Source organism: Neoarius graeffei, chromosome 9 (genome assembly GCF_027579695.1).
Source record: "Neoarius graeffei isolate fNeoGra1 chromosome 9, fNeoGra1.pri, whole genome shotgun sequence".
NCBI classification, from domain to species: domain Eukaryota; kingdom Metazoa; phylum Chordata; class Actinopteri; order Siluriformes; family Ariidae; genus Neoarius; species Neoarius graeffei.
Genome location: NC_083577.1, coordinates 29952769 through 30024857, shown reverse-complemented (window position 1 = coordinate 30024857; position 72089 = coordinate 29952769). Strand labels below are relative to the sequence as shown.

General features: G+C 41.5%; 2 protein-coding genes, 1 long non-coding RNA gene and 2 pseudogenes across 3 annotated transcripts; all 5 read right to left on the bottom strand.

Annotated features, from left to right (window-relative positions):
• Window positions 1-391: 391 nt before the first annotated feature.
• On the bottom strand, window positions 392-2182 carry LOC132891176 (uncharacterized). The gene is made up of 2 exons (XM_060928643.1): window positions 2125-2182; window positions 392-1153 (listed from the first exon to the last, which is right to left on the bottom strand). The coding sequence occupies exons 1-2, from the start codon at window positions 2149-2151 to the stop codon at window positions 458-460; spliced, it is 723 nt and encodes a 240-aa protein (XP_060784626.1). The 5' UTR covers window positions 2152-2182; the 3' UTR covers window positions 392-457.
• Window positions 2183-3546: 1364 nt separating this feature from the next.
• Window positions 3547-4485, bottom strand: LOC132892135 (E3 ubiquitin-protein ligase TRIM39-like). The gene is made up of 2 exons (XM_060930530.1): window positions 4440-4485; window positions 3547-4329 (listed from the first exon to the last, which is right to left on the bottom strand). The coding sequence occupies exons 1-2, from the start codon at window positions 4483-4485 to the stop codon at window positions 3614-3616; spliced, it is 762 nt and encodes a 253-aa protein (XP_060786513.1). The 3' UTR covers window positions 3547-3613.
• A 2144-nt stretch (window positions 4486-6629) lies between these two features.
• Window positions 6630-7833, bottom strand: LOC132891175 (uncharacterized). The gene is made up of 3 exons (XR_009655289.1): window positions 7794-7833; window positions 6942-7648; window positions 6630-6852 (listed from the first exon to the last, which is right to left on the bottom strand). It is a non-coding gene; the product is annotated as an uncharacterized LOC132891175 (long non-coding RNA).
• A 27463-nt stretch (window positions 7834-35296) lies between these two features.
• On the bottom strand, window positions 35297-46140 carry LOC132891566 (E3 ubiquitin-protein ligase TRIM35-like; annotated as a pseudogene).
• A 17158-nt stretch (window positions 46141-63298) lies between these two features.
• LOC132891569 (E3 ubiquitin-protein ligase TRIM39-like) lies at window positions 63299-66791 on the bottom strand (annotated as a pseudogene).
• Between the last annotated feature and the right edge of the window lie 5298 nt (window positions 66792-72089).

Here is a 72089-nt window from a genome sequence, read left to right as displayed (position 1 = left end):
AAATCCATTTGCCAGAATGGCAAATTGCACCTTATAGCTGTCTGTGTAGATTCTCATTCGGTCATGGTAGTCAAAGGAGTTAAGTTGTAAGCAACTGGGCTTCTTGTTGGAGCTTGAAGACATTTCACCTTTTATCCAAAAGGATTCTTCAGTTCTGGCCTGATGTTGGAAACCAGGAGTTATCTCACTCCAATTCACACCTTGATGGGTAACTCATGACCCCTTTGTCATGGAAATGAGGGGTGTGGTTCACACCTCCAGTGATCCAGAGATATAATTCCTGGTTTTCAAACATCAGGCCAGAACTGAAAAAGCCTTGGGGATAAAAGGTGAACGGTCTTCAAGCTCCAACAAGGAGTCCAGTTGCTTACAACTTAACTCCTTTGACTATCTTCCACACAGTTATGTAAACTCCTTTAGTTCGGTGGTTGTGAATATCACCACTTTTAATTAAACATCAGGCATGATTAAACAAAAAAAAAACTAACCTGATCAGTTTGTGATTGGTGTCAATGTGCATGAGAAACCTTGGGCTCGGAACAAAGTAGCTCCGTCTCACCACACACCCAAGGTTTATCATGCAGGAATACACACCAAGGGTGTCCACCCTATGCAGTGATGCTCGGATACGATCCCACTGCACTTTGTGTCCTTCTGCCTCCAATGCCCCTTTCATCATGCGGTATCCTGCACGTGGCATCCTGGTTTTAATCTCAGACACAATCCCATCAAGCTGCTCATTTGAGAGGTTGCTGTAGGAGGCCCTAACACTAAGGTTGAACTCCTCCATCCGCCGACGCACTGTTCTGATGGACACCCCAAGTAAATCAGCAATTGTCGGTACAGGGAACGACAACTCCAACAGGCTGCTTATTTGCTCGTCAGAAATGAGTGTCTTTGGGCGCCCTCTTGCACCTTGCTCCATACTCAATGCTGTTACTTTTTCTTGATCAATCTCAGTGTTGATCGTACGGTCCAGTTCATCTATTCCTGCAATTACCTCTGCTGGAATAGTGACTTGACCTGCTATGGCACTGAGAAAAACTCTCTCCTGACAACATACAAACTGCATGAAGTCCATGTCCAGGTGTGGCTGTTGCAGGACATGTTCCAGGCGTGTAAGCAGTCTTTGAAGGACATGACGCAACAGTGCCTGTAAATAAAAGACAATTTTCCATTGTTATTGTACTATACATGAAAGGCACTTAGCAAACATACATAGGTTCTGCATCACTTTTATCTCCCTTAACAATGGGATTCTCTTCCTTGATTGGCTGATGGGGTGGCCATTAACGTCGTATAAATGGCCTACCTTTGAAGTAGTCCCCAAAAAAGTAATCACCGTTCCATATCAATGCGCTTATGAATGGTAACAATAACAGTAGTAAAGTACCGGTAGCCAAATAACTATTGACTGACAAATCATGGACAGCGGAGAAAATATCGAAAAACCATAGTCGTATAAACATGTTTATATGTCTAGGGGAAAATGATGTACAAAATAGATTTAAAAATGGTCTCTCCTTATGTCAATTAAGTTCTCTGTTTGAATATCGTTTTTTCCCTGAAAAACAGGAGGGAAAGCCGCCAATAGTCACTGCAGCACTCAGGAAAAAATAATACTGCTCCGCTCCTCTCTCAGTGGAGGCGGATACTCTGTGCAGCCCAAAGACAGGCAGCGCGTTTTAATATACCACAATCCAATGTTGCCCATTGTCATAGGTGTGTTTAATTGCTTACTATATTATTGCTGGTGAAGTTGACTGTTTAAATCAGGCTAACTGTCAGGCCACCAGGAGTGCTCCCGATGGTCAGCCCGCCACTGCTGTGAAACGTTAGCCTACTATATACAGTTAGCTAACGTAGCTTCTCAAGATAACTACCTACACTCTTCAAGCTGTATCGCTCGCAAATTTCCTCTATTAGGATAATTTCGCTAACTGTAAATGTTACTACACGTGTATTACAATATAGTTAGCCAACTTAGCCTGTCAAGATAGCCTAATTACCTCATTCTTCAAGGCTGCTTTTACGTGCACATTACCTCAAATAGGATAATTTCACTAACCGTGTATATTACAGAGTTAGTTAACTATAAGACATTTAAACCATAATGTTACTTACACGTTGTTGAACACCTCTTCCCTCCATGCTTTCGTGGCGCCGTGTCGCAGACCAAGATTCATGGCCACAGAGCCGTTTATTGAGATATTATCCCTATATACGACTTTGCAGGGCCAATAACCACACTGCCACCTCCTGGACAAAAGTGGTAGAACAGGCATTCCTGGTCTCTGCGCGCAAATCGTTTCCTTCAAATCCATCCGAGTGAATCGTGCCAAAAATCACGTGAGAAGGATGACGCAACTGAGCGAGCAAATAGGAACCTGCACATGCAAATCCTGTTGTGCAGCTTTGCAGATCTGAAGTTACAAGTGCAAATTCGAAGATGCGCTTTCACAAGTTGTGAAATATGCTTGCAGTTTGCTATTTGCAGATGTGTGGATCTGAAGTTACACTTACAAACTCTGAGATGCGCATTCACAAGTTGCGAATTACGGGTTTTACAAGTGCAAATCATAGTCTGCTCTTCTTGGGATATATGGCACTATCCTACCTTCATACAATAGCCCGATTTCATTGTGTGCATGTAGGATTGGATTTCTCTGGCACCCTGCTGGGACCTTCAGCTCGATTACCGACAGCAGCTCGATTTGGATGTGCATGTAAACGTAGTCAGTGATCACTTACACACACATTAAACTGAACACATCCCTGATACTAATCATGTAAATAACAACAACCCCTGCACACATCTGTACAAATAAATAAACATCCATATCATGAACATTTTAACTGTTAATAATAAACATTACACAGATTACAGATATATTTATTTGTGCATATTTTAATTGTCCCATTATGCAGATTAACAGTTTTAATATCAGCATGAACAAAGTGAATTTATTTCACTCAGAACTGATTTGAACTTGTGAATCATCACCTAATGCAGCATTAACATACAAATCCATCTGATCTTTACAAAACCACAAACTGCTGGTGGAGGGAAACTTAGAGCTTGAATTCTCCTCCACTGCACAGTTACAGACACACACACACACACACACAAAATCCAAGATTAACAGCAAATGCAAACAAGTACAAATACAGTAAAGACATTTACTGAGAATAAACTAAGAAACAAATTCTCGGTTTATTTAAACTATTTAAAACATAAATAAAATACTTTTCAGCTCATTCTGCATTTAAACACACTTTTGTGATTTTAATTAAACGCTAAGTCATTATTTTGAGTTAATGCCTTCTTATTTCAAGACAGTGTGTCATTATTTCACTTATTATTTTGACTTCCTTGTGCTTTCAAAATATGCCATAATATATTTTAAGATATCTTATTATTTGAGTTAATTCATTATTTCAAGATATTCTGTCAATATTTTGAGTTGATTCACCTGAAAAAAAAAAATCAGTGTGCTTCAGGGTTTCCAAAAGGGGGGGGGGGGGGGGGGGGGGGGGGGAGACTGACACAAAGAACACTAATCTTTTAATCTGCAGTATTTTATTAATGAACTGGAATAAAACAACATCAATGCTAACTGATCTGATTCACTCTTACAGAGCACTCAAGTGGGAGGATCTTTATAGGAGATTCTTTATGATCAACACCTAGGACTGGCAGTAATTTATCAGTAAATGTGTGTGTGAAAGTGTGTAAGTGTGTGTTAGTGAGAGGGTCGGAGAATGACAGTTTTCCTCTGTCCCAGTCCAGCTTCACTCTGATCCTCTGGAGTTTCTGTGCTACTGAGAGATGAGTGCCTGTATCTGGTGTTGAAATTGCGCCATATTCATCATCATAATACACCACACCCCAGATTCCACTTCTGGAGAATATCTCCCCCTTCCTCTGAGCAGATTCTGTCATCACACCCACAATCCACACTGTACAGTCTCCAACTTCCACATCCCAGCAGTGTGTCCCTGAGTTAAAGCCCTCAGATCCCAGGATACACAGATATTCATCATCAAATCTCTCTGGATTATCAGGAAGTTTCTGTTCCTCATCGCTGCGTCTCACACTTTTCAGATCATCAGATACAATGAGTTTAGGATGAGCAGTGTTGGGGTCCAGAGTTACAGGTGCTGAAAACACACACACACACAGAATTAAGAGTCTTACTGCAGAGGTGTAGAATTGGGTATGGACGGTATGGGCGTGTCCCGACCGATATTTCTGATTGAGGAAAAAAAATCGCGGTACACAAATGGTTCCTGTAGGTTTCCACTGGGTGAAACAGCATGCAAAATTCCCTCATGAATATTCGCTCTCAAACATTTTCATGTAATAAGCAAAACAGCCTCCGCCTTCTGGATCAGAAATGTTTGGTTCCTCCCGCCTCTCTTTTGAAAACGTCCCATACCGAGAACACACATCCGCTGAACTGATTGGTTCTCGAGGGGCTTCATTTGAAAGCGGGGGCAAAAACTTTTCTCTGTAGAACCCTGTCACTCCCTCCTCCCCCTCCCCCCCTCCGCTCTGGGCTCAAGACAACAGAAGGCCAATAATATAACAACAACCAATCAGAATTCAGATACAACAACCAATCAGAATTCAGATACATTCTGTTGCCAAGTAAAATTGTAGCCTTTCAACGTGTCAAAAAGGTTCTAGAGCAGGGGTTTCAGAGTGTGGGAGAGTCAGACCCCCCTCACAGAGCAAATAAACAACAGCGCCCCACACTTGCAATTTTTATTGTTGCTATACTTAATGTCTCATCTCATCTCATTATCTCTAGCCGCTTTATCCTGTTCTACAGGGTCGCAGGCAAGCTGGAGCCTATCCCAGATACTTCAGGTTCCATTCGTATTTCAAAAAAATAATGGTTGTTGTACACATTTTTATTTTTTTATTTTAAACATATGAGCTTTTTTAAAACCTCTTTTTTTTTTTACACATTTTAAACATCTGTGCTTTTTTAAAAACCTCTTTTTTTTACACATTTTAAACATCTGTGCTTTTTAAAACCTCTTTTTTACATATTTTAAACATCTGTGCTTTTTAAAAATATCTTTTTTTTTTTACACATTTTAAACATCTGTGCTTTTTTTTAAACATCTTGTTTTACACATTTTAAACATCTCATAGCATCGTTAGCTCGCACCTCTTGGCAGACAACACACTGTGGCAGTGGAGCATCTTCAGATCCAGTCCATGAAAATCCAAACTTTAAATAATCGTGGTCATACTTCCTTCTTTTTTTGCTTGGCACAGACTCCTCACTCACTGTAGCTTTAGGTACTAAAAATCGATCCATTTTGTCTCTGGCAAAGGCTAGCTGAAGTTCGCTAAATGTCCGCAATAGTAACTTATTCTGGTTTATTTTTCCTCACATTGCGCCCCCCCTGAAGAACTCTGGCACCCCCGTAGGGGAGGCGCGCTCCACACTTTGAAAAGCCCTGTTCTAGAGCCTTTGTCCTGTTTTACCATTAGATCAATCACATATCAGCTTAAACTAGCATTCTAAAACTAGTGGAAGATCCCACAGAAGAGAGCCGACTCCCCCTGCCAGCCTCATGGAACGCAGTGTTTAAGGCTCCGGATGTGTTTTACTTCCATTTATGAGGGAAAGGAACATACACCCTCCCGACAGTCAATGCGTTATTCGCTTGTAAAACACATTTGCAAATTGGTAGATTGAGTTAATCATCACATGCAAGATTTGCAATTAATCAAATTAATTGCATCCATCCGTCCATTATCTGTAGCTGCTTATCCTGTTCTACAGGGCTGACCCAGAGACAAACAACCATTCACACTCACATTCACAGTCAGTTTAGAGCCACCAATTAGCCCAACCTGCATGTGCTTAGACTGTGGGGGAAAACTGGAGCACCTGGAGGAAACCCACGCAGACACGGGGAGAACATGCTAACTCCACACAGAAAGGCCCCTGCCGGCCACTGGACTTGAACCCAGGACCTTCTTGCTATGAAGCGACAGTGCTAACCACTACACCACCATGCTGCCCAATGAACTGCCTATTATTATTATTCATGAATTATTACAGTTCTGAACTTCAAATTTTAAAAGTCTGGACTTTGGAGAGATGATGGATACTCTTTTGGTGGAACACAACAGAGCAAAATATTGCGACTCTATAATGTTGACCTGAAGTTGGCGCCACTGGGGGTTGGCATTGGGTTTATGTCCCCACCAATGTTAATACCAAACCTAAGCCATTGTCTTACTGTATTGGACGGTGTACTGCATCTTCTCCCAGACTCTGAACTGCAGGTTGGCCAGATGTTTTGCCACATGGATCAGTGCTCCTGAAAGCTCCTCTGGATGCTGCAGTGTGCTCTGGGCTCTGCAAAAACATTCAGGAGTCAGTGTTGCTGTGGGTTTGGATTCAGAAACCCAGAGAATGAGAGAGACAGGAAGCACATCACTCACCTTTTCACTGTGGCCTTGTAGTTCTGTAAAACAACAAAGCAAATATCAGTGGATATGATTTACATTTTTACACCACTGAAATGTGACGTTTCTGATGATGGAAAGAAGTTTTACTTTCTCACAGTATAAATACTGACTAAATGATCCTCACTTCTAAGAATGAAACATCTTCAGCTCTCATCTCCTCTTCTATGGCTCCAATTGTGTCTGAAAGAGAGGATATGTCTTTGCTCAGCTTCTCAATCTTCTCCTTCATCATCTGACTCTTCTGCTCCTCTTCCTCTCTCAGTGCAGTGATCCTGACTGCCTCTTCATCTCGTAGAAACTGGTGAAGCTTCTCAAACTCCTCCTTAATCTGACGCTCTGTGTTGGGCCTGAATCTACAGTGAAGAGAAAATCAAATGAAACATAACTGAATATGCAATGAAACAAAATATAATTATATCAAACCCATGTTATTGATTCTAACTTTTATATGTTTTGCAGTCTGACTCCATTTTCGTTTACAGTTTTTAAAGACCTTCAGTTTCTCCTGTAGGGGCTTCAGTGCAGTTTTGAGCTTCTCCTGAAATAAATTAACACGCTGCTTGGAGTCTCTGTGTTTTTGATATTATTTGAACTCAGATGAACTAAATTGATTACAAAGTAATTGTCATAGTTATGAACAACAGCATTTGTTCACATGTGACCCACGAGTTCATATGTCCATTTTATTTACCTTACAGTCTGTTACTGCCTCATCAATGGGGCAGAATTTGTGGTTGGTGTGTTTTCTTGAAGTCTGACACACCACACACACCGGCTGTTGATGATCCAGACAGAAGAGTTTGAGTTTCTCACTGTGTAGACTGCAGACTGTTTCAGACCCTGATGAAGATCTCGGACTTCTCTCCTGTAAGAAAGTCTCACACAGGTTCTTTAAGGCCAGGTTTATGGGAGGCTCAGCCACAGATGACTTCCTCCTACAAACAGGACATTCTCTGGATCTTTTGGTCTCCCAGAACTGCTGCAAACACACTTTACACACACTGTGACTGCAGTGCAGAAGAACAGGATCCTTGAAGATTTCACAGCACACAGGACAGGAGAAATCCTCCTCTGAAAACTTAGAAGCCATTTTGTTTGCTGCTGTTGTTGTTCTCTCTCGTCCAAATGCTCAGAGTTTCACTGTCACTTCTGTGAAAAGTAATCACACCCTGATTTCAGGTTTCTTTAAAGCTAAATAGATGACTTTGTAGGTTCAGTTAATCATCACTTCCTTTCACTGTGCTGAAAATGAGACTCGGATTTCTCCCTAAACTGAGAATAAATCTCAACTCACCAGAGCAGAACACTGCAGGCTGTAAATGAAGGACTTCAGTCGTGTCAGACTTGGCACTTCCTTAATAGGAGGAGTTTTCGAGAGACACATTATGACCTGTTACACTCCTCAGTTACATCAGAAACAGCACACGGCACTTACTTATGTTTAAGCACTGAGAATTAACTGTAATTTTGGGACAAATTTATCCAGTTATGAATTTCACTCTTTTGAACTGAAAATAATGTTTCACTTCTGGAATCATTTAAAGTCGATCTTGCAGTTTCGGACACAAGACCCAGAATGCTCTAATCATCAGTGGGATGAACTGGATCTCAGTCAGAAGAGTTATAAGCTCTTATAAACAGCAAATGATACTGCACCTTATCCTCAGACCTGAATAAGAAAGACACCCACAGGAAACAGCGCAATGGCAAATAGTCACATACTGTACTGAGTGAGTTTATAGTTTTTAATAATATTTACTCTACATAACACAGTTGATGCAAATCCTGTAGTGCTACAACTGATACAAGATGTTGATGATCATAAATGGAAAATATTTACCAATATTGAATGGCAAATGATATTCATCATATTTGTATAATATTGTCTGATATTATGTTGCATTAACTGTTTTATAGAAGGGGGTCAGTTGTAGCATTTTTCAAAAATTTTTTTAAAAATACAAACCTCATTTCCAGAAAAGTAGGGATATTTTCCAAAATGCAATAAAAACAAAAATCTGTGATTTGTTAATTCATGTGTATCTTTATTTAACTGACAAAAGCACAAAGAAAAGATTTTTAATAGTTTTACTGACAAACTTAATTCTATTTTGTAAATATAAATGAAGTTTGAATTTGATGCCTGCAACACATTAAAAAAAAGTTGGGATGGAGACAAAATAAGACTGAAAAGTTTATAGGATATTCAAGTAACACCATTTTGGAAGATTTCACAATAAGGAGCTTAATGGGTAACATGATTGGGTATAAAAGGAGCAGCACCAAAAGCTCAGTCTTTGCAAGCAAGGATGGGCTGTGGCTCACTCTTTGTGCCAAAATTTGAGAGAGAATTGCTAGTTATAAAAAAAAAAACATTCTCAATGCAAGGTTACAGAGAATTTAGCTCTTTCAAAAACGACAGTACATAACATTTTGAAAAGTTTTAGGGAATTCGGAGACATCACAGTGCATAAAGGTCGGAAATCACTGTTGAATGTGCGTGACCTTCGAGCCCTCAGGCGGCACTGACTGGGAAACTGTCATGCTAATATGACAAATACAGCCACATGGGCTCGGGAGTACTTCGAAAAACTGTTGTCACGTAATAGACTCAGGAAATCATGGATTACAGCTTGAAAGTTCCGACACTCCAATCAACTAAAAAATGTACAATTTTAATGGGAAACATGCTTCAGTTACACTGTGTTCGCTATACTTTCCAGGGGTGCCAATAATTGTGGAACTTTTTTGTTGAAAATAATTATTTCTTGATAAGTCATTTGTTTTTCTCTGAATAAATTTAGTTCAGTTAAACGTTGGATTTTTCCTCATTTTTTCAGCGTGAGATGAAGCGATTTCACGAAAAGGTGGATTTCTTTCTAACCCTTTTCACTCATCTTTACAAGGGGTGCCAATAATTGTGAAGGGCACTGTACATGCAATGGCTTCTGAGGAAAAACATTGGAATACTGTGCCTTGATAAGCTTTATGGGTCAAGATATAAGAAGCATCTCACTACTCGACTTCATACCTTCTTGATTTCTTGCTCCTGCATCCATCATCCTTCCATAAAATAAAATCTTTATGGATGTATCAATTCTCTCTCAGGGGCGGCACGGTGGTGTAGTGGTTAGCGCTGTCGCCTCACAGCAAGAAGGTCCTGGGTTCGAGCCCCGGGGCCGGCAAGGGCCTTTCTGTGTGGAGTTTGCATGTTCTCCCCGTGTCCGCGTGGGTTTCCTCCGGGTGCTCCGGTTTCCCCCACAGTCCAAAGACATGCAGGTTAGGTTAACTGGTGACTCTAAATTGACCGTAGGTGTGAATGTGAGTGTGAATGGTTGTCTGTGTCTATGTGTCAGCCCTGTGATGACCTGGCGACTTGTCCAGGGTGTACCCCGCCTTTCGCCCATAGTCAGCTGGGATAGGCTCCAGCTTGCCTGCGACCCTGTAGAAGGATAAAGCGGCTAGAGATAATGAGATGAGATGAATTCTCTCTCAGAGGAAACAAGGAGAGCAGAGATAGGAGACTTTTTTTTTCCACCACATGTGACATAAGCACACAGTATAACTCCACCTCCTCCAAAGAACTAATTCCAAAAAATAATCATAAAATATACTAATATTGAACTAACCAAACATTAGATAAAGGTCCAGATGTGTGTGAGAAGTCAAACTACAGTTTTATATATGATTTGTTTTTACACAACACACACAAGTCTGGATCTCGAAGAAACTGCTGGAAAAGTAAAACTGAAATTGACACTTGTCACTTGTATGTGTGATTACACATCAAATATAATCCAGATTAAAGGTGTGGGGAAAAAAAGGCTTGTGCGCAGTTCTGGATATACAGGTTGGGTTAAAATGTTTAGTTTTATTAAAACACTTTGAGGCAGAAAATTTGTCAGGACAAAGTGAACTTAAAAACCATCGAGCAGGCACAGTGCAGGTGATGAGCAAATAGACAGGGAGAGACTCGATAATGATCACAAACCAGGATATCAAACACAGAATAAGCTGCTCACTAACGTCCCGACTAAAGACCAAGTGTGAGATTTCACAGTGATTAATTCAAATCGAGTGATTGTGAATGTGATGTGGTCGGTACTTTTGAGAATCATGGCAGTTGGAGTTTGTGTTTTCAGTCAAAGGAGACGAGACAGATCTTGTCATGTTTTGACCCACATGATACAGCAGCCAGGGATAATGGATGAGAGTTAAATATAACTTGCGGTTAAATGATGATAGAGAACATTGAGAAAATTGTTGCTTTTAACACCTTTAATGACTGACTCTCTCACCTGCCTCTCTCTCTTCCACATCCTCTCAGTGATCACTTACACACACATTAAACTGAACACATCCCTGATACTAATCATGAAAATAACAACCACTGCACACATCTGTACAAATATATAACTGTGCACATCATGAACATTTTAACTGTTAATAATAAACATTACACAGATTACAGATGTATTTATTTGTGCATATTTGAATTGTCCCATTATGCAGATTAACAGTGTTTAATATCAGAATGAACAAAGTGAATTTATTTCACTCAGAATTGATTTGAACTTGTGAATCATCACCTAATGCAGCATTAACATACAAATCCATCTGATCTTTACAAAACCACAAACTGCTGGTGGAGGGAAACTTAGAGCTTGAATTCTCCACTGCACAGTTTCTCTCTCTCACACACACACACACACACACACACACACACACACACACACACACACACACACACAGCTAAACATTTCATCCAAGATTAGCAGCAAACACTAACAAATAGAAATACATTCAAGATATGAGACATCAAATTCTCAATTTATTTAAAACTATTTAAAATGCATCAATAAAATTAAATAAATTTAAATAATCTCACATGTCAACCTTTAGTTCCCCATGCCCTTACAAAATCTGTACTTTTCACTTACATACACCCATGAGCCCTTATACACAAGAAAAAATTCCAATATATAATCCAAAGCACTGATTGGTTTTTTCCACATTATACACTCCTATTGTAATAGGCCTATTTATCACACTGCATCAAGTTAAAGGGATCAATAAGCATGTACTGAATAAAAAGACATTTTAGATCCCAGAGAAAACAACTGAATTAAAAAGGACTATTTGTCCAGTCAAGTAAACAATTATCTCCTAAAGAGAATGACTGAACTACAAACTTATTTAATATACATTGTATCAGTAATACCAGAATTATTGATGTAAATTTTGCAAATAAAATGTATTAATATTAAATAGTTCATAAAAATTACACAAAGTTCTATTTGACAAGTGTTGACATCAGCTACAATATTCCATTCCACCAAAGAAAATTACTTGAAATATAACAGCAGTGCTAAGTAGGTATGTTAATTAAAATAGTGGGTTACATGTAATTAATTATATATAATAATGTCAAACAGTAAATGAAAGTTAGCAAAAGTTCCATTTGAGAAAAAAGTGTTGACACCACAAGCAGTGTTCGATCCAACTAAAGATGACTGAACCACATCAAGTATATCATGTAAACAAGAATAAGTGAAAATATTAATAAATTATGAAGTTAAATTGAAAATCTTCCCAGCAATTTATAACAAGAATTTAAATCGTATTCCTTTTTGGAGTGTTCTTTGTTGTACAAAGATGTTGCAGATTTGGCACTAGCTATAATATCACTGCTTGGGTAGCAGTTGTAGCTCCTCATCACACTTCATTTTAATTTGCAGATATGCAGTTAATGTGTCTGCAGCCATATTTTTTCTGTCCTCAGTATGAATTTTCCTAACCAATGAAAAAGCCCTCTCACTATCTGCATTGTTATGTGGGAGGCACAGCAAAGCAGTAAAAAGTTGTTTCAGCATTGGAAACCTGGCAACACCCAGAACAGTTTTTACATCGAAGACCTTTCCCCAATATACATCTATTATTTTCCTGGTCAATAAAAGAAAATCAGAGCACGGCAAACATGTAGCTGCCAACCCTCCCGATTTCAGCGGGAGGCTCCCGATTTTAGCCTCCGTCTCCCTCCTCCTGATCATATTTGTTAAAAACTGGATAATCTCCCGGTTTTGGGAAATCCCTACCGCCAAGTTAAAAATACTCCTGATTATGTCCAATCAGAATCGTATGAGAAACACTGCTGACGTCAACTGAATTTTAACCAATCAATGAACAGAACGACAGTCACTTCCGTAATGTAGGATCCACCCAGGCTGTCTGACATTTTTTACAAGCAGTCATTCATCATAGCCACTAAACCCAATACCAAACGGCAAAAATATGAATGCAGATACCAGGTTGCATGGGAGAATTAATTTCCATGGATAAGCAAATGTTCGACCAGCCAGTTACACATTTTAAGGTAAAGTTACCTTAAATCAGAATATAATGGACATTTGAGTGTGAAATAAAACTAGTCTTCCATACCATTTCAGAAACAAACTGTACAACTTCTAAAGTGTTTAGTGAAATTTTGCATGACAGAGAATTTGTTTGGTGAGTGTGTTTGAATAGTGTGGTAGTGTCTTAGTGCTATTTTGAATTTATGCTTGAAAGTTTTAAGTGAAAGTTTACAAGTGAATTATCTGGAAAGTGATTGATCTTGATAGAGTTTTGAGGTTTTAAGTGAAAGATTACTCGTGAGTGTATTTTGAATATCATAGTCGCCACTGATTTCCACTCGATCCTTGTTTACCGTCAATGGATCAGTCACTCGTCAAACAGTCCGCCAGAATCCGAGTAGGGAATGGCTGAGCGCAGCTGTCAGTCAAACACAAGTTAGCCAATGGGAATGCATTCCTGGACAGCCCACCCACACGTGAAGTTTGTGCCAAAACTCATCTCATCTCATCTCATTATCTCTAGCCGCTTTATCCTTCTACAGGGTCGCAGGCAAGCTGGAGCCTATCCCAGCTGACTATGGGCGAAAGGCGGGGTACACCCTGGACAAGTCGCCAGGTCATCGCAGGGCTGACACATAGACACAGACAACCATTCACACTCACATTCACACCTATGGTCAATTTAGAGTCACCAGTTAACCTAACCTGCATGTCTTTGGACTGTGGGGGAAACCGGAGCACCCGGAGGAAACCCACGCGGACACGGGGAGAACATGCAAACTCCACACAGAAAGGCCCTCGCCGGCCCCGGGGCTCGAACCCAGGACCTTCTTGCTGTGAGGCGACAGCGCTAACCACTACACCACCGTGCCGCCCTTGTGCCAAAACTGCAAGCAAAAAGTCAGGGAGCGCAAACGAGAAAGCTGGAATCGCAACCAAAATAAATTACGTCAAACAAAACTGAGAAAGACGCGGAACAAAAATAAAAGGTTTCTGAAGAGTAATAGACTGATATTTTGCACGATTACACGAATAATTTGTTTGCCAGTCTAAAAAAATTGACTTTTTTTTTGTTTTTTTGTATTTTGATTTGTCGTTTTTGTTTGATATTTCAAAAGTATTGTATGAACATTTTGGCACAAAATTGATTCCATAATATAAGGAAAAACATAATAAATTTGAGAACATATGCAGGGCTCTACATTAACTTTTGAAACCACTTGTCCTGTCGGGCAAGTTGAAAGGAAATGTACTTGTCCGAATGTGAAGTTGACTTGTCCAAAGAAATATTTGAGAAAAAAAAAACACAAATAAACTATTTCTAACCCAACAATCTTTATTGCATTTGTTTCCGAATTCACAACATATGCATAATATCTATGAATCAAAAGTAATCAATACTTGATATGAGGCAAAAGTTCAAAAATATAGTAAAACAGACTGATACCATAATTCACCAATTATTATGCTGAAGTTCAGAAGCAGTATATTCCAATAGAGTAGAAATTATGAACATATAAAAATTTAAGAACAAAATAACTATACTATGAGATCCAGAAACACTAATCATTATCTACTAGTATACACAGATCAGTACTCTGCAGTCCAGTAACAAATATCACAAAAAGTAACATTATCATAAAATTTATGACTTGATGAGATATCACTAGTTTGGACAAGAGAAACAAAACAACAATGCTACAAATAAAAGCAACTGATAACAAAATTGACTGATTAATACTGTAAATCACTGATTATTATACACTGAAATCTAGTTATCAAATGACAAGATAATATATCTTGTTATGAAAACCTCCACACCTCTATTGACTCACAGATGAATGGATACAAATAAAGTTTCTATTCATCTTCATCTATCAACCCTTGAGTTCTGCGTGTTCTGACCCCATTGGCCAACCGGTATAGAGCTCTTGCAGTCACGTGACCGGAAAGTACACAACCGCCATCTTGTCGGTAAAAACACCGCTGGATACTCCTGCACTCGTGTACAGAATGGATCAATTTCAACCGACAGACTACACGGCTCATTTTTCTAATGAACAGATAACTAGATATATGTCTAAAATAAACGATCAACAGATTAGTGACCCTTATGGCTTACCGGATGGCGTTTTCACGACCGTGTCAGTGGATTTTGAACTGCCAGCGGAATACCCAGACGTGTATAATTACCTCATTAACTTTCCCTCGCTGTTCAGTGGTGAAGCACTGCGTGCTTATAAATCTCTGGACAGTTATCTTTACAGAAATTCAGGATTTGTCAGCGACTCAGATGTGGCATCTTGTAAACAAGAATCCTCATTGGACAGGTAAGTCACTTAAGTATTACTAGTACTGATACTAGATGCACTGACCAGCCGATTATAGAATAGAATAAGGTAATCCCAGCTCTAATTCCAAATTGTCCGTCTTGTTTACATGGATCTGGCGTTGGAGAGAGAGAGGCTTAGCAGTGGAGGTTTGAGTGGCTGTTTTCTGAGCTTAGTCAACAGGCCGGCTCTGCAGCCTCGCTTTTGCTTCCGCTCCCGGCGCCGCCTCCTTCGCTTTGCTTCCGATAACAATCCACGGAGACCCCGCTGGTCTCGCTATCTCGTCCGGAATGTTGTGCATGCGATGGAAATCGCTACAAACCGTCATTTTCTGCTGGAAACCAATGTCCAGTAAGTCCATACGGTTGTAGTGGATATTGAAGTCCGGTACAGACAAACAACACACAAAAAACATAAAAAACGTGCACAGGTAGGGAGAGCTTGTAGCCGCAGCCATTGTAGTAGAATTGTATATAGTAGGGTTTTCCAGAAGAAAAGGTAGAAGTAAAAGCAGAAGTAGAAGTAGAAGGCGGAATATGGCGTTTGACCTACAAGATGGCGTCTGTCACAATCTGGATCAGCTGTGACGTCACATGCAAGTGCTCGCAAGTGGAATATTGCGCATGCGCACATCGCTCTTTCCGAACAGAAACATCCGGCGATTTATCAAAACAATATGTCGAGTGAGATGCTTCGGAAATCATGTGAATAAACTGATAAATTTGATATGTAACCCGAATATCGGCGTATTTTGGCACTTGTCCGATCGGACAAATAACTGAGACGATGAACTTGTCCGACGTAAAGTATCACTTGTCCCGGACAAGCATTAATGTCGAGCCCTGCATATGGACTATAATCAAGTGAAATAATCTGCCAGTGCAGTAAGATAATTACACTTGGTAAGATTTCTTGAAATAAGAGAAAATATATAGGCATTAGGCAAGTGAGAAATATCTTAAAACAAGTGCTTAAACACTCATTTCAAGCTCTTCATTAAGTTAAATAAACTCAAAATTAGCCTGTAAGTGCTTCTTTGATTGTTGTTTCTTTCTAATTTTGAAAGAAAATATCTTAAAACAGGAGCAACTAAACAAGATGAATAGTCTGAATTCAAGAATTGTTTTTAGGTTTTCTGTCTTAAAATAAGACAAAGCATTTACACTAAATGAAATCAAGCACAGTATCTTCTTCAACAATATTTATTTGAATTGCTTCTTCAAATAGCAACAAATGCTTGAAGCATTGCGCACACAAATGTGCAAAAAGTTATAATGCAATTAATGGCATACATTGTGCACTATGTCATCATTATTTAACTAATAGTAACTCTTTTCCTAGAAATAGTCATGGTAAAGTTGCATTGTTTTGTGTTCCTCTCACAACTGGTAAACCTAGTTAACTGTGATCAACATTGAAAGCTACTGAAACTCACTTTTTAAAGCAGAACATTTGAGGCAGATGTGTTGATGGAATACAAGTCCTTTGTATTAGATAAACAACAAACAAATTAAAGTGTAAATTTCTATATTACAACACTTGGTCAAAACTTTCCAACACATACATGAAAGTCATATACAACCCCGATTCCAAAAAAGTTGGGACAAAGTACAAATTGTAAATAAAAACGGAATGCAATAATTTACAAATCTCAAAAACTGATATTGTATTCACAATAGAACACAGACAACATATCAAATGTCGAAAGTGAGACATTTTGAAATTTCATGCCAAATATTGGCTCATTTGAAATTTCATGACAGCAACACATCTCAAAAAAGTTGGGACGGGGCAATAAGAGGCTGGAAAAGTTAAAGGTACAAAAAAGGAACAGCTGGAGGACCAAATTGCAACTCATTAGGTCAATTGGCAATAGGTCATTAACATGACTGGGTATAAAAAGAGCATCTTGGAGTGGCAGCGGCTCTCAGAAGTAAAGATGGGAAGAGGATCACCAGTCCCCCGATTCTGCGCCGACAAATAGTGGAGCAATATCAGAAAGGAGTTTGACAGTGTAAAATTGCAAAGAGTTTGAACATATCATCATCTACAGTGCATAATATCATCAAAAGATTCAGAGAATCTGGAAGAATCTCTGTGCGTAAGGGTCAAGGCCGGAAAACCATACTGGGTGCCCATGATCTTCGGGCCCTTAGACGGCACTGCATCACATACAGGCATGCTTCTGTATTGGAAATCACAAAATGGGCTCAGGAATATTTCCAGAGAACATGATCTGCGAACACAATTCACCGTGCCATCCGCCGCTGCCAGCTAAAACTCTACAGTTCAAAGAAGAAGCTGTATCTAAACATGATCCAGAAGCGCAGACGTCTTCTCTGGGCCAAGGCTCGTTTAAAATGGACTGTGGCAAAGTGGAAAACTGTTCTGTGGTCAGACAAATCAAAATTTGAAGTTCTTTATGGAAATCAGGGACGCCGTGTCATTCAGACTAAAGAGGAGAAGGACGACCCAAGTTGTTATCAGCGCTCAGTTCAGAAGCCTGCATCTCTGATGGTATGGGGTTGCATTAGTGCGTGTGGCATGGGCAGCTTACACATCTGGAAAGACACCATCGATGCTGAAAGGTATATCCAGGTTCTAGAGCAACATATGCTCCCATCCAGACGACGTCTCTTTCAGGGAAGACGTTGCATTTTCCAACATGACAATGCCAAACCACATACTGCATCAATTACAGCATCATGGCTGCGTAGAAGAAGGGTCCAGGTACTGAACTGGCCAGGCCTGCAGTCCAGATCTTTCACCCACAGAAACATGGGTGCAAGTATAAAATTTTCAAAAACCTGTAAAGTCTGACAAAGTCAGACGTGCATTGCGCAGCCATGCGTGTGTGTGTGTGTGTGTGTGTGTGTGTGTGTGTGTGTGTTACAAAGGGGGGTGAACCCCCCCTTAGGGCTCGAAAAAAAATTTAAATTACAAGTTAAAATGGTTGTCTCTCATGCAATCTCATGCAAACATTTATAATATTAATAGTTATATGATTTGCATATTCACATCAAATGTTAATACATTTCATCAATTCATCTGAAATAACAATATTTCAAGTAAAAGGCTTGATATTTCAAAACATCTAGCAACTACTAATTTAAATGTTGAAACAACTATTTTTAATCTGCTTTTGCTGTGATACCTTTTTTACAATATATACACAGCTTGAGTTAAAATAAGGGGCCACATGTCTTGATGTCCTCAGAAACTCCTGGATTTTAGCAAATAACAAGATTCAGCTGGCAGTGGGGGCGTGGTCAAGCAGTGGTCTGTGAATGGAGGGCGGAGTCAGGGAAGGTAAGTGGCAGAATCATTGCACCTGATGTGAGTTAACCTGTGTTTGTGTGTCTTCCCCAGTGACCGCGCCCTATAAAAGGAGAGAGAGAGCAGAGAAAGGGAGCTCTCTCCCCAACCAGAACACTTGTGTGTGCGCGTGCGTGTGACTGGGAAAGTAACAGCTTAAAAGCTAAAATAAAAGAGTTTATGAGAACTCAGTTCTGGCCTGCCGTGCTTCTGTGCTCCACCCACCTTAAACTGTTTGTTAGGGGTGGGCGATACTGGGAATTTGGGTATCAATCCGATACCAAGTAAATACAGGGCTAGTATTGCCGATACCGATACTTTTTACTTGAAATGTTATGATCATTGAATAATTTTGTGATTTTGCCTTTTTTAGTTGATTATGAGTATGATAAAACACAGGACAAAGATTTTAGGCAAATAAAAATGTTCTTTATTAACTAACTACAACAATATAAAACAATGTAACAGGATATTAATAATAAAATAATTCCCTTATCACCTTCTGCTACACAAAATTGTTTAAGAAAAAAGTCACTAGTGCAAAATAACAAAAAAGCAACAATGTAACAAAAATATAAATATAACAATGTCAACAACACCACAAAAAATACCTTCCATTGCACGCAAATATTTGTGAAAAATAGTCAGTAATAAAGTAACAAAGTCAGTAGTGCAAAATAAGTAAACAAAAGCAACAATGTAATAAATATAACAATATAAACAACACAACAACAACAACAAAAAAACTTCCATTGCACACAAATGTGTGAAAAATAAAGTCAGTAGTGCAAATCAGGTGTAAACTACAAGTGGCTCGTAACCTTTGGCTCTTTGCTCACAAAGCCCTCCAAGGAAGTATCCCTTGAGGTGCCCTTTTGGCTCTGTTCCCATGTTGATAACAGATTTAAAGGTTTTTGTTCAGGAACAGTAACATGTTTACATTCTTCCCTTTTATTGCACTTCTCTGAGTTATTAAATGTCCCGCCTTAGAGAAAATCCTTTCTGCAGGTACAGATGTTGCAATTACTTGCAGATGTTTTTTTGCAATCTTGCTCAGAGAGGGAAATGTAGGTTCATTCATTTTCCACCAAAGAAGTGGGTCTCCATCCTGTGGAATTGGCTTCTCTTCCGTGTACCGGCGCATTTCAATAGTCGCATCAGTGCCAGCTGTGCGATGCTGCTGTGATTCCAGGATTTGAGTGTCAAACTCTGTCCATATCCTGCCTTTTGCTGCAGCTGGGGATGGAGGAGCTCATGCAGGGTAGTGTGAGGTAGTTGCAGGAGCCATTGCTGAGGCAGTGCTGGTGGCAGAGCTTGTGCTAGGTTGAGGATCTGATTCTGAATAGACTGAGGACTGGCTCAGTGACTGCGTTTCAGCAACAAGTTTTTTTTCCGGGCGGCACGGTGGTGTAGTGGTTAGCGCTGTCGCCTCACAGCAAGAAGGTCCTGGGTTCGAGCCCCGGGGCCGGCGAGGGCCTTTCTGTGCGGAGTTTGCATGTTCTCCCCGTGTCCGCGTGGGTTTCCTCCGGGTGCTCCGGTTTCCCCCACAGTCCAAAGACATGCAGGTTAGGTTAACTGGTGACTCTAAATTGACCGTAGGTGTGAATGTGAGTGTGAATGGTTGTCTGTGTCTATGTGTAAGCCCTGTGATGACCTGGCGACTTGTCCAGGGTGTACCCCGCCTTTCGCCTGTAGTCAGCTGGGATAGGCTCCAGCTTGCCTGCGACCCTGTAGAAGGATAAAGCAGCTAGATGAGATGAGGTTTTTTTCCACTGTGTTAACATTTGCCATGTCCCAGAACCCAAAGTTTTTAAATCTTGTGTCCAGGTAAGTGCTGGTACTGAGACCATAGTAGGTTTCAATATTCCTGAAATGGTTCTGGCACTGTGCTGACAGCACAACAGCTAGCTTGCTGCCTTGGGCCTCATGAGATGCAGCTGATCTAAGAAGTAATGTTACCAGGGGGATCACCTTTGAAACTGACACGTGTTTTTCAGATGATATCTCCCTCGTGACTTCTTCAAATGGTCTCAAGGCAGCAAGGGAGAGACGAACCATGGACCAATCCTCTTCACTCAAGCACAGTGAGCTCTTGCCAAGAAGGCAAAGTACGGTGGTCACTGCTTCCTTTTGCTCACAAAGTCTCTCAAACATGTAAAATACAGAGTTCCAGCGTGTTTCAACTGATTGGATCAGTTTGTGCTCTGGAAACTTCAATTGTTTCTGTATTTCTTTGAGCTTCTCTGTTGCTTTTGTGCTGTGATGGAAAAAAGCTACAATAGCACCGCATCTGTGTTGGATGTCGAGAAGCTCAGGGAGGGTTTTAATGGAGTCTTTCACTACCAGATTAAGGGTGTGTGCAAAACATGGATAATGTGCCCAACCTGCTCTGTATACAGCAGCAACCACATTGGCAGCATTATCCGTGACCACAGCCTGAATTTTGGCAGTTATGCCCCATTCATCTGTGATTCTTTTTAATTCCGAGCAAATATTATCAGCACTGTGCTTTCCTGAGAAACTACTGGTTTCTAGCACATATGCTTGCATTTGCCAGTTTTCATCAATAATATGGCAAGTGACAGTTAAATAAGCCTCTGTGGCTCTTGATGTCCACATAGCAGTGGTCAATACAGCACTGTCAGCAGCATCCAGACATTTTCTTATTTTTGACCGACACTCTTCATACATTGAAGGCATTTTCTCTCCCGTGAAAAATTTCCTACTTGGAATTCTGTAGCAGGGATCAAGTGTCTTGATTAAACTCTTAAAACCCTCCTGTTCAACCACAGAGAGGGGTTGTAGGTCCTTCACGATCATCTCGGCAATGCTCTTCGTGATATCCATGGGTCTTTGTGAATTATCTAGGTGACATAACAAAATGATTAAGATAATTAATTCTATAACTGTAATCTGCATGTAGCCTAAATAGGAATACTATTTTTCCTTCAACAGTTAACACAAAAGGGTTTTTATATTCAGCCATATTCATATTTCAGTTTTGAGACATATATGTTTATGGGTATATTTTTTTAGTTTCAGTAAAACAACTAATTTTTTTTTCAACTGGCTGAATTATATGATAATAGTTTAACCCTTTGATGCAAAACATATGCACACCCCTTCTAATGCACAGCATGGGTCAAAAATGACCCGCATTCATTTTCCAGGTTATTTCATCCTGACTGAGTTTTTCTTTGCTCTATCCTTTGAAATCAATTTATTTTATGAATGAATATTCCAAGTATTCTTTAAATATCCTGTTTTTAATTACCACAAATCATTAATTAAATTTTTTCTTTCCTACTTTATGAACAAAAATACTTTTTATAATACTACACATGGGTCATCCAAGTGTGATTTAAAATTAAATGTCTTAATATTATAATAATAATTTTGTTTCAAGTAATTACTTTAGCAGTGAATGGGGCCAGTTATTTATTTATTAACTATGTAGTTAGCTAAGCCAACTACAATAAAATTAGCTAACTAAAGTAGAATATGTCAACAGCTCGGTAGCTAATAGTAATTACTTGTAACTTTCTGACAAGTAATCTACTCACTCTCAAGGTAAACTAAACATAACCAATTTTTTTCTAAGGTAATGTTAGAACAATTGAAAAACATTACTTACATGTATTAGATGGGCAAAGGGCGCTGTGCTGAGCTGTGAAATGTCTGACACAAGCACAATTCACAGTTCCCACCAAACGCTGGAGTAAATGCATGCGGGTCGGTTCTGACCCATGTGTGTAAACTTGATGTAGAATTACAAAAGCTGTGCTTGTTCATAACTTAAGAAAGGAAAAATTAAAATGATGATTTGTGCTAAACAAAAACAAGATATTTACTGCATATTTGGAAAAGTAAATGACAAAATGAATTTATTTCAAAAGTATATCATAGAAATACTCAGCCATACATGAAATAACCTGGAAAATGAATGCAGGTCGGTTTTGACCCGTGCTGTGCATTAGAAGGGTAGTGATACAAAAAGGGTTTTTATTCAAAAAGTAAGAAAGGAAAAAATAAAATAAGGATGTATGATGATCAAAAACAAGTTAATTGAAGAATACCTTGAATACTGAATGATGGAATTAATTTATTGCAAAGATATAGAAGATAAAAACTCAACCGGGTCACTTTTGACCCATGTTTTGCATCAAAGGGTTAATTAGTCTGCTGAAATTGCATCTCTGATCACCAATTACGCTGTGAAAATATTACTTTATGCTGGAGATTACCTGGATATTCCTGAGTTTTGGGTTGAAGAGCCTCTTCCAGAGACCTCTGTGTCTGTCGGAGGTCTGGCCTGGGTTTGGGGATCTCCCCCTCCCCCTCCCTCAACTTTTTTTGCAGTTCAGTGTTCTCTCTGGGGTGAACAGCTTTAATATGTTTAAATAAATTGGTGGTGTTACCACAGTAGCGAATAACTTTTCTGCACACATCACATGTGGCATTGTCTTTGTCAACTGCAGTGAATAATGTCCACACAGCGCTTCTCTTTCTCTCCGCCATCACGGCCTGCTCTCAGTCAGCGCCCTGACTCTCCGCTCTCCGACACAGCAGGGAGGGAGAGGGGTAAGGTGTGAGCGGCAGAGAGCGAGAGAGACAGGTGCGCTGTTTACACAGACAGATTTAGAGAGAAACTATCCTCGCATGAACTCTGCGTAAATTCGAGTAATTTACTGGATGTATTGAAGAGAAACTGCGACGAGAGTATCGATCTCATCATGCTAGTATCGATTCGATTCCGATACTCACCTTGGTATCGATACTATCGATACTCAGATCAATATGCCCACCCCTACTTGAAAGTGAAAAAGAGGAAGCGTGAAATAGTGGAGCCAAAGATTAGGTGGTGGAAACTAAAACGGGTTGAACACCAGAAGGAGTTTAGGGAAGGAATGAAATGAGCATTGAGTGGTAATGGAAGTCTGCCAGAAGATTGGGATACTACTGCTATACTAGTAAGAGATGCAGCAAGGAAGGTGCTAGGGTGGTCATCGGGAGGGAGGGAGGAAGACAAGGAGACATGGTGGTGGAACAAAGAAGTCCAGGAAATTATAAAAGAGAAGAGGCTAGCAAAGAAGAATTGGGATGATCAGAGAGACGAGGAAAGCAGGCGGTTATACAGAGAGACGAGACAGAAGGCAAAAAGAGCGGTAGCAAAGGCAAGGGATGTACAGCAGGTAAGAGTGATGAAAGATGTAAATGGAAATGTGCTGACAAACAAAGAGAGTGTATTAAGTGGGGCGGCACGGTGGTGAGGCATGGTCGCCTCATAGCAAGAAGGTTCTGGGTTTGAGCCCAGCGGCCGGCAGGGACCTTTCTGTGTGGAGTTTGCATGTTCTCCCTGTGTCTGTGTGGGTTTCCTCCAGGTGCTCCGGTTTCCCCCACAGTTCAAAGACATGCAGTTAGGTTAATATGGGACGGCCTTGGGCTGAGGTGCCCTTGAGCGAGGCACCTAACTCCCAACTGCTCCCCGGGCGCTGTTAGCATGGCTAACACACATAGTATGTGTGTTTTCACTGCTTCAGATGGGTGAAATGCAGAGAGGAATTTCACAAGTGTGTGATGAATAAAGTTGTGCTTTCTTTTCTTTCTTAAGAAGGTGGAAAGAGTACTTTGAGGATTTATTAAATGAGGAGAATCCAAAAGAGAAAAGGTCAGATTTGCTGGAGACAGCAAATCAGGAAGTAGAGTCGGTTAGTAAGGATGATGTGAGGGCAGCCATGAAAAGAATGAAGACTGGGAAAGCAGTCGGACCAGATGGTATCCTGATTGAGGCTTGGAGATGTTTGGGTGAGATCGCTGTGGAGTTTAACAAGATCTTAGAGAATGAGAAAATGCTGAATGAATGGAGAAAGAGTGTGCTAGTCCCAATATACAAGAATAAGGAAGGTGTACAGAGCTGCAGTAATTACAGAGGAATAAAATTGATGAGCCACACCATGAAGTTATGAGAAAAGGTATTGGAGGCGAGATTGAGAAGAGAGGTAGCAATCTGTGAACAGCAGTATGGGTTTATGCCAAGGAAGGGCACGTCGGATGCAATTTTTTGCTTTAAGAATGTTAATGGAGAAGTACAGGGAAGGCCAGAGAAAGCTACATTGTGTGTTTGTAGACCTGGAGAAGGCATACGATGGAGTGCTGAGAGATGAGTTATGGTATTATATGAGAAAGTGTGGAGTGAATGAGAAGTATATTAGAGTGGTGCAAGACATGTATGAGAACAGTGAAACAGCAGTGAGGCGTGCAGTTGGAACAGCTGAATGGTTCGAGGTGAAGGTGGGACTTCATCAAGGATCTGCTTTGAGTCCTTTCTTGTTTGCCATAGTGATGCAGGGGCGTAGCACCAAATTCTGGGCCCTATGCACAAGCAGTGGCCATGGGCCCCCCCCCCAAAAAAAAGAAAAAAAAAGCTCAGCAGTTAACAATGCTGAAAGTATCTAACAACAAGGGCGTACTACCAGTCCGGTCAGTTATGTAGCCACGCATTAATCTAACAACTCTTAAATGAATTTAAAAAAAACCCTAATCACACAATACTTCCCTGAATCTTTGTTTTATTTGCAGAATGATTAAAAGTTGTAACAGTAAATGCCACCAAAGGTCGCCAAACATAATAGGCCTGCATGAAAATTGAGCACCTTTGCACTGGGCTGAAGAGAACAGATTTTTGTCAAGTAGCCTATTTATTACATAAAAGAAAATAGATTCATTTGCATCATAAACTATGTGGCATTTTATTTTTCTTATGGATGTGACAAACAGGTAAACTTTTAGTCTCTTATTCTAATTAGGCTATAGCCGAACAGCCTTCAGTAAAACACAGAGCATGACTTTAGTGTTGCTTAACACATTACAGTAAAAATAGCTAAAATTATGTGCTTTCATTTTAAACTAAAGCCTCACCTTGTCTCAGATCCCCAGTATGAGAGGATGAGGGGTCTGTTGCTGCATCCCCCTCTGTGACAGTCTCTGAAACTGAGTGCCATGCGGTTCACAAGTTAGCTTTGCTACTAATTTGACAGCCTACCCTTATGAACCTATGACATTGAGACTAAATTAGGCTATTAGCCTAATTATGTTATGGCCCAATAATAAATATTAATTTAATTTTTGATTAGTATACTATTGCAATGCAAACAAAAAAGGCATCATGTTATTTCTAATTTTGTGTTGTGCAGTTTTTAGCACTGACAACCACGGGTGTTCATTTACTGTAGGCTATTTGCTTTCACGTTTGGGCTCACCTTTCTTGGGAAAGAAGTTTGTGAGCAGTTGCTTTCCCTCATTTCTTTTCTTGTCTCTTTCCTGCCTCTCTTTTCGTTTCTGAAAACCGGATTTTGTTTTCTTGTGCATCATCTTCCATAGCACAGATTGCCTGCAATGCGCATGCGCTGCTTCAGCAGAATGAACGCTACGTTAAAGGTGTCATTGCATCGTTTTTTCATTAATTGTGCGGTGGTCTCTAGTATGAATGAATGCCCTGTGAGCCAGTTTTGGTGAAAAAAATGCTGTGGTGCTCCTGTTTCAGGCTGTTCTAGTTTGGTGGAGGAGTGGGTGGAGAGAGAACGACAGGATTTCAGCTCTTACTCATGAATATTCATGACATGTAAACATATCGCTTCTGATTGGCTAACAGCACTGTGACGCTCCCTCCGGTGGGTTATGGGCGAGGCTATGACTACTAATTTTTGAAGTGACGTAAGTTTGTAGGACTTTTTCTGATTCTCTCGTTTTTCCATCTATTTTCTTTCATAAGCTAATACAGGGAATGGGGGTAGAAGAACATTTTCACGTGCAACATGCATATGCAACTCGGAGTGACCTGTGGTATTTCAAAAAGAGCAAGTATTAAACGGTTTGTCATGGAATGACACCTTTAATTGCGCCTCGTTAAAAAGCCCAGTGAAAGTGGACTAAACCATTTTGTGCAAAGGGTGGGGGGTCCTGTCCCCAGACACTAGCAGTGTTGCCAGATTGGGCGGTTTCCCGCCCAGTTGGGCGGTTTTGAATTTTACTTTGTGGGCAAAAAATGGCTTGGGCTGGCTGACAAAAATTGGGTAGGTTTGATGTTAGTTCGGCGGGTTTTTATCAGATGTTTATGAATATTTCGCACCAACGTTCTGTGTGAGAATGCAGCCAGAGACACTTACCTGTATATAGCCTTAGAAGGACTTTGATGCAGCACATTCTATGTACTATTTACGTCCACTAGTCTACATCCAATCCAATCCATATTAAACACTTCTGTGACCCAATCAGAGATCGTGGGCATCACACGACACAGAGTGCAGTTAGTGAATGACGGCTAGTCAAGATGCCATAGTGGACAAAATACAAAAAAAAGTACAGAAAGGAGTGGGAAAACAACCCAGATTTAAAGTTATGGATAGTTTCATCGAATGACGGAGAGAAGGCACACTGCAAAGTTTGCAACACCGACATAAGAGCTCACCTCAAGGACTTGAAAGACCACGCTGCAACTAAAAAGCACAAGATGAGGTGCCAGCCAATGGTCAGAACTTTTACGGTGAGGAGAGCTAACACGGCTGATATCCGTGATGACCAGAAACGTCGTGAACTACGGATAGCAACATACGTTGCTTGCCACACTTCGATTAAAGGAACGGTCCACCGTATTTCCATAATGAAATATGCTCTTATCTGAATTGAGACGAGCTGCTCCGTACCTGTCCGAGCTTTGCGCGACCTCCCAGTCAGTCAGACGCAGTCAGACGCGCTGTCACTCCTGTTAGCAATGTAGCTAGGCTCAGTATGGCCAACGGTATTTTTTGGGGCTGTAGTTAGATGCGAGCAAACTCTTCTGCGTTTTTCCTGTTTACATAGGTTTATATGACCAGTGATATGAAACAAGTTCAATTACACAAATTGAAATGTAGCGATTTTCTATGCTATGGAAAGTCCGCACTATAATGACAGGCGTACTAACACCTTCTGCGCGCTTCGACAGCGCATTGATATCGGAGCTCAGATATCATGAATAGTTTTGGATATATGCTCCAGAAAGGAATATTGCTCTGAGAAACTAAATCAAAATCTATTTTTTATGTAAACATTTGAAAAATACTCTTTTTCAAAAACCAAAATGGCAAAAGGCACCAGTTCACATGTTGCTTGATATTTATACAAAGTATCATGAATATATCTTCAGTAGTTTTAAAGATATGGCCCGGAAATGAAAACGTGACCGGACAGACAGCTGGACAGGGCCTCGGCAAGGGTTAACGCGGCCTTGAGTGTACTGCATCTTCTCCCAGACACTGAACTGCAGGTTGGCCAGATGTTTTGCCACATGGATCAGTGCTCCTGAAAGCTCCTCTGGATGCTGCAGTGTGCTCTGGGCTCTGCAAAAACATTCAGGAGTCAGTGTTGCTGTGGGTTTGGATTCAGAAACACAGAGAATGAGAGAGACAGGAAGCACATCACTCACCTTTTCACTGTGGCCTTGTAGTTCTGTAAAACAAACATCAGTGGATATGATTTACATTTTTACACCACTGAAATGTGACGTTTCTGATGATGGAAAGAAGTTTTACTTTCTCACAGTATAAATACTGACTAAATGACCCTCACTTCTAAGAATGAGACGTCTTCAGCTCTATACAGCAACATGAACTGTATGAACACACAATGCTGGTACAGCGATAGAAAAATGTCAGTTTACCCAAAACCTGACTCGACAAAACAGTTCCATTCTCAAGAAGGAATGAAATCAGCTTCATCCTCATGTAGGGACATGCCCACATTTAAAAAAAAAAATTTGTCAATCACAAGAATCAACCTGAAACATGATGAACTGGTGTAGTGGTTAACGCTGTTGCCTCACAGCAAGAAGGTCCGGGCTCGATCCCTGTGGCCGGCGAGGGCCTTTCTGTGTGGAGTTTGCATGTTCTCCCCGTGTCCGCGTGGGTTTCCTCCGGGTGCTCCGGTTTCCCCCACAGTCCAAAGACATGCAGGTTAGGTTAACTGGTGACTCTAAATTGACCGTAGGTGTGAATGTGAGTGTGAATGGTTGTCTGTGTCTATGTGTCAGCCCTGTGATGACCTGGCAACTTGTCCAGGGTGTACCCCGCCTTTCGCCCGTAGTCAGCTGGGATAGGCTCCAGCTTGCCTGCGACCCTGTAGAACAGGATAAAGCGGCTAGAGATAATGAGATGAGATGAGATGAGATGAGATGAGATGAGATGAGATGAGATGAGATGAGATGAGGACTATATAGTGAGTTCATTAGTAAAATGAAAAAATACTTTTGGACATTACTCCGTCGTGCTGGTATTTACATCATTACTGTTGCACAATTAAAACGTGCCAAATCAGTTGACTGGTGGTTTTCAAAATAATAAACACATGCATGTATTTTTGTGATAAATCCATATTATACTGAGCGTATTTCCAACATTAATCAGTACAAAGTACCTGCATCTTTCAGTTCTTTTAAATCAATGCTGAATACTTTCTTCTTTGCCGCTACGTTTTATTAAATCAAATTTGAGACTTTTAATTTGACTTCTTTCAACACGACTACAATACATGATGGGATATATTGCTTGGGTTAGTGACCATCGGTTGTACACTACTTTTCATGATGCATTGTGGGATACTTTGAGTGTAATATATAGGGTGTAAATAATCCTCACTAAGGTTTTGGACAACACTACAAAATGGCGTCCCCACAATATAGTGCCCTATATAGTGAGTAGGGAGCGATTTCAGTCAGTGAAAGTAACCAACATCTGCCAACGTTGTTAAAAGACGCGCGCCCTTGTTCGAATGGTGATGTAATCAAGCTGGACATTTTGTTTGTTTTGATAGCAATCAGGAAAGTTTGAAAAAAGTCAGCAGTAATCGTCATTAAAACTTTTTTTTGTGCAATATTTCATTTGGAAAACAGTTTTCAAAATGGCGGCACGGACACCTGGTTGACACTTCACGTTTCGAAGTCTCGCACAAGTCTCGTGAAGATCGTGTGGATAAGCGACACCTGCCGTGGACCAAACAAACTAAATTCAACATGGCTAAAAACCGAACAGGCCAATAAGTATAATATTTAATTGCAATTAATTGCCAATATGAGTCACGATATAAGGTTACTAAAAACAAAAACATAATTGAATAACACGTTAATTCAGAAATAAAGTAATTTTAAAAATGACTTCAGTTATTACATTATCTCTAGCCGCTTTATCCTTCTACAGGGTCGCAGGCAAGCTGGAGCCTATCCCAGCTGACTACGGGCGAAAGGCGGGGTACACCCTGGACAAGTCGCCAGGTCATCACAGGGCTGACACATAGACACAGACAACCATTCACACTCACAGTCACACCTACGGTCAATTTAGAGTCACCAGTTAACCTAACCTGCATGTCTTTGGACTGTGGGGGAAACCGGAGCACCCGGAGGAAACCCACGCAGACACGGGGAGAACATGCAAACTCCGCACAGAAAGGCCCTCGCCGGCCCCGGGGCTCGAACCCAGGACCTTCTTGCTGTGAGGCGACAGCGCTAACCACTACACCACCGTGCCGCCCATGACTTCAGTTCTCCTTTAAATATTCAACCCAGACTCAGGCAAAGCCACATGTGGGTACATTCTGTCCGACACGCCCGCAACAAGATCAACTGTGAGCTACTGCTCACTTACGTATCCCCCGCTCTCACTTCTATCAGAATGCGAGCAATCAAAGGAACAGCACACTTATTATGAATGTTGACTTCAACAAATAATTAACCCTGAAACAAGTAAGTAAAGAGCAGTGTTCTCCCCAGGGATTTCAAATAGCATCCCGGTAAACGGTCATTTTGAAATAGCATTTTGCTTCTTGAAATAGCGTCAAAATCCACCCTATACTGTATGTTTATTTCTGTAATATCTAAACAAGGGTGCTCTGAGAGCACAATATCCCCCACTACAATATATTGCAAATGAAATTGCAATATGCACATGACTGTCCTATAACAAAGCCTTTGGCCAAGTTTCATGAAATTCCTCCAAAAATTGTGAGAGGAGTTGATTTCAGAAGGTGAGAACCCTTTCCGGGACGGAAGGATGGACAGACAGACGGATGGACTTCGCCACCAAATAATCCCTCTTCGGGCATTTAGGCCAGGGGGGGGATAAAAAAAAAACCAGAGGCCATTCTGTGGCTGGGAAGTGATTTGAGGGGATTCCCAAGCAAATAATGTGCATCAAATCGCTCGTTTCATGCAGTCAAGCAGACAGAAGAAGTCCGTGTGCGCATGCGCAGGTTTATCTGCTACTTCTTTTGGGTTTTACAGCAGCTAGCATCCACAGTATTGCATTACTGCCATCTACAGGTTTACCTTTGACCCTGCCCTGACACTTCCATCATTCTGTCGCTAAACGAACCCCTGATCACACCGAGGTGTTCGCTGACCACCGATATTTATTAGTTTGGTCCTGCGTTTCCTTTCCTTCGCAACGTAGCGTCTTTTCTTCTCGCTTTCCGTTACTGTACCTGCTATACCTCAAGTGCCCTTGACTGTTTGTTTATTTGCACCAATTTACGTGTGTGTGTGTGTGTATGAGTGTTTAGTCTATGTCTAGTTCTTATCTAGAGTGTTTATACTGTTTATATTGTTTTTTTTTTTTCAATTATTCTATTTTTATTTATTGCATTGCCTGTTTGCACCGTGGGTCAGAGAGGACTGAAATTTCATCTGTGCTGTATGTCGAGCATGTATAGCATATTTGACAATAAAGTTGACTTGACTTGACTGTAGTCGGTCTTTCACGTTTCATTCGCACACTCACTTCCTCCATTTTTCTCTCCTGTTTCAAATTTGTATCCCACAATGCCTTGCAAGAACGGGGAAAGCCCACCACATGATGCATGACATAGTATCTTGAATTGGGTCATGGTGAAGCAGGAAAAAATAGCGGAGAATTTAGCGCCACATGGCCCTCAGTTCATTTAGTGTTCTATTAAAAAAATAAAATAAAATTGGAAGTCTCGTCTCGTCTTCTTCCGCTTTATCCGGGACCGGGTCGCGGAGGCAGCAGTCTAAGCAGGGAAGCCCAAACTTCCCTTTCCCCAGACACCTCGGCCAGCTCCTCGGGAAGAACACCGAGGCGTTCCCAGGCCAGCCGAGAGACATAGTCCCTCCAGCGTGTCCTGGGTCTTCCCCGGGGCCTCCTCCTGGGGGGACATGCCTGGAACACCTCCCCAGGGAGGCGTCCAGGAGGCATCCGAAAAAGATGCCCGAGCCACCTCAGCTGATTCCTCTCGATGTGGAGCAGCAGCGGCTCTACTCCGAGCTCCTCCCGAGTGACTGTGCTTCTCACCCTATCTCTAAGGGAGCGCCCAGCCACCCTGCGAAGGAAACTCATTTCGGCCGCTTGTATCCGCGATCTTGTCCTTTCGGTCATTACCCAAAGCTCATGACCATAGGTGAGAGTCGGAACGTAGATCGACCGGTAAATTGAGAGCTTCGCCTTTTGGCTCAGCTCCTTCTTCACCACAACGGACCGGTAAAGCGACCGCATCACTGCGGAGGCTGCACCGATCCGCCTGTCGATCTCACGCTCCATCCTTCCCTCACTCGTGAACAAGATCCCGAGATACTTAAACTCCTCCACTTGAGGCAGAACTTCTCCACCAACCTGGAGAGGGCAAGCCACCCTTTTCCGGTCGAGAACCATGGCCTCGGACTTGGAGGTGCTGATTCTCATCCCAGCCGCTTCACACTCGACTGCAAACCTCCCCAGTGCATGCTGAAGGTCCTGGTTTGAAGAAGCCAACAGGACAACATCATCCGCAAAAAGCAGAGATGAAATCCTGTGGTTCCCAAACAGGATTCCTTCTGGCCCCTGGCTGCGCCTAGAAATTCTGTCCATAAAAATTATGAACAGAACCGGTGACAAAGGGCAGCCCTGCCGGAGTCCAACATGCACTGGGAACAGGTCTGACTTACTGCCGGCAATTGGAAAGTCTGTGATTTGAATTCAGTAGCGTTTGCTCCACTAACCAAAAAATGATTGGGTGTCAGGGGAAAATTATTTTTATGACCTAAACTTGAAAAATCTGAAAGGCAGTGCAGCTTCAAAATTAGTGTTCCTCATAAAAATCTACTTCTAGTCCTGAATTGAATTGAAAGATAGGGAAAAACCCACAGTACCTGTCCAACTAGTCCCACTCGGGATGGTTGTGGAATCTTATGCAAGGCCCCCAAAAGTATTTGGACACTTAAAAACACCTGTCCGTCAGGTTTCCAAGTCAATCTTTAAAAGGTTTCACAGTTTAAACACACTGATCATCAATGTTTCTCTTCAAACATTCCACTGTCATCGTGATTGTTGTCATGAGCTGTGCTGCAAATCAAGATCTCTGATCTTACATTCAAAAAATAAACAAACGTAAATCCAGAAAGTCCATAAGACTGGCACACAAAACAGACCTTTTGGTAAAATTCAAACATGAACTGTAAGAGGAAAACTGGATCGTGTTCGTACTCAATAATGGTCTCGAAAAAGACAGCGCTCGTTTGTTTAGCAGAGGTAGCTGGATGGGGAAATTTGTCCATTTCTGTAGCCCTTGTTTTTCTTTTTTGCCCCCAGGGTTGATCTATTAGAACAGCTGTAAGCAGCACAAACCATCAGCACTTTTGCATCGTTAGTGGTCGTTTGCAAAGAACCCATGGCTCTAGGTTAGGCTACGTTTACATTAGACCGTATCTGTCTCGTTTTCTTTGCGGACGCACTGTCCGTTTACATTAAACCCCCTGGAAAAGCCAGGAAACGGGAATCCGCCAGCGTCCACGTATTCAATCCAGATCGTGTCAGCTCCGGTGCTGTGTAAACATTGAGAATACGCGAATACGCTGTGCTGAGCTCTAGCTGGCGTCTCATTGGACAACGTCACTGTGACATCCACCTTCCTGATTCGCTGGCGTTGGTCATGTGACGCGACTGCTGAAAAACGGCGCGGACTTCCGCCTTGTATCACCTTTCATTAAAGAGTATAAAAGTATGAAAATACTGCAAATACTGATGCAAATACTGCCCATTGTGTAGTTATGATTGTCTTTAGGCTTGCCATCCTTCCACTTGCAAGTGGTAAGTGATATGCGCTGGGATCACACACACAGTGGCTCAGTCCCGAATCACAGCTTGTGCACTTCACTCGCGCGCTCTGTGAGCTGCGCAGGGCCGGAGTGCGCACCCTCCAGAGGGCACTCGCTGTTCAGGGCGGAGTGATTTGGAGCGCAGGATGCCTGCGGAGCCGAGCGTATCCGCGTATTGGTGTTGCTGTGTGCACGACTAACGGTTTTAGTGTAAACACGAATCGTTTTAAGAACATTAATCTGATGATCCGCTGATTCGACGTAATGTAAACGTAGCCTCAGTTTAGGCCAAAGATCATTATGTTCATGTAAATGAGTGAATGTACAGTAAGCTGGTAATTATCATGAAATACACCCTGACAGGGTGATGCAGGAGTCCAACACAAAGCAGAGAAGGTCTTGAATCACCCTGAAGGGGTTTTATTTTGCGATAAGAATCAGCTCACTATACATGATCCCACTTATTACACAGTTAGGTACTAAAAAAACTCAACATCTAACAAAATATTGTTTTAAAATTATTTTATTGCTTCTGGTAATGTCATGGTCCATAACAACAGTTTGTAATAAAGAAAAAACAGACTGTAAACCAATCAGAATCAAGTATTTAACAAAGCTTTGTAATAATAATACAACCCCAATTCCAAAAAAGTTGGAACACTGTGTAGTGGGAAGACATGGGACAAAAATAAAATACCTAGGCCTAAATGTTTAATTTTTTTATTTATTATAGTCGAGACAGATCTTGTCATGTTTTAACCCATATGATACAGCAGCCAGGGATAATGGATGAGAGTTAAATATAACTTGTGGTTAAATGACGATAGAGAACATTGAGAAAATTGTTGCTTTTAACACCTTTAATGACTGACTCTCTCACCTGCCTCTCTCTCTTCCACATCCTCTCAGTGATCACTTACACACACATTAAACTGAACACATCCCTGATACTAATCATGTAAATAACAACAACCACTGCACACATCTGTACAAATATATAACTGTGCACATCATGAACATTTTAACTGTTAATACAAACATTACACAGATTACAGATATTTATTTGTGCATATTTTAATTGTCCCATTATGCAGATTAACAATGTTTATCAGAATGAACAAAGTGAATTTATTTCACTCAGAATTGATTTGAACTTGTGAATCATCACCTAATGCAGCATTAACATACAAATCCATCTGATCTTTACAAAACCACAAACTGCTGGTGGAGGGAAACTTAGAGCTGGAATTCTCCTCCACTGCACAGTTTTACACACACACACACACACACACACACACACACTTAATCCAAGATTAACAGCAAATGCAAACAAGTACAAATACAGTAAAGACATATTTACTGAGAATAAACTAAGAAACAAATTCTCAGTTTATTTAAACTATTTAAAAACTAAAATAAAATTTCTTTTCAGCTCATTCTGCATTAAACACACTTTTGTGGTTTTAATTAAACGCTAAGTCATTATTTTGAGTTAATACCTTGTTATTTCAAGACAGTTTGTCATTTCACTTACTATTTTGACTTCCTCGTGCTTTCAAAATATATCATAATATTTTAAGATATCTTATTATTTGAGTTAATTCATTATTTCAAGATATTCTGTCAATATTTTGAGTTGATTCACCTGAAAAAAAAAAAAAAATCACAGTTTGTGCTTCAGGGTTTCCAAAAGGGGGAAAAAAGACTTACACAAAGAACACTAATCTTTTAATCTGCAGTATTTTATTAATGAACTGGAATAAAACAACATCAGTGCTAACTGATCTGATTCACTCTTACAGAGCACTCAAGTGGGAGGATCTTTATGGAACCATAAACATGTAGGAATGGCAGTAATTTATCAGTAAATGTGTGTGTGAAAGTGTGTAAGTGTGTGTTAGTGAGAGGGTCGGAGAATGACAGTTTTCCTCTGTCCCAGTCCAGCTTCACTCTGATCCTCTGGAGTTTCTGTGCAACTGAAGTGAGTGACTGTATCTGGTGTAGAAACTGCGCAATATTTATCACCATAATCCCGCACATACCAGATTCCACTTCTGGAGAATATCTCCCCCTTCCTCTGAGCAGATTCTGTCATCACACCCACAATCCACCCTGTACCGTCTCCAGCTTCCACATCCCAGCAGTGTGTCCCTGAGTTAAAGCCCTCAGATCCCAGGATACACAGATATTTATCAAATCTCTCTGGATTATCAGGAAGTTTCTGTTTCTCATCGCTGCGTCTCACACTTTTCAGATCATCAGATACAATGAGTTGAGGATCAGCAGTGTTGGGGTCCAGAGTTACAGGTGCTGAAAACACACACACACACACACACGGAGTTAAGAGTCTTACTGCAGAGGTGTAGAATTGGGTATGGACGGTATAGGCGTGTCCCGACCGATATTTCTGATTAAGGAAAAAAAATGGCGGTACACAAATGGTTCCTGTAGGTTTCCACTGGGCGAAACAGCATGCAAAATTCGCTCATGAATATTCGCTCTCAAACATTTTCACGTAATAAGCAAAACAGGCTCCGCCTTCTGGATCAGAAATGTTTGGTTCCTCCCGTCTCTCTTTTGAAAACGTCCCATACCGAGAACACGCATCCGCTGAACTGATTGGTTCTCGAGGGGCTTCATTTGAAAGCGGGGGCAAAAACTTTTCTCTGGAGAACCCTGTCAGTCCCTCCTCCCCCTCCCCCCTCTGCTCTGGACTCAAGAAGGGCAATAATATAACAACCAATCAGAATTCAGATACAACAACCAATCAGAATTCAGATACATTCTGTTGCCAAGTAAAATTGTAACCTTTCAACGTGTCAAAAAGGTTCTAGAGCAGGGGTTTCAGAGTGTGGGAGAGTCAGACCCCCCTCACAGAGCAAATAAACAACAGCGCCCCCGCTTACAATTTTTATTGTTGCTATACTTAATGTTCCATTCGTATTTAAAAAATGGTTGTTGTACACTTTTATTTTAAACATATGAGCTTTTTTAAAACCTATTTTTTACACATTTTAAACATCTGTGCTTTTTAAAACATCTTGTTTTACACATTTTAAACATCTCATAGCATCATTAGCTCGCACCTCTTGGCAGACAGCACACTGTGGCAGTGGAGCATCTTCAGATCCAGTCCATGAAAATCCAAACTTTAAATAATCGTGGTCATACTTCCTTCTTTTTTTTTGCTTGGCCCAGACTCTGTCTCCTCACTCACTGTAGCTTTAGGTACTAAAAATTGATCCATTTTGTCTCTGGCAAAGGCTAGCTGAAGTTCGCTAAATGCCCACAATAGTAACTTATTCTGGTTTATTTTTCCTCACGTTGCACCCCCCCCCCGAAGAACTCTGGCACCCCCTAGGGGAGGCGCGCCCCACACTTTGAAAAGCCCCGTTCTAGAGCCCTTGTCCTGTTTTACCATTAGATCAATCACATATCAGCTTAAACTAGCATTTTAAAAATAGTGGAAGATCCCACAGAAGAGAGCCGACTCCCCCTGCCAGCCTCATGGAACGCAGTGTTTAAGGCTCCGGATGTGTTTTACTTCCATTGATGAGGGAAAGGAACATACACCCTCCCAACAGTCAATGCGTTATTCACTTGTAAAACACAATTGCAAATTGGTAGAATGAGTTAATCATCACATGCAAGATTTGCAATTAATCAAATGAATTGCATCCATTCGTCCATTATCTGTAGCCGCTTATCCTGTTAGACAGGTCTGACACAGAGACAAACAACCATTCACACTCACATTCACACCTACGGTCAATTTAGAGCCACCAATTAGCCTAACCTGCATGTCTTTAGACTGTGGGGGAAAACTTGAGCACCCGGAGGAAACCCACACAGACACAGGGAGAACATGCACACAACACACAGAAAGGCCCCCACCAGCTGCTGGACTTGAACCCAGGACCTTCTTGCTGTGAAGCGACAGTGCTAACCACTACACCACCATGCTGCCCAATGAACTGCATATTATTATTATTATTCATGAATTATTACAGTTCTGAACTTCAAATTTTAAAAGTCTGGACTTTGGAGAGATGATGGATACTCTTTTGGTAGAACACAACAGAGCAAAATATTGCGACTCTATAATGTTGACCTGAAGTTGGCGCCAGTGGGGGTTGGCATTGGGTTTATGTCCCCACCAATGTTAATACCAAACCTAAGCCATTGTCTTACTGTATTGGATGGTGTACTGCATCTTCTCCCAGACTCTGAACTGCAGGTTGGCCAGATGTTTTGCCACATGGATCAGTGCTCCTGAAAGCTCCTCTGGATGCTGCAGTGTGCTCTGGGCTCTGCAAAAACATTCAGGAGTCAGTGTTGCTGTAGGTTTGGATTCAGAAACACAGAGAATGAGAGAGACAGGAAGCACATCACTCACCTTTTCACTGTGGCCTTGTAGTTCTGTAAAACAACAAAGCAAATATCAGTGGATATGATTTACATTTTTACACCACTGAAATGTGACATTTCTGGTGATGGAAAGAAGTTTTACTTTCTCACAGTATAAATACTGACTAAATGACCCTCACTTCTAAGAACGATATGTCTTCAGCTCTCATCTCTTCTACGGCTCCGATTGTGTCTGAAAGAGAGGATATGTCTTTGCTCAGCTTCTCAATCTTCTCCTTCATCATCTGACTCTTCTGCTCCTCTTCCTCTCTCAGTGCAGTGATCCTGACTGCCTCTTCATCTCGTAGAAACTGGTGAAGCTTCTCAAACTCTTCCTGAATCTGACTCTGTGTGTTGGGCCTGAATCTGCAGTGAAGAGAAAATCAAATGAAACATCACTGAATATGCAATGAAAAAATATATAATTATAATCAAACCCATGTTATTGATTCTAACCTTTATATGTTTTGCAGTCTGACTCCATTTCCGTTTACAGTTTTTAAATATCTTCAGTTTCTCCTGTAGGGGTTTCAGTGCAGTTTTGAGCTTCTCCTGAAATAAATTAATACGCTGCATGGAGTCTCTGTGTTTTAGATATTATTTGAACTCAGATGAACTAAATTGATTACAAAGAAATTGTCATAATTATGAACAACATCATTTGTTCACATGTGACCCACGAGTTCATATGTCCATTTTATTTACCTTACAGTCTGTTACTGCCTCATCAATGGGGCAGAATTTGTGGTTGGTGTGTTTTCTTGAAGTCTGACACACCACACACACCGGCTGTTGATGATCCAGACAGAAGAGTTTGAGTTTCTCACTGTGCAGACTGCAGACTGTTTCAGACCCTGATGAAGATCTCTGACTTCTCTCCTGTAAGAAAGTCTCACACAGGTTCTTTAAGGCCAGGTTTATGGGAGGAGACTCTATAGATGACTTCCTCCTACAAACAGGACATTCTCTGGATCCTTTGGTCTCCCAGAACTGCTGCAAACACACTTTACACACACTGTGACTGCAGTGCAGAACAACAGGATCCTTGAAGATTTCACAGCACACAGGACAGGAGAAATCCTCCTCTGAAAACTTAGAAGCCATGTTATTTTGCTGCTGCTGTTGTTCTCTCTCGTCCGAATGCTCAGAGTTTCACTTCTGTGAAAAGTAATCACACCCTGATTTCAGGATTCTTTAAAGCTAAATAGATGACTTTGTAGGTTCAGTTAATCATCACTTCTTTTCACTGTGCTGAAAATGAGACTTGGATTTCTCCATAAACTGAGAATAAATCTCAACTCACCAGAGCAGAACACTGCAGGCTGTTAATGAAGGACTTCAGTTGTGTCAGACTTGGCACTTCCTTAATAGGAGGAGTTTTCGAGAGACACATTATGACCTGTTACACTCCTCTCATGTAGGACCTGATTACACGTATATGGATATTTTTGTAAATGTATCCGTTTAGGCCTTTTGTTACACAAACAGAGTTTTAGCTCCCTAAAGTGGATATTTTTAAAGTAGGAGTTTTAAGTGGAGATTTCTGAAACACACCTGTCACAATGGCGTTTTTATGTTTATCCACATGCCGTGTTTTTATGTAAACAGGTAAAAAAAAAAAAAAAAAAGCATTTAAAAATATCCACATACGTGTAGCCAAGTCCCTAATCAGTAGGTCCCATATCCCTTTTCACATTTTCCCTTTCCCACATGTCCACTGCACCAGTCCAATATCACAGTAAAGAAGCTGTCCTTTATTTGCTCTTTGTAAGTTCCTTGTATGCTTGTTAAATGATATTGTTCTTTACCACACCTTATTTTATGTTTTTTTGACAATATTTTGCATAGAGTTCGAGTAGATCAAGGGGGAGAGAATGTTGGAGTGGCTCGCTTGATGTTTACTGTACGTTTACAAAAATATCCATATACGTGTAAACAGGTCCTACATGAGAGGGGAATGAATATCACAGATGTCAAGCAATTGTTTTTGTATAATGGTAGTGAAACTGAAGGTGATAGGGAACACATACTGTAATAGTCCTCTACCCCTTTTCGGGCAAGCCTGTTTTACTGTATGTTAACTAATATCAGCCAATCATCAGGCTCAGAAATGAATGAAATCATTTAAAGGAAAAGACCACCGTATTTGTAGTGGTTAGCGCTGTCGCCTCACAGCAAGAAGGTCCTGGGTTCGAGCGCCGGGGCCGGCGAGGGCCTTTCTGTGTGGAGTTTGCATGTTCTCCCCGTGTCCGCGTGGGTTTCCTCCGGGTGCTCCGGTTTCCCCCACAGTCCAAAGACATGCAGGTTAGGTTAACTGGTGACTCTAAATTGACCGTAGGTGTGAATGTGAGTGTGAATGGTTGTCTGTGTCTATGTGTCAGCCCTGTGATGACCTGGCGACTTGTCCAGGGTGTACCCCGCCTTTCGCCCGTAGTCAGCTGGGATAGGCTCCAGCTTGCCTGCGACCCTGTAGAAGGATAAAGCGGCTTGAGATAATGAGAATGAATGAGACCACCATATTTCTATAATGAAATGCATGTAATGGTTGTTAAATGCATCTTGCTGGGTTGAGACAACAAGTCGAGGGTATACAGTCCTGTGATGTTTCACACAATTCCAACCTACTACAAACAATGGCAAGTTTGGATAGCAGCTAGAAGCTAGTTGCGTTACAACTGGATCCCTCAACACTGGAAGTTGTGAAGACCTGGCGAGTTTGCTCTGAGCATTTCACAGAGGAGGACTATAAGGAACCTGGAAAACATCTGAATGACATGGCAACACCGTCAATCCAATGCAATGGCGTAAATGCTCAACATTGTAAGTGTCCAGGGAAAATGTGGAAGAGCTTGGTCATATCTAACGTTAGCCCGAAAAAATGCCACCCACTTTGCTGAGCCTAGCTACATTCTAACAACTTTGGGGGGCGCGTCTAACTGACTGGGGGTACGCACAGAGCTACCCATCAGCCTGTCTCAGTTCAGAGAAGAACACATTTATAGAAATACAGCGGTCTGTTCCTTTAAGGCATGTAGACATGGTCAATAAGATTATCTGAATAGTTGTGCCATGGTTAGTAGTTCCTTGACATAGTGGACCCAAGTGAAATTTCACCTGAGTGGATAGCCTAATTCCTGAACTGCCTCTTGGAAGAAGGCTAGGTTTGTTTCAGACCGATTATTGTCTGCAGCTCTCAGGTACATTATCTGTTGACAAGATGGACGCAAGTTTAGAAAAAAAAAAAAAAAACGTTCAACCATAGCTTTTGACATAAACAAGCAGGTAAGCAAACACAATGTGTCTCAAATTGCCTTTTTTGTTTTCAAATTTATGTAAATACATGGCATTAATGTAAATACATGGCAAAGCCAATATTCTGTGACCACACTTGGATTACCATAAAACGGCATGGATGATTGGACTTTTGTGCTGTACTCACCTTACGGGAAAAGCCATCTATGCAGCCAAAGATGACGATATTGTATCTGGGGGAACAACATGAAAAGACATGCAGTAACACTTCGCATTTTTGTAAACCAAGATACATGCTCAAAATAAATAACGCGCACACACACACTACAAGATGTTCAGCTTTATGTATTTGAGGATACTGTAGTAGCTAGTAAAAATGTTATTACAATAATGTTACTTGTTAAACCTAGGATGGTTAAGAACATAATACCATACTTTACTTCATGTTCTGAATTTAATGTTTGTTCTGTCTTTGTGTCCATATGCACAAGGTACATAGGGCAGGGAACTGAATAAGTTCTCCTTACAACACACCCCATTTGGGTCATTCTGCATAGTGTCCCTAGACTGTCCACACGATGCATAGCAGCCTTAACACGACTCCATTGGATTCGGTACCCTTGTGCCGCCAGAGTCCCCTTGACCAGCCTGTATCCTGCATGTGGCATTGTCTCCTTTATGGCAGAAACACGCTCATCCAGCTCAGCATCTGTGCAAGTGCTGTACAGTTCTCTGACAGAAATGTTGTACTCAGACATCCTTCTGTACAGTGTAGCACGACACAACCCCATCAATCCAGCTATGGTATTCAATGGTAACCCAATGTCTAGAAGGTGCTTCAGATGATCAGGACAAATGGAGATTTTAGGTTGACCAGCTGTACTTCGGCTTTCAAATTGCACTGGTGCTACAGGGTGGTGCTGATGTTCCCTTAGCATCAGGGCATTGACCAATGCCCTCAAACAGTCAGTTATTTCCTGGGACACTGGAATATGGTGGGATATGATGTCCAGGAAAACCATTTCCTGTGTACACACAAACCGCAGATAGTCTTCATCCATGTCTGTTTGCTGAAGAACAAGTGTGACCCTGGTCAACAGTCTGTCCAAAACATGCTGTCTCAATAATTCCTACAAAGAAAAATCAAACATAAGATGGCATGCATGCATAATCTCTAAAATTAAAGAAAATAATAAACCCCCCAAAAGCATATCCTAAAAGTATTCACTCCCTAATACTCTATGTTATTAAACGTACCAGCCCCCTAAGCCCTAAGTAAATGCACCTACTGTATTTATGCATTTGATTTATAATCATGTGTGGGCAATAAAGTATAGAGGAGGTTGGAACATCCCTCTTTATATTAAATCCAGAGAGAATAAGCTTTCATACGTTAATGGTACTCCAGAGATAGCTTTTAGAAAAGTGAATAGTTTTGGCGCCTATGAATCTATGATTACAATGTTTGCTGCATACTGTGGCCTGTCTGTTTATTAGATAATGCTGTTTTTGTCTCAATCCTGAAAGCTTAAATCTGTCTGAAATCCATAACGCCATCGATCGACTGGAAGCCATTTTCATATACGCAATCTGCATTTGGCTACCTAGACCATACATTTCCACTGTAGCCTACATAAACGTCATTTCATTTGGTTGTTTCGTTTGTAGTCGACTAGCCTGCTAGCAATGTGATAGCCTGTGTGTGACAACCCTTATGGAATACCGTATTTTCTGGACTATAAGCCGCTACTTTTTTTCCTAGGTTTTGAACCATGCGGCTTATACAAAGGTGCGGCTATTCTGTGGATTTTTCTTCCACCGCTAGGGGCGCTCTAACCGGAAGTAGAATCAAAAATAAGATAGACGAAAAATCAATGCAAAGAAGAATTAGCAGATCTTTAGCAGATAGAACACGCACGACAAATTACTAACTGGTAATTATTTTCAAATCCAGCGAAGATGATTAAAGTGACTTGTGGTTTCAAACACAGGAGAAATGAAGGTAAATAAATACCGGTTATTTTCTCTTGGTTCTGTTCCGTTTTAATCAGCAAAGTTGCTGCCGTGTTAAAAGGCACTGTTCGGAAAGAATCTGTTCAGGTACATACATGTACATTTACAGTACAAAATCGTTCTGTACATGCAGTAAATATCTAATTTTTCAACATAGAGATCTGCGGCTTGTATATCTTTTTTTTTTTTTTTAAATAGAGCGGATGCGGCTTATATACAGGTGCGCTCTATAGTCCAGAAAATACGGTAACTGCAATACACTCTTTTTGCATTTTCGTGGTTTTGTGTCAACATATTGTAGGCTATTCAGTAATAGGCTACTGTACTTTTCTTCATAAGGGAAATGAAACAAACACACATTGCCAAAAGTACTAGCGAGTCAGTAGACTACTTGCAAAGTCAGTCTAAAGTACTTAATCTCTGACTACTTGATCATGTCAAAATATTCGACTCACCCAGGTATTCATTTCTGTTTCCATTTCGTCCTTGAGGTTAACGTGATGTTATTGCTTCCATATTTCGCTCCATTAAAAATTTTCTGGTAGACCTCCGGTAGTACCACAGCCGCCTTGGTAGTACAGTAGTTGTTTGCGGGTAGCCGAACCGGAGTGAACTTTGGTAAAGTAGAAACACCGCCCTCTACTGGAGGGGGGTGCAAGCCTCTGGCGTGTGGACTGAGACCTTTGCGTATGCGGATCGGATTGGAAAAGTGCGAAATGAATGTCTCAAAATTACGCAAGCGGAAGCAAGGATTCATCCGCGTGTTGGGTGATCTGCAAATGCAGATTCATCACTTCACACAAAGAACGCAGGAGTCGCAAACGAAATTCCAGTACAGATGCACATGCAAAACCTGATACATGCGTGCAAATCCCAATTTACAAGTCACGAATTTTGTACTTGCGTTTGCATATCATTCGCGTGGATCATGGTGTCTGCGAGTACGGATAATAAAGAAACAAAAATCTCTCCATAGTTTCTTCATCAACATCCCCCGAATAAAAAAAAAAGTCCTCTTTTAATGCGGTCTTCGGCAACGCTATATCAATTTCATAGTGGTCAGCAACACTATATAATTGATCCTTAGTAAGCATGAGGAACAATGCCTCCGAAGGAGCTTTAAAAAACGCTTCAGGATTACTCATCCTGCTGCAACAAATCCAATGTCACCAATACAATATTCAAACTGGCCACAAATAGGCACCAGCGCGTACCACCAAACAAATGCTAACCCTGGCTCAAACAAACAAAACACTTCCTCAAACAATCAGTGCCGTATTAAGCCAATGCGGTGCCCCTGGGCACTATACCTCAAGTGCCCCCCACACACACACACCCTGCGCGCATGCGTTCAGTAACTTCCTGCACACACTCACAAACCTTGCCCTTTGCTGTCAAAAATAGTAGCATATACATAAACAATAGTACACACAAACAAGGTCATTCTTCCTCAGTGAAAATTTATTAAGTAGGCTACATCAGCCCATCAAATTCACTGAAAACAACCAACGATATGCATGTAGGCATACTGAAATGTCTTATTCAAAAATGAGCAGCATATATTTGTATGTCTCAAGGGGATCCTCGTCGTCGCCGACCCCTCGGCTAACACTGGCTGTGGTTGTAGCATCTCCCCGGCTAGTGCTAGCAGGGCCAGCTCCCTCACTAGCATCGCTGATTTCACTAGCTTCGGCTTCAGCGCTGGTAGTGACAGCAGTTGTCGAGGTTTTTATAAAAAAAAAAAAAAGATCTAAACACTGGAACATTTTTCATTACACCTACACGCCTGGAGTCTCTCTTTTTTTTAATTTTCTCTTCGCACAACCACTCAATTGATGTCTGTCCATTTTTCATTTCTACCGCGCGGTTTAAAAAAAAAATTGATGCATTTCACCGTAGGTGGACTGGCTCAACTGACAGGTTGAGGAAAGGGGGGTTAATGGTCACATAGGCCACTCTTGCTCAGAATTATGATTATTGTTGCTGTTCTTATAAAATTAGTGTTCATAATGAATTATATATGACTATTTAACAGTGTCAAGTGTATAACCATTTTAAGTGTACAAACATTCACGAAAAATATTTTTAAAGTTTCTGTCATGTGGTGCCCCCCCCCACTGGCTGTGAGTGGTTGGTGCCCCCCCACTGGCTGTGAGTGGTTGGTGCCCCTGAGCACTGTGCCGCAGGCCCATATAGTTAATCCGGCCTTGAAACAATTACCAAACAAATCCGATATCCAAACACAATCAAATCCAAATTATTTTGGCAAAGTGGAATGCCACTCGCGCTACGAGACAGCAGCGGAGATTCCCCCTAAACATTTACCCCCCACTAAACTGACCTGTCTTCACACTGGGCCCCAGAGCAAAGATCATTTACTCACCAATACCGTTGGACCCGTACTGTCCCGACAGATGCCAATTCAGCCGGATTTCCCAGGCGGTGCCCTCACCCAGGCTTCAGTGACACAGCAGCCTGAACCCCACGCAGCGCGTTCTAACCGGGGAAAATGCAGCTCCGCGATCTGCCACCCCGCAGCACAAGCACAAACACACTGCCACTCCAAACAATCAAAATAATAGGCCAGAAGGCTCCAAATTTCCAAAACAATATTCCAAAAAATATTATCAAAATTAGGAAGTTTACCAAAACAACTACAATATTTAACCCCGAACCTTCCAAACGATGTGAAACTCCCCACAAACAAACACAGGAAGTTTACACTACCAAAATCCAATTCACTATCAAAGATTTGGACGAGCCCCCATATGTCATGCCTACTTGGCTCAAAATAAGCACAACATAAAGGGAGTCCACACCGTTGTTCGGGTTAAATAGTATTTTATTTAAACATAATTAAGAAATAATAAGCATTTAAAGCGGGCGGCACGGTGGTGTAGTGGTTAGCGCTGTCGCCTCACAGCAAGAAGGTCCTGGGTTCGAGCCCCGGAGCTGGCGAGGGCCCTTCTGTGTGGAGTTTGCATGTTCTCCCTGTGTCCACGTGGGTTTCCTCCGGGTGCTCCGGTTTCCCCCACAGTCCAAAGACATGCAGGTTAGGTTAACTGGTGACTCTAAATTGACCGTGAGTGTGAATGGTTGTCTGTGTCTATGTGTCAGCCCTGTGATGACCTGGCGACTTGTCCAGGGTGTACCCCGCCTTTCGCCCGTAGTCAGCTGGGATAGGCTCCAGCTTGCCTGCGACCCTGTAGAGCAGGGGTGTCAAACCTGATCCATAAAGGGCCTTGTGGCTGCAGGTTTTCATTCCAGCCATGCAGCAGCACACCTGACTTGGCTCATTCAATCAACTGAACTGTCTTCACACAGTCAAATACTTGCAGCCACACCCACCCTTGATTAAAGGGTGGGTGTGTCAGTTGATTGAATAAGCCAAATCAGGGTGCTGCTGCATGGCTGGAATGAAAACCTGCAGCCACACGGCCCTTTATGGATCAGGTTTGACACCCCTGCTGTAGAGGGATGGAGCGGCTAGAGATAATGAGATGAGAAGCATTTAAAGCATGGGCGTAACCACCATAGGCACTGGGGGGGGACATGTCCCCCCCCAATATTGGGAAAGTACCAATCTGTCCCCCCCAATATTTGGCGTATTAAATCAATATGAGACAAATAATATGCCATCCTGAACCATGGCTATATAATGAATCCTTCACTTGTTATGTCCGATTTACTTTCAATTTAGAAAGCACAGAGAAACAAACAAACAAAAAAAAACCTTTGCGACCACCCCCTATGATTGTGCACTTGGGTCAGCCCATGACGCCGTAGTGCGATTTTATCAATCGCGGTATTCAGCTGCTGCTCACACTGTACGAGTGAATCGCAGGGGTAAACAGCACGCAGCTTACAATTCCTGTTCTCACACTATACGATCCGATGCTCGGATGCGATCTGACTGCTCACACTGTACTTCCATACTTCCAGATTCTTGTATCCGGAACTGCAACGTGATATAGTGTTGTGACGTTCGCGAACGAACCGATTCTTTTGAACGGCTCCTAGGCATGAACGATGAGAACTGATCTCGAGCTGGGGGAGCCGTTCTTTCTGTCGTTCTTTTTCTGTACTGTGTTTCAGATAGTTTATAATGTTGTGTGATATTAATGATAATATTGTGGGAAAACTACTTTGCACGGACGTTCATTTAATTTATTCCATCGTCATTTTGTTTGTTCCATTTTTGTGTATTTTATTTATTTATCTGTTTTGTATCTCAGACTTAAATATTTTTGTAAAACAAGTGTTTTTCTATAAAATATTCTTGCGTTCTTGATAACTATGTTCTTGAGTGGGTTCTTTTTTTTTTTTTTTTACAGAAAAGCCGTTCTGCATGGACATTCATTGAAGCCCTCATTGTTTTTTAATGGTTATTTATGAGCGTTTAGGGATTACAATAATGTAAATCTAGGTTGCTTTATATAAAAGGTATGTCCAGAAATATTGATGTCACTGTCTAAGCAGAGGGATGTGGCTTCTTTAGACGCTGTCTTCTTAAAACTGAATAAATATTTTAAAAAAGAGCCAAATGAGCCAGTCTTTTGAACAGCTCTTTTCAAAGAACGGATCACAAAGATGCGGATCCCACCAAAGAGCCATAAATCCCATCTACGTGAAGAAGAAGAGGAGACCGGAAGTGCTGCTCAGTGTTTGTTTTCTCTTCCGTATCTGTGTTCACGCATGTGCAGTGTGACAGGTTGAGGTAACTCGGCTCGTGACACTGCTTCAACAGTGCGATAGCCTCACGATGGGCGACCAGGATTTCAAACATGTTTGATTTTCATCCGATCGATCAGGAGGAGGTCGTGAGGTGTTAATCGCTTGTCGTTACCCCATGTATACTACACGATCCGAGACGCACGATTGAGCCAAAAATCGGCCCGATCTCCAAAATAGTCGCACGAGTGAAAATCGTGTCAAAATCGGGCCAAAAATCGCACAGTGTCTGCCCAGCCCAGTTTGGATACAAACTAAAAAAGCTGGTAGAAACCGTATGTAATGAATGAAATCGAAATGTAAGCCGATCTCTTACAATACACCACAGCACTTGCGAATCCGCATGGGACTGAACTGAGATTCTCATTGAATACCCCTCCTACTGCCAATGCTTTATCCCAAAACAATAGAGGGATTTCACTGACGTCACCCGAAACCGGAAGTAAATAGACCCTGCACCATTTTGGAAGACCAACAAACTCGTGATTAGGGGGAAATAACGGCAGCGGTATGTGAACTCACGAGAATAAAGTGGAGTGGCAAACGACTTAAACAAACAAATCTGAGCTGTTTTATTTATGATTTATTGGCCCAACAGTAGACTTGAAAGAAACCTGTGTGAGACTTGGCAAAAAACTGTGGATATAATGGATAAGTCTGTGCATGATCTGCGGACACTTTGAGGTAAGCAAACGCAAGAAATTCAGAACCCTCTGGAGTCGGCCCAATCCCAATTCTAATTTCTACCCCTACCCCTTCGCCCTTCCCCTTGAAACTGAGCTACAAGGGATAGGGCTTGAAATTCAACCCTTACGTATTGGGATAGCCCTTCAACGATCGCATACGTCATCGCGTACCTCCGTCAGCGTTTACGTTAGCAAAACGCGACCAAATGCGTCATTGGCTGCGACCAGCCGCTACAGTCAGAGCCAGAGGCAGAACCAGAAATCTCTGCTGGCAGGGTGTGATTTGTTAACTAACACCACTGAATGGGATATCTTTGGCGCTTCGTGCACCACATCTGACAGAATGAGGTGTCAGAACACTCATGTAAACAATAAAAGCGAGAATAACAGAACAAAACGTACGCAGTCAAGCAACCGAAAACAATACTCACTCCCAAAGCTTTTTAGCAGCAGCTTGGATTTCAGAAATCGCTGCTCATTCTCAGCTCGAAAGCGAATCAAGCGGCGCGTTTCCTCTGGATAACAACTTAAAACACGTAAATAATGGAGAAAATACATTTATGACAATCTTTCGCCGCGGGAACCGCCATCTTTCTGAAATCCGCATGAAATCTCGCTGAAATCCGCATGGCATTGTGGGAAATCACTCAAACCCCTTCGTTCGGAGTCAGCTCCAGGAAAATCTCCGTTTGGAGGGGTACAGAAGCCCTACCCCTTCCCCTACCCCTCCGCGTTAACTGGGATTGGGATACCCCTACCCCTTCACGTGAACGCGCAAAATGGAGGGGAAGGGCCAAGGGGTTGGTCCAAGGGGTGAAATGGGATTCGGCCTAAGTGCCCACCGGTGGGCAATTTGACACTTCTCCAAAAACACATCTGTAACCCTGTGAGTTTTTGTCATTCAAACATATAAGTGACACCATTAAAAACCTTGAAACTTCTAGTTTTCAAATATATATATATATATATATATATATATATATATATATATATATATATGAAATAAATTATATAGCTGGCCCTTTTTAAAGAGAGTGAAAAGAAATCTTTGGATTTTCTGTACTGTCTGACTGCAGCAGCCCCCGAGGCCACACCTATCGCTATTCACATGTAAAGTACCCGGTGCTTGAGTGGCTATTCAGAGGTGAGAGCACGCCCATCTAATTAGTATTCGACTAACAGAGACACTGGCTTGACATACAATTACTTTTTTACATTTTGTATGGAAACAACAAAACATTTCTAAATGCTCTTTTTACTTTTATGCAGCCAACACTTTTGTTTACAAGGTTCAAACTTCAAAAGTATTAGCTAGATATATTTATTGTGTGTTTACTTGCACTGTTTGAAGACCTCTAAAACCTGGTTTTTGTTTACACTCAATTTAAATAAAACGTGTTTGTATTACATTCACTTTACTTTCATATTATTTTTTGTTAGGCTTTTCAGAATACAACCATATGTGCCACTTTTGCATAGATGTTTACAGTTAGTTGAAATACTTGAAAATGTCAGGGTGTTGCAAACAGCCTCAAAGTCTCTGAAAGGCCTTTGACTCCAGAGGGTTATTAAAACATTTTAAATTGGCCCCAAGTTGATAACTGTATGAGGAGCAAGCCTCCCAGACTTCTACAATTTAATAATAATAATAATAATAATAATAATAATAATAATAATAATAATAATAATTTAGGATGGTTTGGGGCTTGCTCTCCCTCCTATTATATAAATAAAGCATAGTTGTTGTGTAGGCATATATCATAAATACATATGTATAATTTGGATAAATTAACCTAAATTATGGATACCTTAATAGGAGCAAAAAGTATTAATTTTTCAACTGAAAATATATATTATTAAAAGATAAATATCTCATCTCATTATCTGTAGCCGCTTTATCCTTCTACAGGGTCGCAGGCAAGCTGGAGCCTATCCCAGCTGACTACGGGCGAAAGGCGGGGTACACCCTGGACAAGTCGCCAGGTCATCACAGGGCTGACACATAGACACAGACAACCATTCACACTCACATTCACACCTACGGTCAATTTAGAGTCACCAGTTAACCTAACCTGCATGTCTTTGGACTGTGGGGGAAACCGGAGCACCCGGAGGAAACCCACGCGGACACGGGGAGAACATGCAAACTCCGCACAGAAAGGCCCTCGCCGGCCCCAGGGCTCGAACCCAGGACCTTCTTGCTGTGAGGCGACAGCGCTAACCACTACACCACCGTGCCGCCTAAAAGATAAATATCAACAAGATTACCTTGGCCATAACTATGTGTAGGTTATTCTTAATAACAGCTGTAATATCACGAACCAAGCCACTAACAACATAATTGTAAGCCTGTAGCCCTTTGTAGGCCTTCAAGTCATCAGCAGTGTAGGCACTGGGTGTAAACAACAAATAGTTTACAATGTCTGGGTAGCAAACAGATGGCAGAATTGGTGTCCGGTCCTCCTTATGTTTCCATTCTCCCTTGCCCCGAGTCTTATCATATGGGTCAAACCCATCAATCACAGCCAGTTTCTCCACATACCGTGCCCTTTCTGCAGCTGGTAATGTACTCACATAACCCGAATTATCAGCCATCGTGTCACTTCACTCTCGCTCGTAGTTTGTTTTATATTGTATGTATGTATGTACTTGAGGTCTTCCAATATGGTGCCCTAACAAAATCTCGTGGTACGGTGACGTCACGCGGGGTAGCCCTCTATTCTTGAACGCCTCCATATTTTTGGGCGATTTATTTAGATAAAGTCAATATATTTTCTACAAAGTTCTATGTTGTTTTGACCTATTAACCAGGGTAATGCTCCTTTCTATTGCTTTGGTAGCCATTTTTTTGTAGCAATTTGGCATTTCTGCATTTGTGTGTGTGTGTGACTAGCTCTGGTGTGACAGATTTTCATGCAATGCTTTACATGTTTTTTGTATGTTGTATTGCGTTACATGTTTTGCAGTTGCACATTCTGTTGTTTTGTGTTTTGCCTGATACACAATAAAAAAAACAAGATATAAATGTTAACATGTTCATTGGTAATTGTATTCATCAAAACAATGTTTTAGATAAGCACATCTTTATCAATAGGCCCATATGAAAATTGCGCGAAATGCACTTAAAAATATTTTGGGAAGGGCTCAAATTTGGACCCCCCTAATATTTATACCATGGTTACGCCCTTGATTTAAAGGAAAATAATAAAGCGCTGGTTAGCCCGTGCAGGGCCTCCATGGCGCAAAGCAAGAGTTACCCAAACCAAAAGCCCCGATAGCCAGCTAGCGAACACTGAATGGCCACGTATTTGAACTGTCACGGCTGTCTAGACCAGGTGTTGCAGTACCAGACAGCTCCCCCTTTGGACTGGAGGGAGACCCGGACAAGTTCAAGTTCAATATTGAGGTTTTTCACCCACGTGACCAAGCCATGTGATGCTGCCATTTTGGACGTCACGGCTCGAATCAGTTTGAATGCGAGGAAGGCGACAAACGAAAAACATAAAAGAAAAAGGAGCGAGATGCAGAAAACACCTTCACTATCCAGCGACGTAAGGCATTTACAGGGCGAGCAGAGGGAGAGGTATTTGCAAAAATTGAGGTTAGCAGGCTTAGAGAACGACGTTTACCTGCTTCCACCAGGATTGTTCACTGACGTACGGAAGTACACGAAGCCCTCGTCTTTACCTGACTTCGGCCCACGTGATCTGTATACCTATGTCGTTAAAAACCCATCGCCATACACAGGTATTGATCTGAAAGCGTATAAGAGTTTGGATGCCTACAAATATTTTGTGTCAGGCTGGGTAACATGCCTACATCAGCGGGTCGTCCCTGGAGCCGGTGGTCGCCATCTTATTACAGCTAAGGTTTGTTCACATTTTCATTTACTTTCGGTCCTCAGGATAAACAAAATGTTATTAAATGTCATTGAAATAACTTCTTAGTCTGTTGAGACATGGTCCGTTATAAATTTGCTGTTACCAGGCAATGACCAAGAACTGTATTATTAGGGTCGGTGTCTGTGTTGTAGCAGTGTACTAGCAGCTAGCTGTTAGCACTAGCTAATGTCAACAACAGTAGCTAGTATGTTACTGTAGCAATGTTTACGTTCAGTCATTTGGATGACTGTTAAAACCTTTCAGTCTCAAGTTTTTCCTTTACTGTATTTACTAGTTTACTGTAATTAAACTAGTTAACCTAACCTGCATGTCTTTGGACTGTGGGGGAAACCGGAGCACCCGGAGGAAACCCACGCGGACACGGGGAGAACATGCAAACTCCGTACAGAAAGGCCCTCGCCGGCCACAGGGCTCGAACCCGGACCTTCTTGCTGTGAGGCGACAGCGCTAACCACTACACCACCGTGCCGCCCTGCCATGGACCAAACAAACTAAATTCAACATGGCTAAAAACCGAATAGGCCGATAAGTATAATATTAAATTGCAATTAGTTGCCAATACGAGCCACGATATAAGGTTACTAAAAGCAAAAACGTAATTGAACAACACGTTAATTAAGAAATAAAGCAAGTTTAAAAATGACTTCAGTTCTCCTTTAAATACTCAACCCAGACTCAGGCAAAGCCACATGTGGGTACATTCTGTCTGACATGCCCGCAACAAGATCAACTGTGAGCTACTGCTCACTTACAGTGGGGTAAAAAAGTATTTAGTTAGCCACCAATTATGCAAGTTCTCCCACTTAAAAAGATGAGAGAAGCCTGTAATTTTCATCATAGGTACACTTCAACTATGAGAGACAGAATGGGGGGAAAGAATCCAGGAAATCACATTGTAGGATTTTTAATGAATTAATTGGTAAATTCCTCGGTAAAATAAATATTTGGTCACCTACAAACAAGCAAGATTTCTGGCTCTCACAGACCTGTAACTTCTTCTTTAAGAGGCTCCTCTGTCCTCCACTCGTTACCTGTATTAATGGCACCTGTTTGAACTCGTTATCAGTATAAAAGACACCTGTCCACAACCTCAAACAGTCACACTCCAAACTCCACTATGGCCAAGACCAACGAGCTGTCAAAGGACACCAGAAACAAAATTGTAGACCTGCACCAGGCTGGGAAGACTGAATCTGCAATAGGTAAGCAGCTTGGTGTGAAGAAATCAACTGTGGGAGCAATTATTAGAAAATGGAAGACATACAAGACCACTGATTATCTCCCTCGATCTGGGGCTCCACACAAGATCTCACCCGGTGGGGTCAAAATGATCACAAGAACGGTGAGCAAAAATCCCAGAACCACATGGGGGACCTAGTGAATGACCTGCAGAGAGCTGGGACCAAAGTAACAAAGGCTACCATCAGTAACACACTACGCCGCCAGGGACTCAAATCCTGCAGTGCCAGACGCGTCCCCCTGCTTAAGCCAGTACATGTCCAGGCCCGTCTGAAGTTTGCTAGAGAGCATTTGGATGATCCAGAAGAGGATTGGGAGAATGTCATATGGTCAAATGAAACCAAAATAGAACTTTTTGGTAAAAACTCAACTTGTTGTGTTTGGAGGAGAAAGAATGCTGAGTTGCATCCAAAGAACACCATACCTACTGTGAAGCATGGGGGTGGAAACATTGTGCTTTGGGGCTGTTTTTTCTGCAAAGGGACCAGGATGACTGATCCGTGTAAAGGAAAGAATGAATGGGGCCATGTATCGTGAGATCAGGGGCGGTTCTAGCCATTTTGGGGCCCTAGGCGAAATACAGACATGGGGCCCTCAAAAGTCAGTCTTGAAACACACATACAGAATAATGGTTATCCCTACTTGGCACATGCCATATCTCCTTGCTGTAAATTCAGAAAAAAAGATAGCAAACTGCCACTAACAATGTGCCCCAAATAAGCTCCACAGTGAAACAGGTTTGAGATTGCTCCAGCATTTGCCAAAATTCTGACAGTGTTTATTGCTCAGATCAAACCAGAAAGAGAGAGAGTGACAAGGCAAACAACAGAAGAAGAGACAGTAGAGAGAGAGAGCCAATTTTAAGAGTCAGTCTCATCTCATTATCTCTAGCCGCTTTATCCTTCTACAGGGTCGCAAGCAAGCTGGAGCCTATCCCAGCTGACTACGGGCAAAAGGCGGGGTACACCCTGGACAAGTCACCAGGTCATCACAGGGCTGACACATAGACACAGACAACCATTCACACTCACATTCACGGTCAATTTAGAGTCACCAGTTAACCTAACCTGCATGTCTTTGGACTGTGGGGGAAACCGGAGCACCCGGAGGAAACCCACGTGGACACGCGGAGAACGTGCAAACTCAGAAAGGCCCTCGCCGGCCCCAGGGCTCGAACCCAGGACCTTCTTGCTGTGAGGCGACAGCGCTAACCACTACACCACCGTGCCGCCTAAGAGTCAGTCAATCTCCATATTTTAATAATGCAAGGATATCTGAAATCCAATTATTTTTACTCCACAGATACATATTACCAGATATAAAATGATTTTATTCTCATCAGAAGTAGAACACAAATGGATACATATTACCAGATACACATTACCAGAGATACAAAATGATCTTACTGTTATCAGAACTACAACACAAATGGATATTACTCTATCGAAACCTCTACATTTCAATGGGATAAGACTGATGCCAAGATAAATGTACGAGAGAGAGAGAGAGAGAGAGAGGGAGGGAGGGAGGGAGGGAGGGAGAGAGAGCCATTTAGTGACAGGCAATACAGTGGTTGAGAGACAGATACAGAGGGATTGTGAGTTTGTAAAGGATGCAGCCAGTACATTATTGAAATGTCCTTAATCTTCAAAATTCCATTGTTCATGTATTCCATCACCATTCCATAATGGGGTGTAGGTGTGTGTGTGTGTGTGTGTGTGTGTGTGTGAGAGAGAGAGAGAGAGAGAGTTTGTGTGTGTGTGAGAGAGAGGGGGGTAGAGAAAGAGAGAGGTATGAGTTTTTAAAGGTTGCAGCCAGTACATTACTGAAAAGTCCTTAATCTCCAAATGTCCATTGTTCATCATAATCATATGAGAAAGAAACTCCTACTTGTTGCTGGCTTCTCCAAAGTCTTCATAGAAAGGTGGTGTGCAGAGGTATGGAACCCAAACTACAATAAACAACACAGCATTATAACAAAATAACTCAATACACTTTTTTCTTTGATGATATGATCTATGAACACAAGTAATCCTTTGTGTAGTTTGTGACTGTAAATCGTCTCCCATCTTTGTTTTTGGGAAAATCTACTCGTATTTGTACTGGACCTTTTTGGACAATTGAACACCTCTCTGAGTCTGACAACGTTGCTGGCCACAGTGCCGGATCATCGCTTAATATGACATTGTCTCCACTTTGATTGCTGCTGGTAAATGACTGTTGTGGCCTACTCACCACCAAATCGTCAATGTCATCAGTATCCACCACAGTCTCCTCTGTCCCAGCTTCCACCTCTTCTACCTCCTCCACACGGACACATTCCTCAACAGAGTCAACAGCGGAGGTTGAGGCTGTAGCAGACTCAGGCGATTTGAAAAATGTAGTTAGTTTCAGAAGTGCAGCTGCATTCTTTTTGCTTTGTGCCCTTTTTTTCATTTAGCGCAACCACTCTCATAACTGCGCTTCATCTTGCTTACAGTTCCCTCTGCTTTGGTTTGAATTTCCGTCACGCACCTGTCTACGTCGTCAGATCATGGACTAGTCCAATGTAAAACAACCAGGGTGTGTGTGTGTGTGCTGGGACAAGTACTATATACACATGAATTCGATATTCTGATGCTATTTTGGTGTGTTTTTCCATTTATATCGTTGACTACTTAATATCAGAGACAAATTAAGGTTACAGATATATTGTTTGGTGTTTACCGTGACGGGGCTGACTGTTAGGGGCCCCCAAATTTTGGGGGCCCTAGGCAACCGCCTTGGTTTGCCTAATGGTAAGTCCGCCCCTGCGTGAGATTTTGAGTGAAAACCTCCTTCCATCAGCAAGGGCATTGAAGATGAAACGTGGCTGGGTCTTTCAGCATGACAATGATCCCAAACACACCGCCCGGGCAACGAAGGAGTGGCTTCGTAAGAAGCATTTCAAGGTCCTGGAGTGGCCTAGCCAGTCTCCAGATCTCAACCCCATAGAAAATCTTTGGAGGGAGTTGAAAGTCCGTGTTGCCCAGCGACAGCCCCAAAACATCACTGCTCTAGAGGAGATCTGCATGGAGGAATGGGCCAAAATACCAGCAACAGTGTGTGAAAACCTTGTGAAGACTTACAGAAAATGTTTGACCTCTGTCATTGCCAACAAAGGGTATATAACAAACAGTGGCGGCTGGTAGTCTTTCAAACAGGGGAGGCTGGTCGGTTACGATATTTCCAGATTTTAAAAGAAAAAACATCAATTTTGCCCATACTCTTGCCTCTGATCTGGCTGATTGTTGGCAGGGTCGCAAACTGTGAAATAACAGGTTCTTTTGGCCCATTAGCCTACTGTCCAATATACATGATGGTGGTGTTGGGGGGGGTATATTTTAACACTTTATATTTTAAAATTGTGGCATGTTGTTTAAAAATTGATCATTATTGAAAGCAGCTCTTTGTCAGGAACCTCAGCAGTAGAGCTGGGTGCCACACATTTCATTCAATGACACTTTCCCTATATTTTACTTATTTTGACTGAGAAATGTTTTATTGACAATTTTGATAACCCTTCACTTTTAATCCAGGTCTGTAGTGTGAAATGTTCTTGGCTGTGTTTTTGTTTAAAAATGTTTTCCAAATTTAGCTGTGTTTAATTCATATCCAGAAAAACATATATTCCAATATAATATACTCAGCATAAACATTTTAAATAGATTCTATATTTTTGGTCCATCCATGACATATTACTAAAGTAGCCTATTTACTGTTGTTGATGTGGGTCACTTGCTGTTAGCCAATTCACTTTCTCGTACCAGGAGAGCTGAAAGGAACTAGTATTATTCCCTACCTTTTTCACCAAGTCAGTTTGAGGCGTTGGTCTACCCTGCTCTTTAATTTTAATTTTTTCCTCGAAAGGAAGACTGGCAAATGGCTTCGCCAAAATTAAACCAGCAATGCTTGGCATCCGTGCGCAGCTTTCTTGCTAGCTGACTAGCCCCCTCAAGTTCAAGTTCAGTCACTCAAATAAACAAAATTTCTGGAACTAAGATAGCAAACTTGACAACACTATATTTACACTTTATTTACAATGAAAATATATACAAACTAAAAAAAGCTGGTAGAAACCGTATGTAATGAATGAAATCGAAATGTAAGCTGATCTCTTACAATACACCACAGCACTTGCGAATCCGCATGGGACTGAACTGAAATTCACAGCTGCCTGTCTATAGTTGAAACGAGCTGTCAATCAAAGAAAATATCCGGCCGCTTTCACCAATCACCAGTCTCCTTGCAGAAACTGCCATGTCCCTCCCATTGTGAGGCTCGGAGTCCGTGGGCGGGCATTTTTGCAGTATTTGTCCAATAACCGTCTTGCATTTTGAGATTGAAAAGCGCATAGCTCCCAAATGCCATTGAAGTCCACTGAGGCTGGGAGTCCGTGGGAGTCCGTGGGTGGGCGTTTTCACAGTATTTGTCCAATAATCATCTTGCATTTTGAGATTGAAAAGCGCATAGCTCCCAAATGCCATTGAAGTCCACTGAGGCTGGGAGTCCGTGGGAGGGCGTTTTTGCAGTATTTGTCCAATAATCATCTTGCATTTTGATATTGAAAAGCGCAGAGCTGCCAAATGCCATTGAAGTCCACTGAGGCTGGGCTGCATCGCGCTGTCACGAGGGGGAAAAAACTCACGCACACATTAAAGTTATAAGGGAATGATTTCGCACTGTAGTTGGGTTGAGCACAAATATTTCTATGATTCTGGATCTGAAATAGCAATGTTATAAGGTCGGCTATAACATAAGCCTAGCGCAATTCATCCTACACGATGTTCGTCATTTTTAGAGGAGGCTGAGCCTCCCTCGTTGTCTTAGAGCAATCGCCTGTGATAAAGTATTGAGATGAACTTTTGTTATTGACCAAATACTTATTTTCCACCATAATTTGCAAATAAATTCTTTAAAAAAAATCAGACAATGTGATTTTCTGGATTTTTTTTCCTTATTTTGTCTCTCATAGTTGAGGTATACCTATGAAGAAAATGACAGGCCTCTCTCATCTTTTTAAGTGGGAGAACTTGCACAATTGGTGACTAAATATTTTTTTGCCCCGCTGTACGTATTCCCCGCTCTCACTTCTATCAGAATGCAAGCAATCAAAGGAACAGCACACTTATTATGAATGTTGACTTCAACAAATAATTAACCCTGAAACAAGTAAGTAAAGAGCAGTGTTCTCCCCAGGGATTTCAAATAGTATCCCGGTAAACGGTCATTTTGAAATAGCATTTTGCTTCTTGAAATAGCGTCAAAATCCACCCTATACTGTATGTTTATTTCTGTAATATCTAAACAAGGGTGCTCTGAGAGCACAATATCCCCCACAACAATATATTGCAAATGAAATTGCAATATGCACATGACTGTCCTATAACAAAGCCTTTCGCCAAGTTTCACGATATTCCTCCGAAAATTGTGAGAGGAGTTGATTTCAGAAGGTGAGAACCCTTTCCGGGACGGAAGGATGGACAGACAGACGGACGGACTTCGCCACCACATAATCCCTCTTCGGGCATTTCAGCCTGCGGGGGATAAAAAAAAAAACATAGGCCATTCTGTGGCTGGAAAGTGATTTGAGGGGATTCCCAAACAAATAATGTGCATCAAATCGCTCGTTTCGTGCAGTCAAGCAGACAGAGGAAGTCTGTGTGCGCATGCACAGGTTTATCCGCCACTTCTTTTGGGTTTTACAGCAGCTGGCATCCACAGTATTGCATTACTGCCATCTACAGGTTTACCTCTGACCCTGCCCTGACAGTTCCATCATTCTGTCGCGAAACAAACCGCTGATCACACCGAGGTGTTCCCTGACCGCCGATATTTATTAGTTTGGTCCTGCGTTTCCTTTCATTCGCAACATAGCGTCTTTTCTTCTTGCTTTCCGTTACTGTAGTCAGTCTTTCACGTTTCATTCGCACACTCATCCTTCATTTTTCTCTCTTGTTTCAAATTTGTATCCCAAAATGCCTTGCAAGAATGGGGAAAGCCCACCACATGATGCATGACATAGTATCTTGAATTGGGTCATGGTGAATCAGGAAAAAATAGCGGAGAATTGAGCACCACGTGGCCCTCAGTTCATTCATTGTTCTATTAAAAAAAGGAAGTCTGTGATTTGAATTCAGTAGCTTTTGCTCCACTAAACAAAAAATAATTGGGTGTCAGGGGAAAATTCTTTTTATGACATAAACTTGAAAAATCTGAAAGGCAGTACAGCTTCAAAATTAGTGTTCCTCATAAAAATTGACGTATAGTCCTGAATTGAATTGAAAGATAGGGAAAAACCCACAGTACCTGTCCAACGAGTCCCACACGGGGATGGTTGTGGAATCTTGTGCAAGGCCCCCAAAGAGACTTAAAAACACCTGTCCCTCAGGTTTCCAAGTCAAGCTTTAAAAGGTTTCGCAGTTTAAACACACTGATGACTCTGTTTCTCTTCAAACATTCCACTGTCATTGTGATTGTTGTCATGAGCTGTGCTGCAAATCAAGATATCTGATCTTACATTCAAAAAATAAATAAATATATAAATCCAGAAAGTCCATAAGACTGGCACACAAAACAGACCTTTTGGTAAAATTCAAACATGAACTGTAAGAGGAAAACTGGATCGTGTTCGTACTCAATAATGGTCTCGAAAAAGACACAGTGCTCGTTTGTTTAGCAGAGGTAGCTGGATGGGGAAATTTGTCCATTTCTGTAGCCCTTGTTTTTCTTTTTCTCCCCCAGGGTTGATCTATTAGAACAGCCGTAAGCAGCACAAACCATCAGAACTTTTGCATCGTTAGTGAACGTTTGCAAAGAACCCATGGCTCCAGGTTAGTTTAGGCCAAAGATCATTGTGTTCATGTAAATGAGTGAGCGATAATGTACAGTAAGCTGGTTATTATCATGAAATACACCCTGACAGGGTGATGCAGGAGTCCAACACAAAGCAGAGAAGGTCTTGAATCACCCTGAAGGGCTTTTATTTTGCGATAAGTATCGGCTCACTATACATTATCCCATTTATTACACAGTTACGTACTAAAAAAACTCAACAACTGACACAAAATATCTCATCTCATCTCATTATCTGTAGCCGCTTTATCCTTCTACAGGGTCACAGGCAAGCTGGAGCCTATCCCAGCTGACTACGGGTGAAAGGCGGGGTACACCCTGGACAAGTCGCCAGGTCATCACAGGGCCGACACATAGACACAGACAACCATTCACACTCACATTCACACCTACGGCCAATTTAGAGTCACCAGTTAACCTAACCTGCATGTCTTTGGACTGTGGGGGAAACCGGAGCACCCGGAGGAAACCCACGCGGACACGGGGAGAACATGCAAACTCCACACAGAAAGGCCCTCGCCGGCCCCGGGGCTCGAACCCAGGACCTTCTTGCTGTGAGGCCACAGCGCTAACCACTACACCACCGTGCCGCCCGACACAAAATATTGTTTTAAAATTATGTTATTGCTTATGGTAATGTCGTGGTCCAAAACAAGTTACAAGTTAGTTTGTAATAAAGAAAAAACAGACTGTAAACCAATCAGAATCAAGCATTTAACAAAGCTTTGTAATAATAATACAACACCAATTCCAAAAAAGTTGGAACACTGTGTAGTGGGAAGACATGGGACAAAAATAAAATACCTAGGCCTAAATGTTTAATTTTGATTTATTATAGACGAGACAGATCTTGTCATGTTCTAACCCATATGATACAGCAGCCAGGGATAATGGATGAGAGTTAAATATAACTTGCGGTTAAATGACGATAGAGAACATTGAGAAAATTGTTGCTTTTAACACCTTTAATGACTGACTCTCTCACCTGCCTCTCTCTCTTCCACATCCTCTCAGTGATCACTTACACACACATTAAACTGAACACATCCCTGATACTAATCATGTAAATAACAACCACCACTGCACACATCTGTACAAATATATAACTGTGCACATCATGAACATTTTTACTGTTAATAATAAACATTACACAGATCACAGATTTGGCGGCACGGTGGTATAGTGGTTAGCGCTGTCGCCTCACAGCAAGAAGGTCCTGGGTTCGAGCCCCGGGGCCGGCGAGGGCCTTTCTGTGTGGAGTTTGCATGTTCTCCCCGTGTCCGCGTGGGTTTCCTCCGGGTGCTCCGGTTTCCCCCACAGTCCAAAGACATGCAGGTTAGGTTAACTGGTGACTCTAAATTGACCGTAGGTGTGAATGTGAGTGTGAATGGTTGTCTGTGTCTATGTGTCAGCCCTGTGATGACCTGGCGACTTGTCCAGGGTGTACCCCGCCTTTCGCCCGTAGTCAGCTGGGATAGGCTCCAGCTTGCCTGCGACCCTGTAGAAGGATAAAGCGGCTAGAGATAATGAGATGAGATGAGATTACAGATATTTATTTGTGCATATTTTAATTGTCCCATTATGCAGATTAACAGTGTTTAATATCAGAATGAACAAAGTGAATTTATTTCACTCAGAATTGATTTGAACTTGTGAATCATCACCTAATGCAGCATTAACATACAACTCCATCTGATCTTTACAAAACCACAAACTGCTGGTGGAGGGAAACTTAGAGCTTGAATTCTCCTCCACTGCACAGTTACCGACACACACACACACACACACACACATTTAATCCAAGATTAACAGCAAATGCAAACAAGTACAAATACAGTAAAGACATATTTACTGAGAATAAACTAAGAAACAAATTCTCAGTTTATTTAAAATATTTAAAACATAAAATTCTTTTCAGCTCATTCTGCATTTAAACACACTTTTGTGATTTTAATTAAACGCTATTTGAGTTAATACCTTGTTATTTCAAGACAGTTTGTCATTATTTCACTTATTATTTTGACTTCCTCATACTTTCAAAATATCTCATCTCATTATCTCTAGCCGCTTTATCCTTCTACAGGGTCGCAGGCAAGCTGGAGCCTATCCCAGCTGACTACGGGCGAAAGGCGGGGTACACCCTGGACAAGTCGCCAGGTCATCACAGGGCTGACACATAGACACAGACAACCATTCACACTCACATTCACACCTACGGTCAATTTAGAGTCACCAGTTAACCTAACCTGCATGTCTTTGGACTGTGGGGGAAACCGGAGCACCCGGAGGAAACCCACGCGGACACGGGGAGAACATGCAAACTCCACACAGAAAGGCCCTCGCCAGCCCCGGGGCTCAAACCCAGGACCTTCTTGCTGTGAGGCGACAGCGCTAACCACTACACCACCGTGCCGCCCTTTCAAAATATATCATAATATATTTTAAGATATCTTATTATTTGAGTTAATTCATTATTTCAAGATATTCTGTCAATATTTTGAGTTGATTCACCTGAAAAAAAATCATTGTGTGCTTCAGGGTTTCCAAAAGAGGGGAAAAAAACTTACACAAGGAACACTAATCTTTTAATCTGCAGTATTTTATTAATGAACTGGAATAAAACAACATCAATGCTAACTGATCTGATTCACTCTTACAGAGCACTCAAGTGGGAGGATCTTTAGAGGAGATTCTTTATGATAAACATATAGGATTGGCAGTAATTTATCAGTAAATGTGTGTGTGAAAGTGTGTAAGTGTGTGTTAGTGAGAGGGTCGGAGAATGACAGTTTTCCTCTGTCCCAGTCCAGCTTCACTCTGATCCTCTGGAGTTTCTGTGCGACTGAGAGCTGAGTGTCTGGATGTGGTGTAGAAACTGCGGAATATTTACCATCATAATACCGCACACGCCAGATTCCACTTCTGGAGAATATCCCCCCCTTCCTCTGAGCAGATTCTGTCATCACACCCACACTCCACCACGTACAGTCTCCAACTTCCACATCCCAGCAGTGTGTCCCTGAGTTAAAGCCCTCAGATCCCAGGATACACAAACATTTATCAAATCTCTCTGGATTATCAGGAAGTTTCTGTTCCTCATCGCTGCGTCTCACACTTTTCAGATCATCAGATACAATGAGTTTAGGAGGAGCAGTGTTGGGGTCCAGAGTCACAGGTGCTGAAAATACACACACACAGAATTAAGAGTCTTACTGCATAGGTGTAGAATTGGGTATGGACGGTATGGGCGTGTCCCGACCGATATTTCTGATTGAAGGAAAAAAAATTGCGGTACACAAATGGTTCCTGTAGGTTTCCACTGGGTGAAACAGCATGCAAAATTCCCTCATGAATATTCACTCTCAAACATTTTCACGTAATAAGCAAAACAGCCTCCGCCTTCTGGATCAGAAATGTTTGGTTCCTCCCGGCTCTCTTTTGAAAACGTCCCATACCGAGAACACACATCCGCTGAACTGATTGGTTCTCAAGGGGCTTCATTTGAAAGCGGGGGCAAAAACTTTTCTCTGTAGAACCCTGTCACTCCCTCCTCCCCCTCCCCCCTCCGCTCTGGGCTCAAGAAGACAACAGAAGGGCAATAATATAACAACAACCAATCAGAATTCAGATACAACAACCAATCAGAATTCAGATACATTCTGTTGCCAAGTAAAATTGTAACCTTTCAAAGTATCAAAAAGGTTCTCGAGCCCTCGTCCTGTTTTACCGTTAGATCAATCACATATCAGCTTAAACTAGCATTCTAAAACTAGTGAAAGATCCCACAGAAGAGAGCCGACTCCCCCTGCCAGCCTCATGGAACGCAGTGTTTAAAGCTCCGGATGTGTTTTACTTCCATTTATGAGGGAAAGGAACATACACCCTCCCGACAGTCAATGCATTATTCGCTTGTAAAACACATTTGCAAATTGGTTGAATGAGTTAATCATCACATGCAAGATTTGCAATTAATCAAATGAATTGCATCCATCCATCCATTATCTGTAGCCGCTTATCCTGTTCTACAGGGCTGACACAGAGACAAACAACCATTTACACTCACATTCACACCTACGGTCAATTTAGAGCCACCAATTAGCCTAACCTGCATGTCTTTGGACTGTGGGGGAAAACCGGAGCACCCAGAGGAAACCCACGCAGACACGGGGAGAACATGCACACAACACACAGAAAGTCCCCTGCCGGCCGCTGGACTTGAACCAAGGACCTTCTTGCTGTGAAGCGACAGTGCTAACCACTACACCACCATGCTGCCCAATGAACTGCATATTATTATTATTCATGAATTATTACAGTTCGGAACTTCAAATTTTAAAAGTCTGGACTTTGGAGAGATGATGGATACTCTTTTGGTGGAACACAACAGAGCAAAATATTGTGACTCTATAATGTTGACCTGAAGTTGGCACCACTGGGGGTTGGCATTGGGTTTATGTCCCCACCAATGTTAATACCAAACCCAAGCCATTGTCTTACTGTATTGGACGGTGTACTGCATCTTCTCCCAGACACTGAACTGCAGGTTGGCCAGATGTTTTGCCACATGGATCAGTGCTCCTGAAAGCTCCTCTGGATGCTGCAGTGTGCTCTGGGCTCTGCAAAAACATTCAGGAGTCAGTGTTGCTGTGGGTTTGGATTCAGAAACACAGAGAATGAGAGAGACAGGAAGCACATCACTCACCTTTTCACTGTGGCCTTGTAGTTCTGTAAAACAACAAAGCAAATATCAGTAGATATTACATTTTTACACCACTGAAATGTGACGTTTCTGGTGATGGAAATAAGTTTTACTTTCTCACAGTATAAATACTGACTAAATGACCCTCACTTCTAAGAATGAAACATCTTCAGCTCTCATCTCCTCTTCTATGGCTCCAATTATGTCTGAAAGAGAGGATATGTCTTTGCTCAGCTTCTCAATCTTCTCCTTCATCATCTGACTCTTCTGCTCCTCTTCCTCTCTCAGTGCAGTGATCCTGACTGCCTCTTCATCTCGTAGAAACTGGTGAAGCTTCTCAAACTCCTCCTTAATCTGACGCTCTGTGTGTTGGGCTTGAATCTGCAGTGAAGAGGAAATCAAATGGAACATCGCTGAATATGCAATGAAACAAAATATAATTATCTCAAACCCATGTTATTGATTCTAACCTTTATATGTTTTGCAGTCTGACTCCATTTCAGTTTACAGTCTTTAAATATCTTCAGTTTCTCCTGTAGGGGCTTCAGTGCAGTTTTGAGCTCCTCCTGAAATAAATTAACACGCTGCTTGGAGTCTCTGTGTTTTTGATATTATTTGAACTCAGATGAACTAAATTGATTACAAAGTAATTGTCATGATTATGAACAACAGCATTTGTTCACATGTGACCCATGAGTTCATATGTCCATTTTATTTACCTTACAGTCTGTTACTGCCTCATCAATGGGGCAGAATTTGTGGTTGGTGTGTTTTCTTGAAGTCTGACACACCACACACACCGGCTGTTGATCATCCAGACAGAAGAGTTTGAGTTTCTCACTGTGCAGACTGCAGACTGTTTCAGACCCTGATGAAGATCTCTGACTTCTCTCCTGTAAGAAAGTCTCACACAGGTTCTTTAAGGCCAGGTTAGAGGGAGGATCATCCATAGATGACTTCATCCTACAAACAGGACATTCTCTGGATCCTTTGGTCTCCCAGAACTGCTGCAAACACACTTTACACACACTGTGACTGCAGTGCAGAACAACAGGATCCTTGAAGATTTCACAGCACACAGGACAGGACAAATCCTCCTCTGAAAACTTAGAAGCCATTTTGTTTGCTGCTGTTGTTGTTCTCTGTCGTCCAAATGCTCAGAGTTTCACTTTCACTTCTGTGAAAAGTAATCACATCCTGATTTCAGGTTTCTTTAAAGCTAAATAGATGACTTTGTAGGTTCAGTTAATCATCACTTCCTTTCACAGTGCTGAAAATGAGACACAGATTTCTCCATAAACTGAGAATAAATCTCAACTCACCAGAGCAGAACACTGCAGGCTGTAAATGAAGGACTTCAGTCGTGTCAGACTTGGCACTTCCTTAATAGGAGGAGTTTTCGAGAGACACGTTATGACCTGTTACACTCCTCAGTTACATCAGAAACAGCACTCGGCACTTACTTATGTTTAAGCACTGAGCATTAACTGTAATTTTGGGAAAAATTTATCCAGTGATGAATTTCACTCTTCTGAACTGAAAATAATGTTTCACTTCTGGAATCATTTAAAGTCGATCTTGCAGTTTCAGACACAAGACCCAGAATGCTCTAATCATCAGTGGGATGAACTGGATCTCAGTCAGAAGAGTTATAAGCTCTTATAAACAGCAAATTATACTACACCTTATCCTCAGCCCTGAATAAGAAAGACACCCACAGGAAACAGCGCAATGGCAAATAGTCACATACTGTACTGAGTTTATAGTTTTTAATAATATTTACTCTACATAACACAGTTGATGCAAATCCTGTAGTGCTACAACTGATGCAAGATGCTGATGATCATAAATGGAAAACATTTACCAATATTGAATGGCAAATGATCTCATCTCATTATCTCTAGCCGCTTTATCCTTCTACACGGTCGCAGGCAAGCTGGAGCCTATCCCAGCTGACTACAGGCAAAAGGCAGGGTACACCCTGGACAAGTCGCCAGATCATCACAGGGCTGTCAAATGATATTCATCATATTTGTATAATATTGTCTGATATTTTGTTGCATTAACCATTTTATTGAATGGGGTCAGTTGCAACATTTTTCACATTTTTTTTTAAATACAAACCTCATTTCCAGAAAAGTAGGGATATTTTCCAAAATGCAATACAAACAAAAATCTGTGATTTGTTAATTCACGTGTATCTTTATTTAACTGACAAAAGCACAAAGAAAAGATTTTCAATAGTTTTACTGACCAACTTAATTGTATTTTGTCAATATAAATGAAGTTTGAATTTGATGCCTGCAACACATTAAAAAAAGCTGGGATGGAGGCAAAATAAGGCCGAAAAGTTTATAGGATATTCAAGTAACGCCATTTTGGAAGATTTCACAATGAGGAGCTTAATGGGTAACATGATTGGGTATAAAATGAGCAGCACCAAAAGCTCAGTCTTTGCAAGCAAGGATGGGTTGTGGCTCACTCTTTGTGCCAAAATTTGAGAGAGAATTGCTAGTTATTAAAAAAAAATCTCAATGCAAAATTACAGAGAATTTAACTCTTTCAAAAACGACAGTACATAACATTTTGAAAAGTTTTAGGGAATTCGGAGACATCACAGTGCATAAAGGGCAAGGTGGGAAATCACTGTTGAATGTGTGTGACCTTCGAGCCCTCAGGCGGCACTACCTGGGAAACTGTCATGCTAATGTGACAAATATAGCCACATGGGCTCAGGAGTACTTCGAAAAACTGTTGTCACGTAATAGACTCAGGAAATCATGGATTGCAGCTTCAAAGTTCCGACACACCAATCAACTAAAAAATGTACAATTTTAATGGGAGACATGCTTCAGTTACACTGTGTTCGCTATACTTTCCAGGGGTGCCAATAATTGTAGAACATATTTTTTTGTTGAAAATATGTTCCACACAATATATATATATATATATATATATATATATACACACACACACATTATATATATATATATATATATATATATATATATATATATATATATAATGTGTGTGTGTGTATATATATATATATATACACACACATTATATATATATATATATATATATATATATTTTAGTGCTGGGCGGCACGGTGGTGTAGTGGTTAGCGCTGTCGCCTCACAGCAAGAAGGTCCTGGGTTCGAGCCCCGGGGCCGGCGAGGGCCTTTCTGTGTGGAGTTTGCATGTTCTCCCCGTGTCCGCGTGGGTTTCCTCCGGGTGCTCCGGTTTCCCCCACAGTCCAAAGACATGCAGGTTAGGTTAACTGGTGACTCTAAATTGACCGTAGGTGTGAATGTGAGTGTGAATGGTTGTCTGTGTCTATGTGTCAGCCCTGTGATGACCTGGCGACTTGTCCAGGGTGTACCCCGCCTTTCGCCCATAGTCAGCTGGGATAGGCTCCAGCTTGCCTGCGACCCTGTAGAAGGATAAAGCGGCTAGAGACAGGGGCGATTCTAGCATCTGATCTTTGGGGGTGCTTAGCCCCCAGAGCTGACAGAGGCACCTGACTTGAACGACAGTGTTTCCACATTTATTCCGCATTTAGACTAGACTTAACTAGACAAGAAGACTAGACTAGACAAGACTAGACTTATGCAATGTTTTAACAGAAGCTGACCCAATAAACTATGATATCTACACATTTACAACCACTGACACAAATATTTACGTTATATTTTTAACTAAACAAGACCTACTACTGCATTTGTAATGTTGGAGCTATTCATTTTGAACAGTGGTAATTGTTAATTAATGTGTTATTGTGTATTGTGTAATAATAGTGTGTATTATTATGATTTTACATTAGTTTACATTAGTAAACACTATGTTACATTAAATAAAATTGACTAACACACGGTGGTCTAGCACCGTAGCACTTGTACAGCTCTGCACAAAAGTATCTCGATATGGATGATAAATGTCGTTTTTATCATTCTGTTCATAGACCAGGGAACATCAATATTGCATTATGCATATTATTGTGTTGTGTTTAACAATTGTAACTCCAGTCCGTACCTTCACATCTCGCTATGTCAGTAATACTCAGGTGCTACTTTGAGTTCCTCATCGGCGTGGAATCCAGTTTAAAAAAACACCATGTCGTAGCAAGCACTCGCGCGGACAGGCAACCCAATCAGAGGGGACGCGGGGGGGGGGTATTTTACTGGTCATAGAACTATCACGTAACAGGTGAATTCAAGAACACACACGCCCGCGCTGCCGCGCACGCATTCATTGCGCAGTGCGCGAGGGCACTTATTTCTGAAAATTACTTCCAAAAGCAGTGTTTTTGAGGGTGCTGAGCTAGGGGGTGCTCAGCTCGTTTTTGGGGGTGCTTGAGCACCCCCAAAAATAGGCTAAACACGCCCCTGGCTAGAGATAATGAGATGAGATGAGATATTAGTGCTGTCAAGCGATTAAAATATTTAATCGCGATTAATGTCGCGACTGTCATAGTCAACTCGCGATTAATCGCAATTTAATCGCAAATTTTTGTCACATGAAAAACCATTGTAATTCTCTTATCAGCATAAAAAAGTGAATGGGCTTGCTCACCGTTCGAACTACGGGGGTACTCGGGGGATCCGAGATCCCCTTAAACAGACATGAGATCCCTTGAAAACATGATTTGGGAAATGTTGGGGGGTCTCTAAAATATTGGCAAAATGATGTTTATTGACATAGCAATCGTGTGTAACGGGAAGCATTTGCATATCCGAAGTGAGCGCGCGATGGAGATCCGCGCTCTGAGACAAGCGCAAGCACCCCCCCAGGGAAAAAAAGGGACCCCCCCGAAAATATCGGCATAGTTATTGCAGAGCATAACACGTCTTGTCACAGCCACTGCAAAGTGGGGCTGGAGCCGCCGATGGGAAAAAGAAAAATAAGCCGAACACCGTGGCTCTTCGGGGGAGGGCAGAGGACTCTGGCTGTGCGGGGCGTGGCATCATGTCACAGATCTCGCGATAAAAAAAAAATGATCGCCGTTAAAATTGAGTCAAGTTAACGCGTTAATAACGCGACATTTTTGACAGCACTAATATATATGAGTGATTCCACGCTTATGGGTACTGAAATGGGGACATGAACTTATTCACCTAAAACCATTTCTTTTTTTACCATCAGGTCACAAAACATGTAATCTTTAATGAATGATATGTTAAAAGATAACTTTAATTTTCTGAGATGTAATAAAAACATATTTATATGCCAAAGTCAAGCCTATGAGTTCCAAAATGATGTCTGTTACATTACTTCTGTTACGATTGTCCATCTCGCGTCTGTTACAAATTAATTACAATCTAGCTATATACCCAGTGTTGGGCACGTTACTTTCAAAAAGTAATTAGTTATAGTTACTAGTTACTTTTCCCAAAAAGTAACTGAGTTAGTAACGGAGTTACTTTGTCATAAAAGTAACTAATTACCAGGGAAAGTAATTATTCCGTTACATTTTGTTCCCCCTAAAAAAAAAAAATCAAATTCAATTAGTGTAATCACAGTAAAAGTGAATGTTAAATGTGTTTAATGACTGAAATGGACACTTAACAGAACCAGTTAGTAATGTTATCTACACTACATTAATATTTTTGTGGGACAATGTGAGATAAGACATCTATCAAATGTAATATATTTTTGTAGTTATTAAAATTGTTACTAATTACTGGCCACTGACGAGGACAAACGCTTTGTTCCTCGACATAATGTGCATTGCACGTACACATTTTTGCCTTTTATTTCAAGTAATGCTGTATTTCCAATGTGAAAGCGCAGTGCTGGGCTGACCGCGCGCCATCGTTGTGTCTTCTGATTGAAAGAGTAGTGCAGTAGGCGGAGCCTACCTACGTATGTTGTCCAAATCTACTCTGATTGGCTGACTATGCCGTTGTCTCGCGTCTCCCCGCCCCACACTAAAGCAGAGTAAAGAAAGGCTGAACGAGCAGCGTGCCAGATGAAAACAGCTTTAATAAAGTAACGCAGAGCATTTTATTGTAAGTAACGGGAACGGCGTTATAACGATGTAAAAAGTAATTAGTTAGATTACTCGTTACTAAAAAAAGTAACGCCGTTAGTAACGCCGTTTATTTCTAACGCCGTTATTCCCATCCAGGGCCGTTGACACCATCGGCGTCGCCAGGGGTATTTTACTGGGGCACATGCCCCAGTATAGATCTGTAGTGCCCCAGTAAAAAAAATCCAGTGACGAAACGCTCTGAATTTTAAACTTGGGAATAGCTGCAATTTAATTAATTCATAACGTGGGGTAGGCTAACCGATGCGCGAAGAAGACCATCTACAATGCTTTTACATTGGTAGTTTTGGCTGGCCTCGCGCACACTAAGCAATGTGAAAAAAGTGTGCGCGTGACATGAGTAACATCTTGGTTGCTATGGGGACCGCAGACTCCAGCAGCCCTCAGATGCAATGAAATTCAGAGCAGGGGAAACCATCTCTCCGTGTTTTTCAACTGTTTACAGGTTAGTAGACAGTAATTCCACTGTCATTTTTGTAACGCTGTAGAATTAATATGTGTTGGGACATTGTTTTCGTGTTGTCTTGATTTTTTGTTTGAAACGAAGGGATATTGAAAAGTTTGCATTCATTCCGTCGTCTGCAACGTGGCAAGCCGCGAGCCCTCAGTTTGCGTGTTGCCAG

Coding starts and splice junctions, on each gene's coding strand:
- LOC132891176 (XM_060928643.1), bottom strand. CDS start 2,151: ATGGAGGGAAGAGGTGTTCAACAACGT. Junction 1,154..2,124: donor GAAGAGGTGTTCAACAACGT/GTAAGTAACATT, acceptor TTTTATTTACAG/GCACTGTTGCGTCATGTCCT.
- LOC132892135 (XM_060930530.1), bottom strand. CDS start 4,485: ATGAAGCCCCTCGAGAACCAATCAGTTCAGCGGATGTGTGTTCTCG. Junction 4,330..4,439: donor TCAGCGGATGTGTGTTCTCG/GTATGGGACGTT, acceptor AATATTCATGAG/GGAATTTTGCATGCTGTTTC.